We start from the raw sequence: 60,948 nt of genomic DNA, 5'->3' as shown, positions 1-60,948 counted from the left end.
TTCTGTCAACTTTCCTCAGTACATCTATTCGATAAGTACCAATCAAATCTTGCAGGACTGTTTTCTTCCAGTATCTTCCACAAATATCTTTACTGAATGGTTCTTTTGTGATAAAATATTAGCAACAGTTTATTTGTACACTATATCTTGTAACAATAACACCTGAATGTTATCTGACCTGTGACATCGGAGTACGCTATACTGTATCTAGCAGTAACTAACTGCAGGAGCCAGATATCATACAGGCACGGCTACTTTGTTTGACATACCCTTTAAATTTTTATGTTTTTACCGTCAACAGAACTACTGCATTGGGATTTTGTATTGAGACAGAAATATATTCTCTGGACCCCCCAATTATAAGTCAGACAGTATAATCATTAGTGAGATAGTTAGCCTCATTTAGTGATACTAGGGACACATAGGAGAGTAAGGGGTAGGTTTCTGAGCGGGGCCCCCCTTAGGCCGTCAACTCCGCCTATGTTAAGGGGTAGCGGGAGTCTCCCCATATCAGGGATATGTAGTAGGTGATCGCCCCCCCCCCCCACCTCTGCCTACTCCTCACATACTGTCTAGCCCTGACTCCTATCCGTATTTATGACTGGACATTGTCCCACAGACACTGACCAGAGTGCATGGTTGGTACTGACATAGGTCTGTGATTGTACACCTTTTCTCATCACAGGTCTGACACTGCCATCACTGTACTATTGGCAGTGTCACCTGCACACATTGCACATTTGTTAGGGATTATCTAATAAAATTTGCGTTTTAGTATTTCAGAAATATGTTTTACCAGTGACTAAAACTGCTCAGATCTCAGTCATTTATGGTGAACTTCCTCTTATACATACTGTAGTTTCAAACTATGTAACAATTTCTACAGAAAAATGTCAATGATTAGAAGCTTTCTGCTGCCAAAGGGTTACGGTTTAAACTGTATAACCTTATTGGCTGCTTGGGCCATCAATTTCTATGATTACAACTTGAATGGCAGGTTTTAATTGTAACTCTAATCCTATTTATAGGGGTCATTAAACCATTTAAGTTCAAGGGTTGTGATACTCAGTGTATGATAATAGATAAGAACTGGTTGATACAACACTGCTCTTCCGATGCATGACTTTTGACCACAAAGTTGATCACTTATTGTCACTTTCTTTTCCTCAGGGTAAATACAAGTCTTTTTCCATTTTCAAACAGTTATGTGGATATTTAAAAAAATTACATAGACTATGATACATATTAAAAAAGTAATTTGAATAAATCCGGGATGGTGCATAAATATTATTAGGATATACAAAGAATAATTAATGGACCACAAAGTGATGCATCTAGGGGTAGAAACACACATAGGGGGACATTTATTAAAGGACAAGTGCCATGAAAAACTTTTTCCCAGTAATTGAAGCACATTACAAAGTTATATAACTCTGTAATATGCTTCAATCGCCTATCTGCCTCCCTTCCCTGTCTTTTCCCCCCTCCACCCCCCACCAGGAAGTGTCCTGACTCACACAGACCTGATTACTGTCGTCACCGTCACCAGGCAGCTCCTTCTCGTGAGGATGAGTCATCAGCAGGAGGGCTGCTCTAGCTCCTGTTACACCAGCCTTCCCCTCCCCCTCCTTGTCAGGTGACTCTGCTTGCTCAGCTTATCTTCTCTAGTGACATGACTCCTTCACTGAGTCCATGGCAGCAGGAGAGAGTGTATGAGGGGTGGGGGAGCTGCCTATGTGCCAGAGTAGGTCTGACGGAAGATAAGCAAGTAAGATGTGACAAGTGATGGCTTGCAGTTGTTCAGCCAATGGGAGCTGAGCAAGCCTGTCACCTGACAAGGCAGGGGAGGGGGAGGCTAGTGTAACAGGAGAAGGAGCTGAGAGAAGAGCTTGGTGACGGTGACGTGACGACAGTAATCAGGTCTGTGTGAGTCAGGACACTTCCTGGTGGGGGGTGGAGGGGGGAAAAGACAGGGAAGGGAGGCAGATAGGTGATTGAAGCACATTACAGAGTTATATAACTTTGTAATGTTCTTCAATTACTGGGAAAAAGGTTTTCATGGCACTTGTCCTTTTAAGTCCGACATTCTCTGCCCCGGACTTAAAAATGTCCCCGCAGCTCCGGCACTATGGAGATTTATGTAGAGGCTGATTGTGCCGGTGCCGATTCTATGCCAGCTGAGGGCTGGAGAAGGTTTTCTGCGTATCTTTAGGCAGAAACAATAATGAATCGCACGGACTCTGCGTCCACACCCCCTCCCCGGTTTACGCAGCGGAAAATGCAGATTAGAGAATATTTTATTCGCAAATGGACGTTTTGCGAATAAAATATTCGCAAATTGGCACTTTCCGCAAAAAAGTACACCTTTTCTTCTTGATACATGTCCCCAATAGTGTATCAGCAGTGGATTTCACCCAATTAACCTGCCCCCCCTTAACCTGCCACTGCCCGGACCATACTTTACCTGGTCCGTGCTCCGACTGCATCTGAGGCTTCCGACTCAGGCTCCACCGCAGTCACTGATTGGCTGGGCAGGACCTACATGAATCGGGAGCCTCAGATGCAGCTGGAGCGTGGACCAGGTAAAGTATGCTCCGGGCGGCGGCGGGTTAAGGGGGGTGGCATTGACATACAATCCCTGCGTGTATGGAATCACGTTGAAACTGACAGTCAAGGTATCCGCAGCGGATTTCATTGTGAACTTGCAGCATGAAATCCACTGTGGATACGGTATTTGTGTTTCTACCCTAAAGGTAATTAACTTGTCTGACCATGTACTAACTGACACACATAAATCTTTATTTCAAAAAGGTCTGATGTGCACCTTTTGATTTATTTACAGCTTTACAAGATCTGTATATATTTGCTCATTCCTTGATCATGAAGTAATGGTTACATAGAAAAGATTTGGATGGCACCTTTCCAACAATTGAAGAACATAACGCTGTGAAAATTTAGGAAGATCTCTTTCATGAACAGAATGACACCCAGGGAGCAGGTAAGGTTCCAGCAAATTTGAGAAAAAAGTCTACAAAATTTCCACCTTTAGCTGTATGCTCAGCTATAGAACTTTTTGTGAAACTTATGACCAAAGAACTTGAATCTATACCCCAATTGGTCGGCCATGATAACATAACTTATGAACAAAGATCGAGTCTCATAAAACTACAAAAGCGGAGGGATGTCGAATTCAAAGCTTCAGATATAAGGGGGAATATAGTCATCAAGAAGTTATGGAACATATTTTAACAACAGCAAAGGAATCAGGAATTATCAATAAAGCTTTTCAGGACACTTTGTGGGTTCAACATCCACGGGTACCCACAGTATACCTTTTACCGAAAGTCCATAAAAAATCCACAACACCGTCAGGTTGGCCGATTGTCTCAGGTAGCAGATATCTGGCAGAAAATTTGGGGAAATATATAGATTTTGGTTAAAACCACTGTTGGAATGCCTACCTTCATACTTACGAGACTCAGCTGACCTCTTGCAATAAATTGAAGGAATCCAACTTGAAGATGAAATGCTTCTTATAACATTAGATGTTGAATTGTTATATATGAACATTCGTCATGAAGATGGTTTACATGCGGTGGCATATTTTTTGTCGATGAGTGACATAGATGCAAAGGAGAGTGAGTTTATTGGTCAAACATTGGAATTCACCCTGATGCATAATTTTTTCATGTTTAATGGGGGCTGCTTCCTGCAGCTCCAGGGCACGGCTATGGGGGCACCTTGTGCACCCTCTTACGTCAACCTGTTCCTAGAGCTGTGGGAGAGGGACCTGATCCTGTCTGATTGTGGGGTGTTGATGAGCTGTGTCCAGCGCGCAAGAATATTCTGCCGCGGAATTCTGCCACTTTTGCTACGTGTGAACGTAGCCTAAAGGTGACATGCACAGGAGTTTGCAGCAGTAAATACATGTGCACTGGCTCCCCCTGCCCAACCATGCAATCTGCAGCAATTTATCTTTATTGACGGTTCCCAGGGCTGTGGAGCTGTCAGACCTAGCAGAGCAGAGTGGGACCTAGCACAGTAGGGGGCATAGCAAAGAAACTCACATTCCTTCTGCAGTGCACTGATAAGAGCTTCCACAATGGGCCTGCTCAGGGCACAATGTTATCTGTGAGTAAATATACAAAGATAACAGTGGGCACGTTAGAATATTTTTTTTTGTGACAACATATTTACACCCAAAGGGGATTGTCAAAGATCTTCTTACAATGTCCTGTGACAAGCAGATTGGGGATGAATGCAGGGATGAGAGCAGGACTCCAAAGATAGATGTGAAAGTCCCTATGATGCTATAGATGGTTTTCATAGCAGCATTCATACATACTTTGGGTGGAGGGCAGGCACCAAAATAGCTGATCACTCTATTTGGGCTGGAAAACCCCTATAATTTTATATAATGAAGAATATCCTTTTCAGAGAGGAACTGGACATTAGAAGTGTTATCACTTTTTAGTGTTCCGTTAACAATTAAAATAAATACAAAGAAATCAATGATTGTGCGCTTGCCATTATACTTCCTTTGACAGCCAGAACTAGAAGAACTTGTGGTTCATATAAATATGAAGCATTAGTAGATTTAGTAAAAAGATGATAGCTCAGTGAGTAGCACTATTGTCTTATAACATGAGAGTCCTAGGTTTGAGTTCAACTAGGATACTATCCTAGGGTTTACTTTATACTTTTTCTTTTCTTCTTACACTCAAAAATTAAACTAATAATCTTAATTTGTCCATAGTGTATATATTTAGCAATAAAGAATAACAAAATAGGGAATATGAAGGCACCTGACTCATAAAAGCCAACCATGCAGACCAACCCCATTCATCGATCTCCTCCCTTTACACTGAGCATGCCCTGCAGTCAAGGGGACCTTCATTTAGCACTCTGGTGTCTGTTAGATGTGGTGCCAGACAGTAGCGGACAAACCACAGCTTCTAGGGATGTACCGCTGATGTAATGTTCAGCATGCTCACTGCAGTGTGAGCAGGCTGAACATCAGTTACAGAATAGAACAGCAGGACCTGTCAGTGCAATATTCCTGGGGATCAACGCTCCCTTTAATCTGCGCGTTGCGCGGCCGCTTGGCTGATGGGGAGGCTCACTGCCTCCAGCTGCCCGCTCAGCCGCTGATCTCAGCCTGAGATCTCCCAATCCCTCTTGTGACCACAAGCAGTATTCAGCTCCCAGCTGCTCCTCTCCCCGGGGGTGTCCCCGATGCACACATCAGGAAGCTCAGTGTGCATCGGCCGGGACTTCCAGCACAGGGAACGTGTGTTAGAGACGCTCCCTGTACTGGAAGTACCGCCCCCGGCGCACACTGAGCTTCCTGATGTGTGCACCGTCCAGGACCCCCCCCAGGGAGGGGAGCAGCAGCCGGGGGAGAAGAGGAGAAGAGAGCAGCCACGGGGGAACAATTTGTTAGGTGAGTTTTTTTTTTCTTTTTATCTGTATGGGGACCAGCTATAAGAGGATAATGGGGGGGGGGGGGGTCATGTATCAGGGGAATTTTTAGGGGGATATTAGGGGGACCATCTATGAAGGGGATAACTGGGGGCATGTATAAGGGGGATTATTAGGGGGACCATCTATAAGGGGGATAACAGGGGGGCATGTATAAGGGGGATATAAGGGGGACCATCTATAAGGGGGATATTAGGGGGGCATCTATAAGAGTGGTATTAGGGGGGAATCTATAATGGGGATAACAGTGGGGCCATCTATAAGGGGGATAACACGGGGGGAGCATAAGGGGGGGCAACACAAGGGGCATCTATAAGGGGGACAACACAGGGAGGGGGGCAACTATACATGGGACAATATAAGGGGGCATTTATAAGGGGGACAATACAGGAGCCATCTATAAGGGGAACAACACAGTGGCCATCTGTAAGGGGACAACACATGGGCCATCTATAAGGGGGACAACATAAGGGGACATCTATAAGGGAGAATACACAGGGGGGCATCTATAAGGGGGACAATACAGGAGCCATCTATAAGAGGGAATACACAGAGGGACCATCTATAAGAGGGAATACACAGAGGGACCATCTATAAGAATGCAGAGGGGGCATATACTATAAGGGGGTCACATAGAGTCAGCCTACCCACTAAACGAGGGCACAAAGGGGCCAATACAGATATGCAGTATGAGATAAGGATGGTACCAGAGTGAGGAGCCTAATATGTTTCTCTGGCAGATTCTGTGGATTCGTGGCTTGAAGAAATTCTCATAATGGCCCTGGGCAGATGAAGATCAAGAAGATGAAAAGGGAAGAACTCTGATCAGAGAAGACGTCCCATGTGATGATATAACTGCACTGTGATGTATATGGTGCACACAGCCTATGGTACCGATGTTCCTGTGTCAAGTTTTTGATTTGCCCAACTTTGCCTGACCATTGCTCAGCTCTCTTGCTATTCTGTTCAGCTATGGCAGAAGCTTAGAGGGAACATTGCTGGGGATGTGGGGTAACAACATGGGGAATTATTGCTATGGGATGGGGAAGTCACAATTATTATTTTTAAGGGGGCTGTACACAGCTGGGGACATTACTATGGGGGTGCTCATGGGGGCACAGTAGGGGGCATTATTACTATATTAGGGTCATAGATGGGGACAATATTACTTTATGTGGGGGCAGAGCAGGGGGCATTATTACTATGTTGGGGGTCATATAAGGGGACCTTATTACTGTATAGGGGATCCTACATATGGTGGCAAGCCACATACCTACTTGCTAGGGATGGTCCAAAACTGCCGAGGTTCGGGTTTGTATGAACCCGAACGCTCGGCATCAGATTCCCACTGTCTGCCCGCTTCGTGCAGCAGGTGGATACAGCGGGAGGACCGCCTGGAAAACTGGGATACAGCCTATGGCTATGGCTGTATCCCAGTTTTCCAGGCGGTCCTCCCGCTGTATCCACCCTCTCCACGGAGCGGGCAGACAGTGGGAATCATTTCCGAGAGTTCAGGTTCGTACGAACCCGAACCGAACTCTGTTCGGACCATCCCTACTACTTGCTTTTCTGCGCATGACACCAAACAATGGAATTACTACTGTATTGGACCCTATAGGTAAGGAAGGAAGTTGAAAGAAAGATATTTGTCTGGCAGGTTCTGAAGAGATGAATTGTAGCTGGAAGAAATCATCATGGAGGCCTGGGCCAGATGGAAATGCAAAGGGAAAGTGACGCTTCAGATCGAAGATGTCACCTGTGAGTTACTGAATGCCGTTTTTTTGCATTTTATAGAACATTTGGTGGGGGGCTCCAGAGTGGAAAAGATTGGTGGGAAACACAGAGGCCCTTTGCTGTCTGTGTCTGCCCCTGGTAGCAGATCACTTTTGGGTAGATTGAACATCCAACTGTGTTGTGAAAAATGAAAAGTACTTAGTAGTTACAAACTTGACAAATGTCAGTGGTATCGAGGAGGATAAAGCATGTCCATGATTTCTGTAGGGCAACTACTCCAAGGTTCACTGTAAGACAGAGTAATAGCATCCATAAACATTAAAGGGAATCTGTCGGGGGACGGAGCCTGGCCGGGCATGTGAGCAGACGTGTGACCTGAGAGCTCCGGCGGGTCCCGCTGCTTACCGGCAATTATATCCTCCTGCGGGCCACCATTCTTCTCAGCAACTCTCCCAGGGGTGCATAGATCCCCGAAGACCGATCCGGTGCCAAAATTATGGCCGGAGGAGCGTCCAAGAGGGTGAAATCGACGGCGGGAGCGGGCGGCCGGGAGATCCAAGATGGCGCCGACCCGCCGCCTCATACACAGCGCTCCACTCGGCTGCTCACAGCAGGGACGGCTGCAAAGCTGGCCAAATTTCAGAAGCCGCCGGCCCCCCGGATGACCCACAATTGTGTCCGGTATGAGGATGAGGAGGGGGAGGGCATTGAGGAGTGCCCCTTAGAAAATGCCCCAGTAGGAGCTGTGGATATGGAGGGCTGCAGAGATGAGGAGAGGGAGGAGGACTCTGATCCCATGACAGGAGCTGCAAAGCAGTGCAGTGCCCTCTCTATATGCACAGAGGCAGCCAGTACTCAGGAGCCCACACTGAGGGACATTCTCCACGCTGTAGCACAATGCAATTCCTCTATCTCTAAATGCAATACTGCAGTCTCCACTCTTACACAACAAATTGGCAGCCTGCAGGGCGAAGTGGGGTTCCTCCGCCAGGATTTACGTAAAGTCAGTGACAGGACCACCGAGGTGGAGCACAGGGTGGGAGATCTGGAGGACAAAGTCGCGCCCATTGCATCCACTTCCCGAAAACATGATCAGCTAATTTCTCAATTACTACTGAAAACGGATGACTTGGAGAATCGTCTGAGAAGGAATAATGTGAGACTTGTGGGAGTGCCAGAGAGAGTTGAGGGCACAAATCCCACGGAATATTTTGAAACGTGGCTTGCTGAGGTATTTGGGAAGGATACTCTGTCCCCAATGTATGCGGTGGAGAGGGCTCACAGAGTACCTATGCGACCCCTCCCGCCTGGGTCACCGCCTCGGGCAGTCCTAGTGAAATTGCTTCATTATCGGGACCGTGACACTATATTAAGAGCGGCAAGGAATTCTCCGGGAGCAGCTATTAACGGCAGTAAAATCTCCTTCTTCCCTGATCACTCTGCGGAAGTTCAAAAACAGCGTGCCCAGTTTATTGAGGTGAAAAGGAGGCTGCGTACCCTGCAAGTACCTTATGCTATGCTATACCCTGCCAAGTTACGGGTTGTTGCGGCGGGGGATACCCACTTTTTCGTCTCCCCAAGAGATGCGATGCGTTGGCTGGATCAGGAGGAACAGCATCTTCGTGGAAGACGCAGTCCTCGCAATCAAGATGTACCGGCCTGAAACCTGGACAACATTGCCTCGATTTAAGATTTGATGCCCTCGGAGGATCCCCGAGTGTCTGATAAGTATTGACGTACAAGTATTTTCTGCTATTTGTTTGCTCCTGCTGGCCCGCAGGATTTCATTTCTCCTGTTTCAAGTGGGACCTGTTATGCTCTCTGTATGCAGCATTATCGCTGACTGACTGCTCACCGTCCTGTGGCTATGGAGAACTGGTGCCCCGGTCTGCAGATTTTTTGGGAGCAGACCCTTTTGTTTCTGAATATATGGTTATGTTTTATTGGGGGATTCTTTTTTTCCCTCTGTTTTTCTTTTTCTGATTCCACAAGATGCCTTATTTCTCTCACTGTGTCTGTTATACTCCGAGACCTGTGCGCTACTGCCACCCAGTGGCTATTTTTCTCTACATTTTATGAGCTTCACTCTGTGCAATGGAATGTGTATTATAGGATTGATGCTATGCCTACTGTACAATGTAACCGTCCCATTTATAGGTTAAAGGGTGAATATGGTTAGTAGGTTTACGGTAATCTCTTGGAATGTGCGGGGCCTGGGGGATGCAGATAAGCGGTATGCAATGTTTGATTCCCTGCGGCAGCATCATCCTGTGGTGCTGTGTGTTCAGGAAACGCATCTAACTGCTGACACTATACAGCATCTGAGGCGGGCTTGGGTGGGATGGAGTTACCACTCTGTGTACACTCAATACTCTAGAGGGGTGAGTATATTGGTTCACAAGGATATTCCCTTCACATGCATAGACAGTAAAATTGATCAGAATGGCAGATATGTCTGTTTATACTGTGTTATTTATGGAATTAGATGCATTTTAAGCACTGTGTATGTCCCTCCCCCGTACAGTTGCACGGTGTTGAATAGGGTGATGGAGTTTGGCGCCGCGCACCCGGATGCACCTGTCTTGATAGTGGGAGACTTTAATATGGTGATTGACCCCTTGATAGATAAATGTAGTGTGGGTTCTGTGAGCCCGGGGGCCTCTACTACTCCCTTGGGGAAAATGCTAGTGGAACTGTCCCTTTTGGATGTCTGGCGTCTCAAGCATCCGGGTGAGCGGAGTTACTCCTGTTACTCTTCCACGCATCACTCCCTGTCCAGAATAGATTTAGCTCTATGCTCTGTCTCACTGTTAAATCAAATTACATGCGTGGACTATCTCCCCAGGGCCCTTTCGGATCACTCGCCCTTGAAACTTCAAATGACGCACCCCGGATCTGGGGCGGTCGGGAGGAGTCTGTGGAGACTGAATCCGCACTGGCTGACAGTCCTAGATCCGGCTACTGTGGTACCGGTGGTGGAGGAGTATTTTGCTTTCAATGGGGGCTCGGTATCTCTCCGGGTGGAGTGGGATGCCATGAAGGCATATCTCCGGGGACATTTTATCCAGCGTATCACGGGGGCAAAGAGGAGGAGGGGGCAGTTACGTCAGGATCTTCTGAAGGGTCTGAGGGAACGGGAGGAACAGCATATTTTACAACCAACTGTGGCTACGGCTCAGAGGCTCCGAGCTGCCCATACGGCGCTTAATATATTTGACTTGGAATCTGCAGCCCAGAAACGTACTTTTGCCAAACATTCCTTTTTTGTGGAGGGGGAGAAGGCGGGACACATCCTAGCAGTGGTAGCCAATGCCCAAAGGGACGCCACATACATCACCAGTATTCAAAACCAGGAGGGGGTAGAGGTGACCACACTACAGGACATACTGGAGGTGTTCTGCCGCTATTATCAGACACTTTACTCTTCCCATTTAGAGGTGACATTGGCCCAACTTACGCAATTTTTAGCTGACATACCCTTACCAACTCTCACACTGGAACAGCGGGATTTCCTAGACGCACCATTGTCCCTAGAGGACCTGGAAGCTGCGGCAGCCTCTTTGCATAATTATAAAGCCCCCGGAGCAGATGGGTTCCCGGCGGAATTGTATAAACTTGTGGGGAAGCCCCTGCTACCTAAATTGCTGGAACTATGGAATGCCTCTATGGAGTCGGGCACTTTACCCGAGTCGATGCAGGAGGCGATAATAGTAGTCTTGCCGAAACCCGGGAAGGATCCTCTTGTACCAGACTCCTATAGACCCATTTCCCTCCTTCCGGTGGATATCAAAATCATAGCTAAAGCCCTGGCCACCCGTCTCTCGGGGATTATCTCCTCTCTGATACATCCTGATCAGACGGGGTTCATCCCTGCCAGATCTACGGCCCTGAATATACGCAGGCTGCATCTTAACCTGCAGTTACCAGTGGAGAACCCGGGGTCTAGGGTGATTTGCTCATTGGACGCTGTCAAAGCATTTGACAGCGTCGAATGGCCATATCTGTGGGCGGTGTTGCAGAGAATGGGATTTGGAACGGTTTTCCTATCAGCCATACAATTACTGTATTCGGCCCCAAAGGCGCGCCTGCGGATAAATGGAGGGCTGTCACCGGCTTTCCCGCTTCACCGGGGGACACGGCAAGGCTGCCCGATCTCCCCGCTACTGTTTGCGCTGGCTATAGAGCCCCTGGCCTCCTTATTGCGCTCGCACCCCGGAGTGACTGGCTTTAGGAGGGGATTGAGGGAGGACAAACTGGCGTTATACGCTGATGATTTGTTGTTGTATCTCAGTGACTCTTCCTCCTCCCTTTCTACTGCGATGTCCATAGTCAATGAATTCGGGACTTATTCAGGCCTTACTGTGAACTGGGACAAATCAGTTATTATGCCCATAGACTCAGAGGATAATTTACAACTGGGTCCTGCCATCCCATTGCGGTGTGCTCACACCTTTAAATATTTGGGTGTTACTGTTTCTAGGGATGTTAGGGCCTATGAAAAGTTGAATGTGACACCCCTGATATGTAAATTTCAACAAAAGCTAGCTGTCTGGCGCAAATTGCCCCTGTCTGTAGTGGGGAGGGCGAACTTGGTGAAGATGATTTGGATGCCGCAATTGCTATATATTCTACATAACTCTCCGGTGTGGCTTCCCTCTCGTCTTTTCCATAAGATACATGCTATTTTTCGCGCCCTGATTTGGGGATCCCAGCACCCACGCATTAAATTAGACACACTACAACGATCCAAGACTGACGGGGGTTTGGCGATCCCTAATGCTGCCATGTACTTCCTGGCAGCTCAATTACAACACCTGAGGGGATGGGAGCTGGATGATGGAGGGGACCAAAATAAAGTATTGATTGGGTATCACCTACACTCTGACAACCTGTTTGAGACTTTGGAGGCCAAAAGGATACTATTACTCTCCCCACAAATACCGACATTATTGCTCATTCATAAGATGTGGTGGAAACTTAGAGATCTATATGGTATCACGGGATATACACCGTATACTTCCATCTGGGACACTCCGTGGTTGGGGGATTTACACTTCTTGGAGGGATTTGCCGCCTGGAGAGATGCCGGGATCCGGAAACTAATGCAGTTATATGATGGAGGGCAGTTGAAGCGTTTTGATCAACTACAGAGCCAGTTTGTTCTGCCCCATACTCAGTTCTATAAATACCTACAATTACGTCATGCATGTGAAGCGGAGGGGGAGGTTCTAGTGTCGGGGGTTCAATATCTGCCGCCTATAAATATTGTTGGGGAATCGGATTCCACTAAAGGACTTATTTCCTGCCTATACCGCCACATTATCTCCAAGTATTTGGAAAAGTACCCACTTACATTGCGGGAAAAATGGGAGGCGGATGTTGGCCCTATAGAAGAAGGTCAATGGAAAGAAATACTGGAAATGACACCTAAACTGTCCCTGGGGGAGCATCACCGACTCTCACACCTATACCTCTTGCACCGAGTATATCGCACGCCGCAATTCCTCTTCCGTATTAATGTCAGGGATACGCCTATGTGTCCCAGGTGCCATGTCCATGAAGGGGGCCTTTTACATATGTTTTGGCGATGCCCCAAGCTATTCCGGTACTGGGGAGGGGTGGCTTCGGCCATACATAAAGCCTATTCAGTAGACTTACAACAATCTCCGCTGGTGTATATATTGGGCTATGTGGAGGATCTGGCACTGAATGTGGGGGAACAGACTGCAGTAGCTCGCATCCTGTTTATGGCACGTAAGCTTATTGCCCAACACTGGCTCGATGGGGCCCCTCCTTCGGTATCGGAATTTGTGGCAAAAGTTAACTGGTTAATTGGCATAGAAAAATACGCATATGAGAAGCGAAAAGCGAGTAAAAAGTTTGATAAGATTTGGGGTAGGTGGATGGCTGTACCTGAGCTGGCGTCCCCAGGGTCCCGCACGTAGGTTGCATTAAATTGTGTGTAGATGGGAGAAGTGGTATATATCGCTGTTGTGTATTCACCGCCGGTCAGTGGGCGTTCTATCCATTTGTGTTTAGAGGCTTTATACCAGTCTTCTATGTGAATTACGGCTCAATAATGTTCATGGTGTGCATGGGCACATTAGGTTCTCGGGAAATTGCACTTGGTTTATGTTTACATAATGTGTGGAATTGGGTGGTCTGGGGGGTGGGAGGGTAGTGTGGGGGTTGGGGGGGGAGGGAGGGGGTGTTAGGAGGGTATGCCCTCCAGGGTTTCTTGTATGGGGAGGGGGGGAAAAAAATTTTTTGTATTGTGAAAAAAGTTTTTTTTCTTTTCAATAAAAATTATTCTGATTTAAAAAAAAAAAAGGGAATCTGTCACCGGGGACGACTCCAGTCATTCTCTATGGGCATCGAACTTATCCCAGCGGCGTGCGTGCACAGCTTTGATATCTTCGTCCCGGGACCGGCTCCAGGAACGTAACTCGTCAGAAAGGGTAAGTATCCGGGGGCTGCACCTGGGGATCGGGCGGCCTCTGTGCCCGCGTCCCTGGTGACAGGTTCCCTTTAAATAAAGGTTGCCTCAACTCACCTAAGCAGTGAATTATGTTATTGTTATTTTCAAACTTTGTACAAGCCTATATGACGGCACTTATTTATCATACCTAACCATCTGCAGACTGCATGGTGGTGCCTGCATATTGTACTCTGTTTTGCCTGTATGTAACATTTTTACTCTGGCCCCCCAGCTTGTTCCTTAATCAGTTGTTTTTGATTAATCTTTTTCCTTTTTTTTTGTGATTATTGTAATAATTTTAACTTATGTGAATAAATATATAAAATTGTTATATACTCTTTTTGGTATAAGCATTGGTTTTTGTATATACATGTTTTGTATAACATGTAAAACTAATGAAACAAACATTTAGAAACAGAATATGTTCAGCACACAGGTGTGATGTTGGTATCTGCTTTATGTATGGTCGATTTGTACTGTCCCCCAAAATGATCTGTGACCTGCCGGGCTCTTATGGGTCCCTTGAGCTCTTGTCTCGGTAGTCCTGAGTGGCAATCGACCCACCCAGACCATCAGTACCGCCACCCACAGAAAGGGGAGAATTAACCCAAGGTGTACGGTTAGTGTGTATAGGTGCTGGTGCAGGATGAGTCCCAGTGATGAAAAAATAGGACAGCTTTACTGTACAGTCGCTTAATAAAACAAAACACTTTTGCAGAAATAGATAAATCTTTGTACAGGCTTTTGTGCTTAAACTCAGTTGTGTTGAGGAGATGATAGAAAGCATAAAGTACAGCAGAGGTAGCTGCAGCAGTGCTTGAAAGTTTAGACTAGAGTGGAGTAGCGTAGAGGAGAGGAGTTTGTCAAGGGAGTCCTAAACCAATGTAGTACTGTTCTCTGCCGGAACTTTGGAGAGATACTGGAGAGTGAGAGATACTTGTGAGTGAGAAGTTTACTATGGTCTTACCACCTTCTTCTGCCCTATAGTGTCGAGGTATTCGTCCTAATCCTAATAGGGTGGTACAAGCCCCAGCCATGGTTACCTGGGTGAAGCTAAGTGTCCAAGCCTTCCCGGTTTACTTGCACTGCAAGATAGAATATGTAGACCTTCTGGTAGCTTTGTTTAATCCAGGCTAGTTCCTCTTGTATTGTAGAATATTGCCCCGCACCTTTTAGACTGGTTCAAGGCGGAGGCTAGGATTGATCCCCGACTTTTCTCCCTCTTGGGGTGTCTAGCACTGCATAGTAGAGATAGTAGATAGACAGGAGAAACTAAGTGTCTCTGGTTGCATCTGCACACGTGTGTCTTAATAAACTCACTGAACACACTAAACTGGACTGAACTTGTCTTGAGCAAGGGTCCTGGCAGACCCAGGCCCTGGCTTGGCTACAGCAGGGACGTCTGCTCTGTGTGTCCTTCTCCCATGAGAATCTGGATAAAACTGAAGCTACATCTCCTCCCACCAAATAACTTCCTACAGGGGATCTGTTATCTACCCTGTGAGTGGTAAATAGAAATATAGTAAATGGTAACCCTTTGTTAGCTTCAGCTGTGCAATATTTAAGAGCAATCATATAAAACACTGACATATGTGTTGAAACTATAGAATACTACCTTCATCACCACTTATCCGAGAGTAAGAAAATCTTGCAACAGGTGTGGAGGAGAAACACGAAACACCCCTGGTGGGACACCACAACAGCACATGACAGTAACTTGTGAAAATGCTGACAGCAGTGGAGAGTGGGCAGCCTGGGAACTGGCAGCTATAGCACAGTGGGACATTGTTGTGTTCTCTGAAGCCCGGCAGCATTGCTGATTAGGAGTTTATCACAGACAACCTCTTTTATATACAAATTGTAAAGTAAATCAAATACAAATGACATGAATTAAGTAAATGGTACATGGTAAATGGATTGGATAAACTTGGCTGCTTTCTTCGATGACAGTTACACACCTGTCCCCAGTTCCTTTTGCTTCAGTGAAAGAGCTACAATATCACACACAAATTGAGGACAGAAGAGGCACTGTTTCTGGAAGGAAGCAGCTATGATTTTTTTTCATCTACAGTGCCATAAAAAGACTAGATTTTTGCAGGGCCAAATGTATTTTTTAACAGCACCCTTCATTTAACTGTAAATTATACTGTGAAACAGCAAAAAACTCTGTGGGGCCCCATGAATCCCGTACACCCCCCACCCACCCGCCAAACACAGACAATGACGCACATATACACACACAGAGGCACCATTAACGTATATACAGATACGCCACTGACATACACACATATATACGCTGTAATGTAATTACACCAGTGCTGATGTATACACCATGAGTAGACTGTACACAGGGAAATCATCTCAGTGTAATAAGAAATACTCAACCAGAAATAAAAGAAAATGCTGCAGATATTAATGGTGGGTTCTTTTATTAGAGCCCAGCATTAATAGAAACTGCTGCAGAACATCTTTGGGAGCAAACCTGTCAATCACTTGAGACACTACTGACATACACAAACACACACATATACACCAGTGCTACAGACATTGCTGACATACACACATATAGCCACAGATACATACACATACTGACATATAAATATATACACAGATACATATATACACACACTGACATATAAATATATACACAGATACATATATACACACACACTGACACACATACACAGCACTTACAGCTCCCAGGCTTCCCCCTCCTCCTCCTGTAGTCCGGGCTGATCTTCACATAGAAGTATTCAGGACCTTTGGGTCATGTGACCCAAAGGTCCTTCATCCCTCTCCTGTGCCGTCTGGCAGGTCCTGCTCCTCTGTTCAGCCCGCTCACGCGGCACTACAGTGAGGGGGCTGAACAGTGCAGTGGGGGTCCCTCTTCCTCTCTGGACCCCTGGGGGAGCGGGGTACCTACCATGAAGGCAGGGCAGGCTTCCTCAGGCCCCCTTCCTGCAGGGGCCCCATAGCAGTCGCCTTCCCTGCCTTCATTGTAGCTACGCCACTGGTCTAGGTGCAATGTCCCAGAGAGAGTGTGCCATTGCTGTTCTGTTCTCCTTTGTAGGTCGGCAACAGTATGTATTTGGGTCTATTCTGGGCTAAAGGTGTAGTATTGCACTCCTGTTACTAGATGCTTCACACTATCTTGCACTATTGGCTGACACAGCTAATGGTACTGACATAACGGTTTAAATGTGTAAGTGACCAAAGTCATGTATTTTCTTCTATATTGTCACCAGATGAGAGGCGGCAACCAATCCCTGTTGACGTTACTTCACAGGAGGTCCCTCCTTTACCTAGCAGCCTATCAGGGGTCAGTCTATTAGTCTCTCCATGCCCTCTCCCCCTATGAGCAAGCTTCTTGCAGTCTACAGTATATGTACATGTGGAGCAGACCATGAACTTCAGTTCAGTTAGGGAAAATTTTTTTTTCCTCAAGTGTTCCTCTGCTAGCAATGCTAGTAAACCTGCGTGAGGCTACTATCGACGGGGACCAAGGCATATCCACGCTGGGGGACTATAATTTCTTCTCTTCTACAAGCTCTGAAAAAGTCTACAGGAGCCGCCCAAGATAGTAGTTCTTGGACCTCGCTAAGACCTAAGGAGAACTCCAATGGCTAGCTTACCCTTTAATGGGACCTGTCTTTCTCAATTGTGTCACTTAGTGCCATCGACCAGCAATAGGTGGGAAGTCATGGCCGTGGATACAGGTATTTCTCTCAAGTATACCCCCACCCTACAGCTGATGACTTAGATTGTCTGGATAGGCCCCCATTAACCCGTTCAGGACTGCAGACGTAACTGCACGTAATTTTTTGCTGCGCATTCCCGCTCAAGGACGTACAGTTGTCCTGGGATGAAACAGGCGCAAAGACTGTGCCCGTGCAATCATGTAGTGGGTCCTGGCTGTCAGTGATAGCCGGGCACCCGACGTGTCTGCCGCACCCCGCGTCGGGTGCGGATTGCCGCAGTTCAGGCCGATCTCAGCACCTGCAGTGGGGAATAGAGGGGGAATCTTCCCTCTATTCACTTCAGGGCTGTGCAAAAGCAATCGCATGGCCCCGATGGTTGCTATGGCACCAGGAGGCTTACCTGAAGTCTCCTGTGTCATAACTACGGTGGCTGAGCCTACTCAGCTTTTCAGATCTGCATTGTAGTGTAATGTGCCTGTAATCAGGCAATCAAATAATGATGTCCCCATGGTGGGACGGTAAAATAAATTCTAACAATAAATAAAACATACATACAAATAAAAAAATAAAAAAATAAAGTGCAAAACACATAACACCTGTGTGCTGGACTAGCACTGGCGTCACAGCAACTGCCATCATTAGCCGTACACCACAGAATTGGCGTCATGGGCTATCTCAACTACTGGTCGAGTACCACACTGGACTCTGTGGTTCCTTCTGTACTACACTTACACCTACACTGTTCTTTAACGGGTTGGGGGGGGGGGTGAGATCCAGGTAGGGCATTTACTACTCCAAGCCTGTATTCAAAGAAAGACAGATACTGATTTCACGTAGCAAAATAATCTTTATTAAATACACTTTTTAAAATAATTCATATATATTTATAAAAAAGAGAGATGACCAAACATTAAAAAAGAGAACGGCGGCTGTCCTGGAGGTATTCCTATTGTAACCACATCACATATGCTGAAATCCCTTGACCTACAACTTGCATCACAAACCAGGGGGATAAATACTAAAATCTCCTGCAATAGGGTATAATATTGCTAGTATTACAGAATAAAGTGCTAGTGCATCTAATCCATATACAGACCTACAGCTAGTTAACTAGTCTCCTATCCACCCTTCACCTAGATATTACCACCCCATCGTATCCAGGGATCCAGCCAGTCAATTACCTTTCACAGTGTGTAATTGTATGTATCCTCCAGGACGCCACCACCCCCTGGAGGATACATACAATTACACACTGTGAAAGGTAATTGACTGGCTGGATCCCTGGATACGATGGGGTGGTAATATCTAGGTGAAGGGTGGATAGGAGACTAGTTAACTAGCTGTAGGTCTGTATATGGATTAGATGCACTAGCACTTTATTCTGTAATACTAGCAATATTATACCCTATTGCAGGAGATTTTAGTATTTATCCCCCTGGTTTGTGATGCAAGTTGTAGGTCAAGGGATTTCAGCATATGTGATGTGGTTACAATAGGAATACCTCCAGGACAGCCGCCGTTCTCTTTTTTAATGTTTGGTCATCTCTCTTTTTTATAAATATATATGAATTATTTTAAAAAGTGTATTTAATAAAGATTATTTTGCTACGTGAAATCAGTATCTGTCTTTCTTTGAATATAGTTTGTAATAACTGTAGTAGCAGTTCAACGACTTTTCTGCATTAAACCCAGATTGACCGGCACAATCATCGTACTTCATTATAGGTATTGCAGATAGACAAAACCGCGAACTGGATACTCCAAGCCTGTGACAAGTGCCACAGCGGTACCGCAACACCTTTTTTCACAAGAAACAACTTTCATCCCCTGGGTTACCACATAGCTTGAATTAGCAATGGTATCAGTGCTCCAACCTCCATGATGGGGCAGGGGGCACTGACAAACCCATGGGTGCGTGGTCCCCTTGGGCACATGCTCCAAGTCTGAACAGAACCGACACTTGATCAAACAAAAGAATTCTGTTAAAAGATTTAATTAAAACCTTCCTATCATAGACAAACAAAAGGAAAGAACACCCCTTTACATAAGCATGATTCCCTAATAAGATTACACAGCGGAAAATGACAATTTATATCAGACATTCTGATCCTTTAACTGATGAGGAAAGGTAATAGGATTCTGACAGATAGTAAATTATACCATAAATGATACAATAAAAGATGCCTCAGATAAAGCTGTCACATGGACCTATAATAAAAAATGATTTGGTGGTTACTTGTTAACTTTGACAAAACATTTACAGTATGCAATATCTTTAGCAGCAATTGTGAAGAAGAGTCCGCCATCAAACGTACATACAGGTGAGTAAGATCAGCTAGGTTTGGCATTTTATTTTTCAGTTCTTGGGCGGAATACACCTTTAAACTAATGTGCTGGCTGAATTACAAGGCAAACCGTCTTTATTGGCATCTTTTGGCCAAAAGCTAATAGTGCAGTTTGAGAAACAGAATATAGGAAATCCATTTAAATATACCTTCGGTGCCTACTGACCTAGAGAAGTCAGTAACAGCACACGGGTTCCGGGACACTACAACAGAGTGTTTGAAGGTAATGGAAAGATGCCAGAAGAAAATGAAAACTTAAACAATTTTAGTTAGTTATGTGTTGACAGCAGAAGATAAAAATTGGACAATGCGTGAGAAAATGGGGTCACTAGTGAAGGTGGTGGGGCAAGAGAAAGAGAGGAGCCTGGAGACTCTTACTGGGTCAAAGTCTGAGAGTGATAGAAAGGAAATGTGAGAGTGAATTGAGGTCTTCAGTACAGAGAAGGGGGAACCTTTGGCCATTCAGCTGTTGCAAAACTACAATTCCCATCATGCCTAGACAGCCAAAGCTAAAGTGGGGATAATGGCCCTATAACAAGTATGGAACGGAGGACATTCGAATAGGTCCATAGTGCCGATGGAATGTGTGAAAGAGGCCTAAGTGATTGTGGCGGCTTGAGTTGTAAATCTACTGGACTACCGCTAGCAATGGGTAAGCTGCACCTAGGAGTGGAGTCTAAGGGACAGAAACCACAGAAATGGAGACACGGGAAGGAACCACAGGCAGGAAAGTTGGGATCACAATGCTAGGTAGCAATGCAGAGGCTCTAACAAGGGAGCCAGGTGATGCTAGGCTTAAACAGGGAAAGGCTGCAGCCAATTAAGGGCGCACTGGTCCTTTAAATTTAGAGAACCTGGTGCTTGCGCCCTATGAAGCAGGGATGCGCATGCCTGGCAGGAGAGCTACACACAGGAATGGGGAGAGGTGACTAGCCCGAGGGTCCAAAGGGACGCGTCTGCCAGAGGAGAAGGAGTGGGTGCAGCACTGGCCTGGGGCACAAGGCACCATCGCAGTCGTGACAGTGATCTCTCATAGGAAAAATCTGATGTGTGCATTGCATTCTTATGAGCACAAACACCCTCAAGTTTTGTAGCAAAAAGAACCCATCATTTTTTGTGTGGCTGGAAATATGAGACTCATGTGCTAGTCTCCACCTACTAAGGGTAATTATATTTCTAATAGTTTTACCCAGGGCCAGTGGCATAGCTACCATAGAGGCAGGGAAAGCAGTTGTTATGGGGTCCTTGGGGGGAGGGGGGTGGGGATGCACAGGGAAGATAAGAGCCTCCTGTGTCCTTCTGCTTAACCCCTTGTGTACTGCAGTGTGTAAGTGACCAAGTGTTCTATTACATGCTGCAATAGAAAAAAGGGTTAATAAGTTAAAGACATTTAGCTCTCTGCTTCACTGCTCTGATAAGCTCTGACCTCTGTTCTCTGAGCTCCTGCATAGGTCAGGGGTTATCAGTGCAGGAGTAGTAAAGCAGAGAGCTAACTGTCTATTATTATTAACACTGGGTCACTTACACACTGCAGTACACAAAGGGTTAAGCAGAAGGTAGTCTGCTCCTGTACCTATCTATATAACCATAAAGGCTCCTAAAAGGCTCTTATTAAATACAGTGGATGGACAGAACAAGAAGACATTGGCTCTCTGCTCTGTCAGTCACTGTTGCGGCTGCACGCAGGATTCTGCCTATGGCCAAAAGAGATTTTATTTTTTGGCCACATCACCGAGTATATATAGTATAGTGTGTGTAGGGGAGGGGGGCCCCATACAGTTTTTTGCTATGGGGCCCCATGAATCCTAGCTACGCCCCTGTCCAGGTCCGTTTTTCTGCACAGGGTGCCAACAGCTAGGGGGCACTGGTAGTAACCCCCCAGACCTTAGCAGTAGCAGTGTCAATACAGAACTTAGTGATACTGTGCATACACACAGACATGATAAATTATGACATTGGTGGGTCTGCACATACATGACCTGCGGCCCCTACTACATGTTTTCCCTGTACAGGAGGAGCTTTTGGTGGCACTTCCAGTTACTACATCCTTGTTAATGACAAAGATGTAGCACCTGCTTCCTCAGGCTCCAGGTGGTGCAGAGATTTAACATTCATGGCCTTTCCTTAAAATGGGCCATCTATATTACATAGGTGGAAGTTTGACCCCTGGCAAGCCTACTGATCAGCTTTTTTTCAAGGGGCTGTGTCTGTTGTGTTAGTGGCATAGCCTCTTCAGTGTTCACCAGTGTTCTTACCTACATTACAATGTTTTTAGCAGTGGTGTTGCAAGATACTGTAGCATTGCCCTCACACTTCGCTTGAATGAGACAAAGCTACTGTACCTTGCGCCAGCATTACAACATTACAAATAGTATGGCAATTGAAGAAGCTGCTGTGCTCAAAGAACCAAAGTCCCCTCAAACAGCAGATTGGTGGGAGGGCTGGGAGTTGGACCCTTCTATTCCAATGCTAATGCCCTGTGCTGAGGATAGGTCATCAATTCTAACAGGCTAAAGAGTCCCTTTACCAGAGCTTCTTACCAATGTGCTCTCTTCAGGCTGTGTTCACACACATTGGAGTTTCATTACAATTATTATTTATTTATAGAGCACCCTTAATTCCGGAGCGCTATACAAGCAATAAGGGCAACAAACAGGAACATTGCAAGATCAAATATACATTACTTAAAGGCAAATAGCACACTGGTACATGGGGGAAGAGGACCCTGCCCGCAAGGGATTACAATCTATAGGGTAAGGGGAGAGAGACAGAAGGTAGAGTGCAGCCAGTCAAGTGTGATGCAGAATTGCTATAGGTTGTAGCCAGGGCCGTATTTACCACTAGGCACCCGTGGTCCGGTGCCTAGGGCAGCACCATGCAGGGGGGCAGCACCAGGGAGCAGGGGGACAGAAAAAAACTATTTTTTTTTATTTTTTTAGTTTCCCTCCTCCTGTTCAGACTTGCCAGTAAATCTGGTGTCTTTACCAGGGGAGGGGTATGGTGGTATTGGTCAGGTCTGGTATCGCCAATAGGTGCGTGAAGATGGGGCGTCTTCAGGTTTAGTGCCTAGGGCAGCAGCAGCTGTTAATACAGCCCTGGTTGTAGCCTAGTTTGAAGAGGTTACTTTTGAAGGACTTGATGGTGGATGAGAGCCGGATGTGTCAGGGTAGTGAGTTCCAGAGTATGGGGGAGGCTCGGGCAAAGTCTTGGAGGCGGTTGTGTGAGGTACGAACAAGGGGGAGTACAAAAGGAGGTCACTGGAGGATTGGAGGTTGCGTGAGGGACAGTAGTGGGATATCAGGTCAGAGATGTACGGGGGGCACAGATTGTGGATGGCCTTATACGTCATGGTCAACAATTTAAAGTGAATATGTTGGGCAATGGGGAGTCAGTGAAGGGATTGACAGAGGGGAAAGGCAGAGCGAGGGGAAAGGTGGATAAGTCGGGCAGCAGAGTTAAGGATAGACTGGATGTTACAATAGTTAAGGATAGTGAGGATGTTACAATAGTCCAAGCGGGAGATAAGAAGAGCATGTACCAGCAGTTTTTCTGGAGTCAGGGGTGGGAAAAGAGCAGATTCTGGAAATGTTTTTGAGGTAAAGGCGGCAGGAGGTGGTCAGGGCCTGAATGTGTGGTTTAACCCCTTAAGGACAGAGCCAATTTCGATTTTTTGCGTTTTTGTCTTTTCCTCCTTGTGCTTAAAAGGCCATAGCACTTGCATTTTTCCACCTAGAGACCCACATGAGCCCTTATTTTTTGGGCCACTAATTGTATTTTGCAATGACAGGCTGAATTTTTTCCTAAAGTACACTGGAAAACCAGAAAAAAAATAAATGTGTGGTGAAACGATTAAAATAATATATAACATGTATAACTTTTCTTTTATCTGATGGCCTGTAAAAAATTAAAACCATTGTTAACAAATATACGTTCCTTAGAATCGCTCCATTCCCATACTTATAGCGCTTTTATCCTTTGGTCTATGGGGCTGTATGAGGCGTCATTTTTTGCGCCATGATGTTTACTTTCTATCGGTACCTTGATTGCACATATACGCCTTTTTGATCGCTTTTTATTACATTTTTTCTGGATTTAATGCGACCAAAAATGCGCAATTTAGCACTTTGGGTTAGGGATTTTTTTTGCACTTACGCCGTTTACCGTGTGAGATCAGTAATGTGATTAATTAATAGTTTGGGCGATTACGCATGTTTGTTTATTTATTTATTTTTATTTATAACCTGAGAAAAGAGGGGTGATTCAAACTTTTATTAGGGGAGGGGGCTTTTTATTGTCAACAACACTTTATTTTTTTTTTTTACACTTATACTAGAAGCCCCCCTGGGGGACTTCTAGTATATACACTTTGATCTCTCATTGAGATCTTTGCTGTATAGATAAACAGCAAAGATCAATGAGATCGGCACTCGTTTGCTTTCGGCTGCTGCAGCAGAAAACAAACGAGTGCCGAGCCGGGGTCCCGGGGGAGCGATCTCCGCCACTAGACACCAGGGAAGTGCTGCATCTGGTAATCGGATGCAGCTGTCAACTTTGACAGCTGCATCTGATTGCCTTATTAGCTGGCACGGCGATCGGACCGTGCCCGCTAAAAGCCGCGGTCCCGGGCTACACGCGGCACCCGTGATCACGGACGTACAGAGCGTGGTCACCGCGCAGCCCCGTTCTGAAGCCCCTTACCGGCAATAGGGCGTAAATATACGCCCTTTGTCGTTAAGGGGTTAAAAGACAGGGCAAAGTCAAAGGTGACCCCAAGGCAGCGGACTTGAGGGACAGGGGACAGAGTTCAGTCACTGATAGAGATTAACATAATGAATATGTTTGCAATCAGTTATGGCCGTTATTCTATACTGTGCACTGTTGGTCAATTTCCCTTTGACTCAATGGAGCGTGTTATTTTACTGTATATGAACATAGCATTTTTGCTCAGTATTTCCCAGCCAAAACTAGGAGTGGATAGAAAACACAGATGTTCCCACACTGTTTAAATTTAGTGCATGGCTGTCATTTAACAGCAATTATTTGCCATTAAATGGAGGCCATCCACTAAATTTCTGTGAAACTGTGGAAAAACAGCCAAAAGAGAAGTTGTTTGAACATAGTCATATGCAAAATTGTCACAGTGTATGGAAAAAAAGGCAGACTTTAGCCTGACTGACAATGTATTTCTAAAAATGTTATAGGAAAGCAGATCTGAACAAAAGAAATTACCAACAGATCACAGTCACAATGTTCTGGGATTTTCCTCTCTGCATAGTGCAACCTTACTGGGTTTAATATACAATACAAAGGGACCCAAATATGGCCATCAGCCAAGAATCTATTCCAAAATTCCATTCTTTATGTCCATCATACTCCACGTTATCACCTCTGGCTGCTTACATGTCTAGACACAACAGCATCAAGTCCTAGACAAAAAACAATACATATATGGGTAATTATAGGGATGCTTCATTTGAAGTAATTTCCACAAGAGGTTTATAGTATGTTCACACAATCAGGTTTTCAATCGCAGTTATTGAAACCAAATCCAGTAACAGCCTATAAATGGAGATCAGGTTCCAAAGGAAAGACAGAGATTTCTCCTCTTTGCAAATCCATTCCTGGCTTTATGTTAAATAATTGCAATTACAAACCTGAATCTGTGAACATACTATAAACCTCTTATGCAAAAGTGTTTCTATCAGTAAAGGTATGTCATTATCTAAAACTAGGTGCTTCCTCAGCATTAGCACCTCATGGTGCGTTTACACAGGCAGATTTATGTGACCAATTTTGGAAGACAAAGTCAGGAATGGACTTGAAAAGCCAGGGAATCTCAGTCTTTCCTTTATGACCTGCACCCTGTTTATAGTCTGTACCTGGCTTTGGCTTCAGAAATCTGTCAGATAAATCTCTCTGTGTAAACGCACCATAAGAAGACATTTGCACTTGGGTGCTTGAGGTGCTCAATAGCTCATCTGCACCAGGACTTTTAGGTTGTAGGGCCAGTTCACACTCAGCAAATTCAACAACCTGGAATACCGCCTGCCTCAGTGTTAAACAGCTTGTCTACGGGAGGACTCGTGTGCCTCCACTCAAAGGATTGACATGTCGATTCGTTGAACAGAGAAGCGCGAGTCCTCCTGTAGACATGCTGTTTGACACTGAGGCCGGCGGGATCCCTTTAAAGCACCCTTGAAGGAAATCGGCCAGCTGCAGTTCATATTCCAAACTTCTGATGGCTGTTAGGGAGACAAATGGTGCCTTTCATATACCTGTCTGGGCTTCTAGATTAAAGAAAAATGCTTTTATTCTATAGCACAAAAAAGACTTTCCTGAACCCCTGATCTGCAGCAAGCTGTAACACATCCTTACTCCCCCCTCCCATACCTCAATCTGCTGTGTACTCTGCTTCCAGGTGTCAGTCAAGCAGGTAAGGTGGGGAGGGGAGGAAGCATTCCAGCAGATCAGGAGCTTGGAAGAACCACTTTGTATCAGAGAATCAAAGCATTTTTCTACTATTATTTTTTAAATATTTGCCTGGCTCACCCTTGGTCGCCTCAAGGGTGACCTCCTCCTGCCCCCGACTAATCATAATTCATGCCTGCTTGCATGTGTAAATCATGGTGAAAATCTACACCTGCTTCAGATTTTTGTACTTAACTCACCTTAGCTTTGTAAATCCGGCACAATGCTTGGGGGCAGGGATTTTTATTATATTTGATAACTAAATAAGAAACTCCAAGCTCAGCCTACCGCTATATACCACCTACACAAGCTTCATGCTAATAAATGAGAACTCTATATAACATATAGAATATTATAATAAATAATTAGTATAGCTATCAAATAAAAACATGTGAACATGAAGGGAGGAGGGTATATGGTTAATGGGACAGCAACACAATACGAGGTATTGGTATTGTAGTGCAATGCAACAAAATAGCGGTATTTATTTTTATTTGATTGCAATATTAATAAAGATTTATTATAGCATTCTATATTCAGGACTTTTATGTTAGTTTTTTTTTTAGCATAGAGCTCATGTAGGTGTAGTATTTTATATGCCTTAAGGCCACATTCTGACGTACACATGCATCTGAAACCTTGCCCCCATGTGTTTACCAGTAGCTGTGCAATGCTGCTGGGATGGATTAGCATGTGAGAACACAGCCCTTGCATGCCATGTAAAAAGAAATAGTTTTAAAGATGCAGTTTTTTTTATGTATTCATGGCAGCAAATCAGGAAACCAGCAAAAATGCAGCGTCAGCCGTCTACTTATTCCCTTATTATGGTCCACACCTAAATATTGCATCACTAAACCTGATGCAAACCTGAACATTAATGGCTCTAGGGTGTTCTACTGCAGACCTAGATTTCCCAGGAATCGCATGTATAAATGAATGTCTAAACCCCAAATAGCCATATATAATGAAATAATACACATTGTGGGGCTGATAAGCAGTCAGGGAGGGAGCAACCTATTAGGTAAATCTATCAATGTCCTGTTCTGAAGCAGGAAACAGAAGCATCTGTGCAGCAATGAAAGGATGTAAGTAAAAAGCAGGGTCACGTGAGAGTGTAACAAGAAGACATAGTTCTGCTTATGTCACAGGGAGGCAGTGAAAGCCTTACAGACATCTGACTGGAGCCAGGGCAGGATTCTGTAGCACCCCCCTCCCAGCGCTCTTACTATATGCATACATCAAGCAGAGCTCTAGACAAAACTCCTAGTCACCAACCTACTACCATAGGAGACAGAGAGCTGAGATCACCAAATAAGCAGACACAGAAGTTGTGTAAAGAATTCTTAAAGGAAGCGGAAAAGACATAGCACGCTGAAAGCTTCTGAGGTAGGAAGTTTAAAAAAAAAGCCAGAATTTGTAACTAGGACAGGAAGGTTGGTGTGCATTTCCTATATAAACTTTTGCTCTTCTTTAGTTACTATGGACAGAATGGATGTCACTGAAGAATTTGCTGGTATTCAACTACCGGGACATCTTCACACCCCAGAGTCTCTGCAGTACGCCCAGGAATTCGAATTCAGGGAAGGTGACGTGGTGATTGTTACATACCCCAAATCAGGTAAGTTTAATATATGCGGGAATTGCATCAGTAATAATTTCCTAGTTCATATCATGTTTATTATAAAAATCAGCAGGGGGCGGAGGTGAACCACTATGTCAGCGGAAGGAATATTTTCCCAGGAGCAGGAAAGCCAGGCTGTTCCAATGCTGTCTGCATATACAGGTTGTTTTAATGCAGCTTGTATTGGCTATGGCACAGGCAGCATACAGGCTGTCACTTACTATTATTGTACTAATAACTAGTGATGACATGTAGCTAGATACACCAAAGCTACCTTTATACATGGAAGTGTTTCCGCTACAACATCCATAGTGCTGCATGTACACATTTGGATAGCGCCATCCTCTGGTATATTGTATATTGAGATCCTCAGCCCTTCAACCTCATCTAAGTGTTTTACTCAACTATTTAAAAAGGCAAAAGCAAACGACTGAAAATTTCCAAATATTTCTGCCTAATAAGGGAGTAACTCCAATAGCTGAATACTATGGCATTGCAGGTTATATAGGTTAGCCTGGCTTCAGACGGCTGTTTTTACCATGTATTATCTATCTTAGTTTAGGGACACATTTTATGAATGAACATAATTGTAAAAAAAATAAAAAATAAAAAACATATAATTTGGTTATTGAAAATTATTTAAAGGGGTAATTCAATTGTTTTGTATTAACTGGTACCAGAGATTTGTATTTTACTTTTATAAAAAAAAAAAAAAACTCAAGTAATCCAGTACTTATCAGCTGCTGTATGTCCTGCAGAAAGTGTTTTCTTTCCAGTCTGGAGTACAGGATTTCCATGTGGAGTTGCTACTGCTCTGGACAGTTCCTGACATGGCCACTGAGCACAACATAGAGCACTGTGTCAGACTGAAAAGAATACACTACTTCCTGCAGGACATACAGCAGCTGATAAGTACTGGAAGACTTGAGCAGTAGCAACTCCACATGGAAATCCTCTACTGTACTCCAGACTGGAAAGAATACACCACTTTCTGCAGGACATAGAGCAGCTAATAAATAGTGTGAAACTTGAGATATTTTAATAGAAGTACATTTCAAATTTCTGTCACTTTCTGGCCCCAGTTGCTTTGAAAGAATCTTTCTTTCGCTGAACTAGCCCTTTAACCCATAGCTGCACCAGGACGTTACTGAACGTCCTGGTGCTGCTAGGGGAGTCCAGAGGGGGGTCGCGCGGCGACCCTGCTCTGAACTGGCGCAATCCCGGGTACTATATGTAGCCCAGGACCGCGGCTATTAGCTGGCACGGTCCGATCGTCGTGCTTTCGGCTGCTGCAATTGAGAGCAATAGAGTGCCTATCTCATGGATCTATGCAGTATATCTATACTGCATAGATCTCAATGAAAGATCAACATACTTATACTAGAAGTCCCCCATGAATAATCGTCCCATGGAATAGAAGGCAACGATCAGCCAACATCGTTCATGTCAGCTGATCGTTGCAGTCGTTTGTGTTTCAAACGTGTTGAAAAACAAACGACTGTGATGGCAGCGATCTGCTGCCATTGCTCCATAAAATAGGAGTGGTGGCAGCAGATCGCCACTATCCTCTATAGACTGCCCAGGCGATCTAGCGATCACACGGGCAGCCCCCCCCCCCCCCACAGCTCCTCGCTGCCCCTCCCGCACCCACCCGCTTGCTGCTGCCACGTGTAACAGCGGTGGCAGAGAGCGGGGATTGAGGAGCAAACGAGCGCTGACAGCGCTTGTTTGCTCCTCACAGTCAGCCCGTGGAATAGGGCTTTAAAGGACAACTCCCGAGGGACCCCCTTCCCCCCCCCCACAGCTCCTCGCGGCCCCTCCCGCACCCACCCGCTTGCTGCTGCCACATGTAACAGCGGTGGCAGAGAGCGGGGATTGAGGAGCAAACGAGCGCTGACAGCGCTTGTTTGCTCCTCACAGTCAGCCCGTGGAATAGGGCTTTAAAGGACAACTCCCGAGGGACCCCCTTCCCCCCCCAAAAAAAAAACACAGACACACACAGACACCATACTCACATCCCTCTGGTGACGAACGCCACTCGATTCGCCTGCCGTCCAGAGATGTCTCTTACTTCCGGGTCCAGGGGATGGAAAAGGCTGCCAGTGCGCTTGCACACCGGCAGCCTTTTCATTTGCTGGAGCACATCAAGGGCTGAGAAAGCTGGAAGCCATGTGATGTGCTCCAGCCAATGAAAAGGCTGCTGGTGCGCATGTGCACCAGCAGCCTTTTCTCTCCCATTCACTTTCCATGAAGACGCTGAGGAGGAAGAAGACCCGGACCGCCCCCCGACTCTGACGTCGTCGTCTCAAGATGGCACCCGGGAGAAGAGGACGGTGACGACCGTAATAGGTAATGTATAATTTCTTTAACTTCCGGGGGAAGGGGGCCAGACCGGGTATTTAACCACATTACAAAGTTATATAACTTTGTAATGTGTGTTAAATAAGCAAAAAAAAATTTTTTCGGTGGAGTTGTCCTTTAAGTCGTTTGCTTTTTAACATGTTAAAAGACAATGATCAACCGACATCATTCATGTCGGCTGATCGTTGTCTTCTATTACACAAGTCAATTATCGTCTGTAACCGCTGATGTCGACTGAATACAACCGATAATCGTTTCGTGTAATAGGGCCCTAAGTGCTGTTAAAAACAGCTCAGACAAGATGGCAGCCCTTATAACAATGTTCAAAAAGTAAAATAAAAAAATAAGTCAGAAAATAGAAACAGATTGGAATAAAGATCGGATTGGAATAAAATTGGGATTGGCAAAAATACTATACATATAGCCAGAGTAACCTCTAGAAAAAACAAAGTTCACGCAGCACTCTGGTTCAGAAGAATCCTGCTGGGTGCCTGCTGTCACATCTTGGTCCAGAGTAACCTCTATATATAACGTCAGCATATCAAATACAATTTTCCATGCACAATAATACTGCAAATACCTAAATACAATAGTCATACCAGTACCAATACCAGTTTATTAGATGCAAATATATCTACGTATATTACCATAGGGCTATTTTCAGACATCTATTTTTGGCCATTTGATGGTCGCCTTTTTACAATGACTGTCGTATTTTTAGAAATAACAGCCATCATTATAAAATAATGACCATTAGTTAGAATCAAAATGACGTTTGTCCTTAAAGGTGGCAGTCAAATGGCGGGTCCCGTATCGTGGTGCTCCGGTCCCCGGTGCCCGGCCGCTTTCTGGTGTCTGACGTGGGCTTGAGACGTGACGTCTCAAATCCGCTCAGCCAGTTTGTGACGAAGGCAGGAACCGTTTCAAGTCCGCTTAGATCCCGAGGGACGTCGTTTCCCTCAGCCACCTCCTCCCCGTCCAGATCCCAAAATAGCCCCCACGCTGGAGTACCCCTTTAATATGTTCACAAGCTTACATTTTATGTTTACATTGCAACTGTTTTTATTAATGATTTCATGTTTTTAGAAGAACTATGAACCAACCAATGGTAACACTTCCCGGGACTTTTTGAAAGGTGTATTCCTGGTCTTTTTACTGTATAAATAGTGGACTTATTGATGTGATACTGATCTGATACAGAGGTCCTATCTCAAAATGCTTTATCTGACAATAAGAGAGTGTTTTTGACTGCACTACCACTACTCCCATCTGTAAGATGGGGGCATACAACTGCTGATCAGCGCCTAGATGTCCAAAAACTGCCGTACGATTGTACCTCTGACATGCTATCCTCCTTTTATGTTTTTTTTTTTTTTTTTTTTAAGTCAATGGAAAATGCATAAAAACTGATGCACACAAATGCCTCCTGTTTTTCCCCCAATTAAACCAACAGTAAAAACGCGGTGTGAACCCAGCCTTACCAGACCTGCTTCAGTTTAAAAGGAAACACTATTGCATGATAGCCTGCAGTGAATTGGCACATCAGACACAGACTATGCGCTAAACCTCAAGTGTAAAACCAGACAGTCTGAAGTGTTTTCTTTTAATGAACATCCTGGCAAGTTTCCTTTATGTCTATGTGGTTAATTTAGAGCTCTGTATAATGTTCACATTAGTAAAAGGCTCTTCGTGTGTGGTGTAAGTTGGCATAGTGGCAGAAAAGAGAAAAGTATGCCCTTGTATACGACTCCATGCCTGCGGTGCGCCACATTGAAAAGACAAAACATAATCTACTAATGACTAAGCTTGGCCCATTCCTCAAACATGTCATTTTATTTTGTCAGTTAAATTGAATGAGCCCATCACAGGTCCCCTACTTATGTGAACATACCATAGAAAAACCTGAGGTATTAAATTCATTTGATGATGTGCAGAGATTTCTGTTGTTGGAAATATGAAATTGGATCTATGAGGAGGATTAATAAAGACCGGTATCTCACATGCAGGTGTTAACAAAATCCCCTGCCAAGGCACAGGCATACAGGATCTATGCAGAAGTGCACACCTCTACAAAAATTCGGGTACATTGGAGCTCCTGTACTCTATCAGTGAAATCTACGCCAGCTCGTAGCTTGCATAGTTTTCAATAACAGTTTACTGAGACTTCCAGTTCCAGCGCGCACAGGATGGCAGCACTGTGAAGGAGCTCCCACAGTAACTCGCTATAGACTCGGCTCCCAGCTGTTACCCGTTACCACGGTAAATACCAGAGCACCTGACATACTCCTCTACCCGTTAGGGACATGGAGAAACAACAGCAGCGCGCTGGGAAGCAACACAGAGCCCCCTCTTCCTCTATACCTCTCCCACAGAGGGAGAAAACAAAATCCAAGATGGCTGTGTCTCCTCACACAGCAGTGCAGCACATCACCACAGGAGACACAAATATAAATCATTCACCTCCTGCTTCTTCTGAAATGGTCACAAATGACCCCAACACTGAATCTTTTATTCCTGGACTGTCTATTTCCTGTAAATCACTAGCCATAGAAGTGGCCAAAATAATACCAGACATTACTGCTTCCTTGGAAGCCACTATAATGACCTCACTATCTGCTATACAGGGAGACATTTCTCATCATACCTCCCAAATACATGAATTAGAAGAGCGCCTAGGGTTAGTGGAGGATGAACTAGCCACGACTAAATCTAAGCTACAAACAACTATGAAACTTACAGCAACATTAAGGGACAAGACAGATGATCTAGAAAATAGATCAAGACGGAGTAACCTTCGCATAATAGGTCTGCCTGAAAGCATACCACTGTCACAATTATCCATCATCTGTACCTCAGAATTACCACAGACCCTAGGTTTACAAGGCTCTTGTCAAGTAGAAAGGGCACATCGTATAGGCCCTCCAGCAAACACTTTAACCTCTTCCAAAAAGGCGACTACTAACAAACCGAGACAAGTGATAGTCAAATATCTTAATTATGCAGATAAAGCTGCTATTTTACAGGCGTTTAGGAAAATGAAAACTGAAGTTCTTATAAGAGGTCACAAAATTCTGATATTCAATGACTATTCTGCTACAGTAGTCCAAAAACGAAAAGCATTTGCACCAATATGTACGGCTCTAGTACAGCAGCAAATTAGATTTGGACTCCTCTTCCCTGCTATTCTAAAAGTCTTCAAATCAGATGGATCTACCAGTGTATACCAGACCCCCGAAGAAGCTTTGTCTCTCCTAGAGAATTTGAGAGACCCGACTTCTGCTACTCCTCCTGGGGATAAGAACAAGAGATGACGTCTTGATAGTCCTACATCTCCTTCAGCAGATATGGAGTGATGAACTATACTGACTAACATGTCTAACAAGAGTCATCATCTTACTTCAGATATTTATTTGTATCTCCTATTCCTTTATATTCCATCATTTTCACCCTTTACTTATGCTCCTCCTATTCTACTATGACTTCCTAAGGTTTCACCTTAAAGAAAGAGTTTTCCTTTACCAAATTAGTCATGGCATTTGTTTACTTGTACAAATCCTGCTTGAATAGGAAAATGTATAGGAAGAGATATTGCTATGTAGTATTATTGATATTAGCGAGTTACGTTTTCTCGCCATGTTTCTATTTGTTTTCTATTTCTTCTTTTTCTTGTATCTTTCTATTTTCTCACCAGGCTATATGCCTGCTCGGAGTCAGCGAATACTCCGTATGTTTCTGTGTGAAAAAAGTGAAGTCTTATACCAACTTTCTTTCGCTTATTTAGTTGTAAGATTTAGATATATTGCAATATTATTGCTATACTGCTCTCTATATATATATTATGTAAGGTTTTTTTCAGTTTTTATGCTCTCAGGTCTAATTGTAACATGAGTCTCTCATCTATATTTTTCTTATCTCTACTACTGCTGTGTGCTCTTGGGGTGCCTGCCTCTTATCACTTCATCCGCTCCTGGCTTTTATGAAAATCGTTTCTTGGAATGTAAAAGGTTTGCGCTCTCCTTCCAAAAGAGCGTTCATCCTTAAACACCTTAGAAGACTGGGAGCGGATGTAGCGTTATTACAGGAATCTCATTTGTCTGAATCAGATTATGTTAGAATGAAAAGGTTTTGGGTAGGTGAAGTCTTTGGATCTCCTGCTGAAAATAGGAAGCGTGGTGTAGTAACTCTTATTCATAGAAATTTTGTCCACTCTATTGTTTCTCAAACCTCAGACTCAGAAGGGAGATTTCACCAAATGGTTTTGGATACTCCATCTGGACATATAAGCTTATATAATGTTTATGGCCCTAATAACAGACGAGCTCCATTTTTCCAACACTTAGAATCGTCCCTTCTTCAAGATGGTGAATCCAAAATAATAGTAGGAGGTGACCTCAATACAGTTTTACACCCGCATGAAGATAGGAAACGTTCCACTCCTCTGACAAGGGCTAAAAAAGTGGAAAGGGCGCCATAGGGTGATAACGTAAACAACAGATTGTAGGTCGAACAAGCTAATAATAAAACTGCTCACCTGATGGTGTTGTGCTAAGAACACAACACCTGTATGCACTATCAGTGAAGAGAGAGGTAGTAGCCGTAGCAGCCAGGCTCCAAGGGTAGATGCCGAGATCCCAAGCCAGGAGATCAGGGAATGGAGAATGGTAGATGGAAGTGTCGGATCCTCGGGGTAGGCGGGGACCACAGGAGCCAGAATGACGGCGCTTCACGGCTTCAGGTTTAATGAAGTAAAACGATGAATTTTAATGGTCTCATAAACAACGCGTTTCGAGGCATAAATTGCCCCTTTGTCAAGTAGGAGAGACATCCATGTCTCTCCTACTTGACAAAGGGGCAATTTATGCCTCGAAACGCGTTGTTTATGAGACCATTAAAATTCATCGTTTTACTTCATTAAACCTGAAGCCGTGAAGCGCCGTCATTCTGGCTCCTGTGGTCCCCGCCTACCCCGAGGATCCGACACTTCCATCTACTCCTCTGACAAGGAATTCTCCTCCTCCTGAATTATTTTTAACAAATTTGTTATCTAGTACTCATCTAGTGGATTCCTGGCGTCATCTTCATCCTGAAGAAAGAGAATTTTCTTTTTTCTCACATTCTCAGATGGCTTGGTCCAGACTTGACTATATGTTAGTCTCACAGGGAGCCTTCAGCCTACTAGATGACTCTGTCATAAATGATATGGTTATATCTGACCATTCTCCGATTACTTTAACCCTACGTGATTCTTACCCTAAAGGAACAGACATTATTTGGAGATTTCCAGCAGTTTTAGCTTCAGATGAAGTCTTCAAAAATCTTCTTAAAAAATGGTGGTCACAGTTTTGCGACACTAATTCGCAACATACCACAACTCCTATACTGTTCTGGGAAACTGCCAAAGCTGTACTAAGAGGCAATATAATCTCTTATCTCTCTGCACGTAAAAAAGAAGCAACCACCTCTTACAACACTCTTACTACTAAACTTCGTAATGCATACACTACCTTCTTATCTTCTGAACAAAATAAATTCCTTTGGTGTAAAGGAATTCGAATTAGCTCAAGAAATACTTAATAATTTATATAAAGATCACTATTTTTCTCGTATTTATAAATATGGTAATAAAACAGGAAAATTATTAGCTAACTTAGCAAAGAGTAAACGCCCTATTTCCCATATCAAAAATATGAAAGATCATAATGGTTTATTACATTCTGATCCAAAAACTATTTCTAATATTCTTCAAAAATTTTACCGATCCCTTTACTCCTCTCTGATCTTATAGATCCTTTAGCGGGTCAACAGTTTCTCCAGTCTCTGAATCTTCCCAAATTGGATGAATCTTCTCTGGCATCATTAAATGCCCCCATCTCTCCTGAGGATATCTCTAAAACAATATCTTCCCTTCATAATAATAAAACACCAGGGCCAGATGGATTTAGTGGAGAATTTTATAAAGTTCTAAATACTGATCTGGTTCCAACTCTCCAAAAAGTATATCAACATATAATAGATAATAAATGCATGTTACCTTCAGGGGAAATGGCCTATATTAGATTACTCCATAAACAAGGGAAAGATCCACAACTTCCATCCTCATATCGGCCTATTTCTCTTATAAATCAAGATTTAAAAATTCTTACGAAAATTATGGCTGACCGGCTTGCTTTATTTCTCCCTATGTTGATTAGTAGCCACCAAGTTGGCTTTATAAAGGGCCGCTCAGCGATAACTCATATTAGGACAGTTCTAACCGTACAGGAAGTAGGGAACGACGAAGGGAAAATCCAAACCATTCACCAGGACTGCTTGCCTTAGACGCTGAAAAGGCATTTGATAATCTTAACTGGGAATGGATGGATATGACCCTCTCTCGTTATGGCATTACAGGACCTTTTAAAGATCTTATCTCTACCATATACAATAACCCAATAGCTCGCATTCATACACCTCGATTCTTGTCTGACACTTTCCCAATCCTTAATGGAACCAGACAAGGTTGCCCAATGTCCCCCCTTCTTTTTGATTTAGCATTAGAGCCCTTAATTAGATTTCTTCTCCTCACACCTGAATTTAAAGGCATTCAAGTAGGCAATGAAGAAGTACGTATAGCTTGCTTCGCTGATGACACCTTATTATTCCTAGAAAATCCCACATCACACATCCCTGGTGTTTTAAAAATCTTGAAAAACTTTGGCTCATTTTCTGGTTTTAAAATTAATATTACTAAAAGCCAATTGTTACCCTTAATACCACACTTGGCTCCCCATATTTACCCTGAATGTATAGGTATAGCAAAACAACACCTTTTATATTTAGGAATTAAAATTGGACATACCCCTTCTTCTCTCTACTCATTAAATTATATCCCAATCTTCCAAAAAATAGAACAAGAACTTGATAGGTGGAAAAATTTACCCCTTTCAATCTTAGGCCGTATTCATCTTATTAAGATGATGTCATTTGCTAAATTATTGTATCCCTTACAAATGATCCCCTTACTACTAAAACATAAGGATATTTCTCGACTCAGATCAGCCTTTACCAAATTTATTTGGAGGTCAAAATGACCGAGAATAGCATATGATACTCTCAGCCTCCCCAAACATAAAGGTGGTGCTAAATTCAATAAAATCAGATTCTATAATTTGGCCTCCATTTTCAGACACATCAGAGACTGGATTAACGGTACTTCTTTCTTTTCTAATTATTCCTTGGAGTCTGCTCTTTCTTCTCCTTGGCCTTTGGCTTCGCTTCTTCACTTCTCTATTTCAGAACTACCCTCACATTTAAAACACAATGTTATTATCGCTGATACCGTTGCCACATGGAAAGCTTTAAGTTTTTCCCATTATGGGACAATCCCCTCTTTCTACATGGTAACATCAATCCTGACTATATGGTATGGAAACAAAAACAAATCACTCACTTAAGTAACTTATTGGACTCAGAAAAGGGAGAGTTGTTATCTTGTGAAAAATTTAGAGACATGTATGATATCCCTCCCCATCACCAGGTTTTATTTGAACAACTGTGTTCTTTTGCTATTAATTAAATCTTGTGCGAAGGCAGAAAAAACTAATGATTTTGATTTTCTATGCTCCAATTCTTCTCCCACCTTATCTCTTTCACAAATATACCGTAGGATATGTGTTGATTCCTTACACAAATCTCCTCCCCCTTTTCTTCGGAAATGGGCTGCAGAAATACAAACAGATAATTTGGAACAAAAATTGCTAAATAGCATCCGATATGTTACTGCAGCCACTCCCAGTGTGAAATTGAGGGAAATCCACTTCCGGCTACTCCATAAGGCAATTTACGCTTTTAACTTTTCTTACTCCACCATGCCAGATGATTTCTTGACATATTGTCCAAAATGTAAAGAACCTAGTGCAGATTTATTACACTGTGTTTGGTCTTGTTCTCAAATTCAGACATACTGGCAATTAGTACAAACCTTTATTCAGAATACATGGAATGAATCCATACCTCTAACTCTACTCAGTTATGTTTTTCATGTTGTGGTGGCCGGGAATGGAGATCCCTCTGAAAAACCTATAGCCTCAAAATGTATTCATCTTACTCTGTTATTGGCCTTAAAAGGCTTACTAAACCACTGGATCTCTGACACACTTCCCACTATTTCTGAACTAACAACCTCGCTTAAAGAAACTCTTCATTGGGAAATGCTTTTTCTCATAAAGGTTATGTCACAGGAGGAGAGGGAAGCTGTTATAAAACACTTTTGTAATACTGTTTGGTATCAGATGGCGGAGGCAAGGGGCACCCTAGGAGTACTCAGAGTTCCTTAATTATATTAAAGATAGAGATTCTCTACAGGATCTACATTTCTTTCGATCCTGTAGAGCATTAATTTTTTTTCTTTAGATTCCATTGTTTTTTATAGCAAAATTGTTTTCAAACTTACTATATTGTATCCTATTTATGTCTTCCTTTGATATGTAACTGTATTGTTATAGATAACATTTGAAAAATCTAATAAAAATATTTGGAAAAAAAAAATAACAGTTTACCTCAGTGTACTGGCATAGATTGTGATAAATGCAGCATTTATGTACAACTGTGCCCACTGCCCCACCCTTACCCTACCTGTCTGGTGAGAATGGCACAGGTGGCAAAAATTCACATAGTGGTTATGCGAAAACTGTACAAATTCTTGCCACTAGAGCTGCTTTTTTTTAGCCCCACCCCACCCCCCCATATATTAGATATCCAGCGGCATGTCTTTGAGCTGTCAGGTCTATATCTTTAGAGTCATCTACTTTAATATCACTTTAATGTCATATTGTACCATTTTTTAGGAACCACTTGGATGCAAGAGATCGTCACTCTTATATATAGCAAGGGGGATCCAACAATAGCTACTTCTGTACCTAACTGGATGCGAGCTCCATGGTTGGAACATACATACTTTAAGGATACCATAAAAAATGAAGAAGGCCCCCGAATCATCACAACTCACCTCCCGAGTGATATACTGGCTCCAGCCCTGCAAAAGTCTAAAGCAAAGGTACATTGATTGATCCCGGCTTCCTTCCTATGACAAATGTTGGGGGAGAGAAGGATTGTCCATATTTGATTTCAGCCAGAATAAAGAATTTAGTAGATATCTCTTCAGCATGGACTGAGAAGTTTGTAGGTATATATACTTTATGCAGTGGTGTGAGATATGCTGTCAACTGCCCAGGCTGACTAGGATTGAATAGTTGGGTGCCGCCCTTGGCAGTCCTAGAAAACATGGATACAGACTATATAACCCATACAGACTAAGTAACAACCCATTAATGTGGTTGTCCAGCGCTACAAAAACATGGCCACTTTTCCCACTCTCTTGTCTCCAGTTCAGGTATTGTTTGCAAATAAGCTCCATTTACGTCAATGGAACTTAGTTTGAAATCCCACCCAATCAAGAGAGGAGGAAAAGTGACCATGTTTTTGTGGCGCTGGATAACCCCTTTAACTGTGGCCCGGCTCGGCTTGCCAGCCTGCTGCCTTTGAACTCTGTGCCGCTCTGAGTGCCTGGAAAGGTGGATCCAAGACCGGCACAGAGTTCAAAGGTAGCAGGCTGAAGAGCGCATCACTTTGCTAGTACTGTAAATTCGTTCATCACCAGTTACAATCTTTAGTAAGTAGATCAGATTAATACTTACACACTAATATTTATTGACACTTAAAGGGGTACTCCGGTGATCATGAAAGAAAAACAAATTTATTCATACATCTGTAGGGTGTGTCATTATATTGTCTTGTTGTGTTATTTTTTTTTTTAAACTCCCCTTTGTAGCCCCCATGTACCTACGTTGATTCAATCAAAAACTTATCTGCTTCCTGTTTCATCAACATCTCCAGGGCATGCGCTCAGTCTGACTCTCTATATTCCCCTCTGGCTGTCAAGACGCTCTAGGAGTCCCCTGGCCTCTCTATGGTCCCCTCTGTTTCTCCTCACTACCCTACCACATGACCAACTGCCAATCCTGTTGCTAAGCAACATACTTTGTGTGTAAAGATTGTCCTCACAGAAAAGCAGAAACAACCCTGCTGACATGGTCATGTTGTAAATACATATCTGTAGTTTCACCATGCAGGAATAATTGTGCTCACCTCCACTGCCGTTCTACCTCAGCAACCCCCCCCCCCCCCCAGTGCATCTTGGCAACTCTATAGTATGGAGAGGGGTATTTCACTACTGGCTTCGTAGCTACAAATCCCAGTATGACCTGGTGACATTACATGATGGGAGTAGTAGTTATGCAACTTCAGGTGGCAGAACTACAACTCCCACCATGTACCATCACCACAAGACGAGGATGGGGCTTGCAGGGATGAAACCAGGAGAGCTCCAAGTTGCACAACTACAACTCCCATCCTCATGTTGTGATGACACTACAAGATGGGAGTTGAAGTTCTGCCGCCTGGAGTTCTCCTGGGTGCATTAGTACAGCTACAATCATGTACCATCACCACATGAGGATGGGGCTTGTAGGTATGCAACCAGGAGAGCTCCAAGTTGCTGAACTACAACTCCCATCTTGTACTGTCACCACAACATGATGATGGGTCTAGTAGTTATTCAACTTGGAGTGCTCACGGGTTGAAGAACTACAACTCCCATCTTGCACCGCCACCACAATATGAGGATAGAAATTGTAGTGATTCAACCAGGAGAAATCCAAGTTGCAAAACTTCAGCTCCCATTATCCTGATGTAGGGACAATACTCTATGGGAGTTGTAGTTTCCCAACTTTGATCTCTCCTGGTTGCATAACTAAAAGCCCCAGCCTCATCTTGTGGTGACATTACAAGGTGGGAGTTGCAGTTCAGCCACCTTTAGATCTCCTGGTTGCATAACTACTACTCCCATCATGTAATGTCACCATGGCATACTGGGAGTTGTAGCTGTGCAATCTGAGGAGCCACACTAGATGGAGGGTCACAGAGGAGCAGAGGGAGAAGCATGTAGTGAAATTTCCCACCCCTACAGAGCCGCCGAGATGCTGGGATTCTATCTGTCTATCTCCTATCTGTCTGTCTATTATCTATGTATCTCCTATCTATCTATCTATCTATCTATCTATCTATCTATCTATCTATCTCCTATCTCCTATCTGTCTGTCTATTATCAATCTATCTCCTATCTATCTCCTATCTATCTCCTATCTATCTCTTATCTGTCTGTCTATTATCTATCTATCTATCTATCTATCTATCTATCTATCTATCTATCTATCTATCCATCTCCTATCTGTCTATCTCCTATCTATCTATCTATCTATCTCCTATCTATCTATCTATCTATCTATCTCTCTATCTATCTCTCTATCTATCTCCTATCCATCTATCTATCTATCTATCTATCTATCTATCTATCTATCTCCTATCTATCTATCTATCTATCTATCTATCTATCTATCTATCTATGCAGAGGATTTACAGCACTGTTGTGCTTTGTATATAAATATACGGTACCTGAGTTTTGTACCATGTATTCACGCTTGAAAATGGTGACGGAGTCACTGAAACGTTGCGCTTGGAGTGTTGCACTATGAATTGACTGAATAACCACAACTTGTTGAGCTTTTTCACTACGCTGGAGTGCTGTGGATTCTCTGGCTATATATTTATTATGATCTCTGGTCTGGATCAAGATCCGCTGGCACCACCAATACAACATTATGCAGTGCTGCTTCTTGTCTTCCTTCCTATCTATCTATCTATCTATCTATCTATCTATCTATCTATCTATCTATCTATCTATCTATCTCCTATCTCCTATCTCCTATCTGTCTGTCTATTATCAATCTATCTCCTATCTATCTCCTATCTATCTCCTATCTATCTCTTATCTGTCTGTCTATTATCTATCTATCTATCTATCTATCTATCTATCTATCTATCCATCTCCTATCTATCTATCTATCTATCTATCTATCTATCTATCTATCTATCTATCTATCTATCTATCTATCTCCTATCTGTCTGTCTATTATCTATCTATCTCCTATCTATCTATCTCTCTATCTCCTATCTATCTATCTATCTATCTATCTATCTATCTATCTATCTCTCTATCTATCTCTCTATCTATCTCCTATCCATCTATCTATCTATCTATCTATCTATCTATCTATCTCCTATCTATCTATCTATCTATCTATCTATCTATCTATCTATCTATCTATGCAGAGGATTTACAGCACTGTTGTGCTTTGTATATAAATATACGGTACCTGAGTTTTGTACCATGTATTCACGCTTGAAAATGGTGACGGAGTCACTGAAACGTTGCGCTTGGAGTGTTGCACTATGAATTGACTGAATAACCACAACTTGTTGAGCTTTTTCACTACGCTGGAGTGCTGTGGATTCTCTGGCTATATATTTATTATGATCTCTGGTCTGGATCAAGATCCGCTGGCACCACCAATACAACATTATGCAGTGCTGCTTCTTGTCTTCCTTCCTATCTATCTATCTATCTATCTATCTATCTATCTATCTACTGAAGGTAAATCACCACGGCACTCTGGATTCAATCAAAATCGTGATTTATTGATCCCACAAATGCGACGTTTCGCTCTGTCACTCAGAGCTTTTTCAAGCCGCCCCCCCCCCAGGTCATTGAGTTCAGTGCTGGGGAAGGAAGGGGGGCTTTTATCAAGATTTGGGTTACTAGGAAGAAGCAGTGTGTGTATTGCAGCATAGAGGTGGTCTTGCACCCCTACCAAATAATGCAAATAATGTTGGTAATAATAATGCCACCTGCTTTGCTCCATATAGTAATAATGTCTACTGTGCCTCCATATAGTAATAATTCCACCTGCTGTGTTTCCCATAGTAAAATGCCTCCACTCATGTGCCCTATGCCTATATAGTAATAATGCTCCTGCTGTACCCACCATAGTAATAAAGTCCCCCCCCCCTTTGCCTGCAATACACCTACCCCCCCCACACACTACCCCCACTTTACCCCGCTGCACACACTATCCCATCTGACCCCCCTACACACACTATCCCACCTGACCCCCCCCACACACACACTACCCCCACCTGACCCCCCCTACACACACTATCCCACCTGACCCCCCCTACATACACTATCCCACCTGACCCCCCCTACACACACTATCCCACCTAACCCCCCTACACACACAACCCCCACCTGACCCCCCCTTCACACACTATCCCACCTGACCCCCCTACACACACTATCCCACCTGACCCCCCCACACACACTATCCCACCTGACCCCCCTTCACACACTATCCCACCTGACCCCCCGTTCACACACTATCCCACCTGACCCCCCCTTCACACACTATCCCACCTGACCCCCCTACACACACTATCCCACCTGACCCCCCCCCCCCCCACCCCCTCACACTACCCCCACTTGGCCGCCATCCTAACAGACACACTACCCCAACAGCCCGGCCTATCTCTGAGTACAGATAATGTAGATGTCACCTGCAGTCCTATGTAACAGCACAGATAACACAGTGACATCTCTGAGTACAGATAATGTAGTAGTCACCTGCAGTCCTATGTAACAGCACAGATAACACAGTGACATCTCTGAGTACAGATAATGTAGTAGATATCACCTGCAGTCCTATGTAACAGCACAGATAACACAGTGAGAGAAATATGTATGTATGTATGTATGTATGCAACTGTATCCCTCACCTGCAACACTTCCGGGACTACTCTGATGCGCTGTTCTGGTGTTGCGGGTGTTGTTGCTGGTCCCGCTCTGATGTTCTGTCCCGGGGAGGGGGGCAGTAGGGTGTTGTGTGGTCCGCTCTTATGCATCTTCCAGGGGGAGGGGGGACGGGCCGCTTTGATGCACCGTCACACATAGCACAGCACACTTACCTCATCACACATACAACACACTCCTTACTTCATCACACATATCATACACTCCTCACCTCATCACACATACAACACACTCCTCACTTCATCACACATATCATACACTCCTCACCTCATCACACATACAACACACTCCTCACTTCATCACACATATCATACACTCCTTACCTCATCACACATAGCACAGCACACTTACTCCATTACACATAGCACAGCACACTCCTTACCTCATCACACATTACCCCAGCACACACATCATACACTTCTTACCTCATCACACATTACCCCAGCACACACATCATACACTTCTTACCTCATCACACATTACCCCAGCACACACATCATACACTTCTTACCTCATCACACATATCCCAGCACACACATCATACACTTCTTACCTCATCACACATATCCCAGCACACACATCATATACTTCTTACCTCATCACACATATACATGCCTTACCTCATCACACATAGCACAGCACACTTACTCCATTATACATAGCACAGCACACTTCTTACCTCATCACACATAGCACAACACACACATCATAGACTCCTTACCTCACACATTACCCCAGCACACACATCATATACTCCTTACCTCATCACACATATCATACACTTCTTACCTCACACATAGCACAGCACACACATCATACACTCCTTACCTCATCACACATATCCCAGCACACACATCATACACTTCTTACCTCACACATAGCACAGCACAAGTACTGGAGTGCAGCATAGGGCTGATTGTGCAGGAGACTCTCCTCTGATCGCTCACCAGGCGCAGTGCAGTCAGAGCAGAGTCTCCTGCACACTCCGTATGCACCGTATACACTCAGCCGTATGCCGCACACACACACCGACCGGAGAGGATCTCTTACAATGGCTCTATTGCAGCCCTCAGAGCCCTAATCTAAAGGCTGCCATTAGCAGTAATACAAGGAAATACCACGTTCGGGGGGTAATTATTATATGTGCAGTGTACACAGGCTTGCTTGATGTCACCCTCTCCGGTCAGGCATAGGGCAGAGTAACCATGTCAGCGTGTGGACTGTAGGGGACAATGAGAGGAGCAGCAGAAAGTTCTTCCTGCTCTCCACACACTGACATGGTTACTCTGCCCTATGCCTGACCGGAGAGGGTCACATCAAGCCAGGAGGCCGGGTTACAGGCAGCTTTACCTGGGGACAGTGCGGTGACAGGGGAGACTCTCCTGGAGGAACAGAAAGTCTGCAGATATGCCGGGCTCCCAGCTGTCATCTCTGCAGGAGGCCCTGTGTGACCCGCGCACAGGACACTTCCTCACAACAGAGCAAGTGCACAGGGAGGGAGCTGATTGGCTGCAACTGCAGACCAATCGGAGGAAAGCAGGAAGACACGGACTGACCAGGAGTGATTGGCATATGCAGGAGAGACGAGAAGGGCGGTTAGTGACGTATCGTCGGCGGCGGAAAACGGGGGTCGACAGTCTGGTGGAGGACCTGACATTTTCAACTTCCTGTGGGGAGGAGCTGGGACCAAAAAGAAGACCAAGCTGCAGGAATCCATTAGGTAAGTATATTGCAATGTTATATAACTTTACCTAACCTTTTCATTGCAGGTTATTTTTATTTCACTGGAGTACCCCTTTAAAGGATTGTGAAAAAAAATAAAATACCGTTTTGGCAAGAGATTTTAGTTATTCTTCTGAACTATTTGACCCCAACCTCACCACTCTCTATGATCCACAGACCTTGGTTTTATATCTCAGCAGTTTGCTTCACTTCCGGTCTAGACATGCCACTCAGTGCCTACAGATCCCATCATCCCTTGTCCCTCCCCGTATCATCCTCCCTAGCGTCATATGTTCCTCCTCCATGTAACAGTGTTCCCATCCATCCGGTAATAATAGAAAATAGTTGGTATCGGTGTAGAAGCAATTACACAGTTTTACAGGCTACAAGCTCTGTAATACATGTTACTAGTGCTGCCTGTAAGATCATGTGACTGCCCCCATAGGTCACCTGTGTGAGTGGGCCCTTGTATTCAGAATACAGCTCTGTTCCTGCTTACTACTAGTGGGCATAGCTGGGGGATTGGAGGGAGGCGTTGTCCCCGAAGAAGGCCCACCCTGATTCATAATGCAATGCGCCATGAACCATGGCGTCGATGAACGGTTGTGAGGAAATAGCAATTAAGAGCTACAAGACTTTCAGCAGCCATATTAGGGCGAAGAAGTACAGTAAGGCCATTGTTTTGAGTATTACACTATATGGAGATGTTTTGTAAGTTTTGATGTACTGCACAAATATTTTTCCCGGACTTTCCCTTTAAGATATGGGACACTGTATAGGAGCTGTATATACTGAACAAAAAAACCTAAATCTATGCATATATTTAAGGCCGCATTCAAACGTTCCGTGTTCTGCATGGAACACGGACGTGGAATGCCTGTAACGGACTTCGCCCCCCCATCCGCGCAGCATCTGTGATAAGATGCTGGGAGCCGGGGAACTGTATTCATATGAGCCGCTCTGTAATGACAGTGCCGTGCGGTTGATTCATTACAGCGCAACGCATATGAGTTCTCCCGCTCCCAGCATCTTATCACAGATGCTGCCCAGGCGGTGGGAAAGTCTGTTACAGGCATTCCACGTTCATGTTCTGTTCAGAACATGGAACGTGTGAATGCGGCCTATCAGTCCTGCAAAGTGTTATTTGTGTTCATTTCTTCTTTCATGTGCCTTTCCTTCAAAAAATATATATAAATATATGTTGGCTTGATGTGGTATTGTAGCTTGGACTTATTCACAGTGCTGTATGTGTGTGTGTGTATGGGATTTAACATAACAGATTTTTGTTTTATTCAGGTTGTATACATAGTGAGGAATCCTAAAGATGTGGCCGTGTCCTTTTATTATTTTCACAAGATGGCTAAATTCTTTCCAGACTCTGGAGCATTTCCTGAATTTGTAGAACGCTTCTTAGAAGGCAAAGGTCAGATTTCAATAGCTGTGGTGGTGGTGGGGGTAGGTTTTAGCAGAATAAGGTTCCTTTTACACATACAGATAAATTGCTTAATTTTTGTTTAGCGAATTACAAATAATGATTTTTTTTCTTTTAAAGGATCTGCATTTATGGTGTGTTTACACAGACAGATTTATCTGACAGATTATTGAAGCCAAAACCAGGAACGGATTTGAAAGGAGGAGAAATCTCAATAGTTTCTTTATGACCTGTTCTCTGTTTATACTCTGTTCCTGGCTTTGGCTTCAATAATCTTTCAGATAAATCTGCCTGCGTAAAAACAACCCTAAGGTAGGAAGATAAATGCAATGGTTAATATGCTCGTAATTGTGTTCACATACACATACTGGGGAGATTTATCAACAGGGGATTTTTCTGTGTGTGGTCTATTTATGCTATGGCATGAATAGACTGGTCTATTTAAAGTGCAATGTACTATCAGGGATAAGCCTGGTGTATTTTCTGTGGTGTTGATTTGTTTGTCTCAGAATTGTCTCTAAATAGTCTCATTGGCCCTGGTTTGTCTCCTAGGTAATGAGTATTTTATTCTCCCTTTTCTTTTTCAGATACCGATATGCAGAGGATTACATCGGATTTGTTTGGACTACGTCAATGACCAACAGACTTTAATGTACAATAAAATGGTCAACGAGGGGTGTGGGGGTGTATTTATTTAAATAATTTTTTTTTTAGGTGTGTTGTGTTTTCTTTCATTATTTACAGGCTTAGTAGTGGAAGCTGTCTGATAGACGGAATCCACTACTAAGTCAGGACCCAGGTGTTAGCTGGTATAAAATGGCTAACATTACCCCCCCCCCCCATTATTACCCCATTACCCAATGCCACCAGGGGTACTGGGAAGAGGCGGGTGCCAGTAGTCCCGGAGCGTCAAAATTGGTGCTCCTTGACTGGGCGGCAGCAGGCTTGTAATATTAGGCTGGGGAGGGCCAAAATAAATGGCCCTTCCCACCCTGGTACTACTAGGCTGCTGTTGCTTGGTTTTTAACCTGGCTTGCTATGGAAAGGGGGGGATCCTATGCGGTTTTTTTCAATAACCAGCTGGGTTTAAAACCAAGCAACAGCAGCCTAGTAGTACCAGGGTGGGAAGGGTGATTTATTTCGGTCGTCCCCAGCCTAATAATACCAGCCTGCTGCCTCCCAGTCCAGGAGCGACAATGTTTGACATGCCGTGGTGGCATTGGGTACTGGGGTAATAATGGGGGGGGGGGGGGGGGGTAGTGTTAGCCATTTTATACAGGCTAACACTAAGCCCCGACTTAGTAATGGATTCCATCTACTTCCGTTTACTAAGCGTGTAAAGTAATGAAAGAAAACACAAAACACCTAGAATTTTTTTTTATTCAAATAAAAACACCCCACACCCCTTGTTGACCATTTTATTGTACATTAAAGTTCACCGGTCACTGACGTAGTCGAAACGAATCCGATCTGCATACCGGTATCTGAAAAACAAAAAGAAAAATCACAAGCAAAAACAAAAAGCAACTAAGGGGTTAAGTCCCTGGGAGCCAGACTGTAACTCCCATGCCCATGCTGGAGGTCACCCAGCTTTCCCAGCATACTGTAAGGTTAACCCCAATAATCCCTCCTCCCAGTGCACTTTGGGGGAGGATGATGGAAGGGGCTGGGGGCAGCCCCCTATACTGGCCGCAGCCAGTATAGGGGACGGAGCTTACCATCGCAGGGCTTATCCGGACATCCCGGGGCTACTAGCAACTCCGGATGAAGCAGCAGCATGTAACCCCCAGCCCCCTACCATCACCCAGCCAGAGCACACTGCATCTGCCCCAGTTAACCTTACAGGATGCTGGGAAAGCTGGGTGACCTCCAGCATGGGCATAGGAATTACAGTCTGGCTCCCAGGGGGCTAAGTCCCTGGGAGCCAGACTGTAACTCTCATACCAGGGATTTTAAATATCCTGCTCAGAAGCTGACTGCTTTCTGCTTCTGGGTGGGAAACCCCACAGGGCAGGGAATCCCGGCTTAATGAGGAGATTCCCTGCTCCTGTACTGTAAGGAGGGGTGTGCTAACCCCTTACACTCTGTGGACCAGGTGCACTGCACCCGACCCAAGGAGCATACCGCCTCCACATTAGGTGGTGAAATACATTACCTCTAGTGTGGAGTCAGTCTGCAACCCATGTGGGACTATTTTACTTAGTCGCACGTGATAAATCATGCCTACTTTCAGCCTAAGCTGAAGTAGGCATGATCAGTGTATGTCGGGAAAAAGTCGCAAAATTTTGCGCAGCTGTGTGGTTGCTCAAAATTTTGTGACTTTTCCACTCCAAAAAAAAGGCGTATATTTTTGATAAATCTCCCTCACTGTGAACCATGAGTGTTTACACTAAAAGACTTGAATGATTAAAAATTATTCTGAGGTCAGCTCCAAAGATGCGATCAAAGACATAAGAATGAATTTTCATTGTTAGTTTGATCATTGCTGAGTTTACATCAGAAGATTATTGCTTAAATGCGAACGATTTAACAATTTTTTGCATGATAGTCAGCCTGTGTAAAAGGCTCTTAAGGGCCCACTTACACAGAACGGTTATCATGCAAAAATCGTTATGTCATTCAAATTTAAACAATAATCTTTTAGTGTATATGCAGACAACAGTCGAAAAACCATTTGTGTGTCACTGATCGCATCTTTTAAACTGACGATAAAATCCTTCCTGATTGTTAGCTAAACATTCACTGAATATTCACTGAGTTTTCTGCGTACACATCTTTGCTTCTTTTGCTGGGATCAGAAGAAGTATATGATCTTAGTAACAATCATAACTAATGACTATTGCTCTGTTATAGTACGTTTACACAGAGAGATTTATCTGACAAATTTTGGAAGCCAAAGCCAGGAATGTATTTGAGAAGAGGAGAAATCTCAGTCTTTCCTTTATGACCTGTTCCCTGTTTAGTCTATTCCTGGCTTTGGCTTCAAAAATCTGTTAGATAAATCTCTCTGTGTAAACGCACCATTATAGTGAACGATTTCAGGTCATTCCCAAAAATGCTAGTTTGTGATTGTTTTATCGTAAATCAGCAAAAATAAAAGGTGTCTGCATCTAATAAGACCCTAAATCTGCCTACTTATGGTTGGTATCTAAAAGCCAGTGTGGATTTCATACAGTTTTCCAAATACCCGGATTACAACTGCATGACTTGTCTAGGACTACAGCAAATCTAAGTTATGTCATCACCTTCTCCTTAGCAGTGGTCTGATTGCCCAGGCCCCAACTGATACCACAGTTTTAGTTTGTACAGAAAAACTGTAGGGCCCTACAGTGCTACATTGGCATTATGATGACCCCTTGCTATGAAGGAAATTACCTCATAACTTCAAGTAAATTAGGCCATGCTGTGGTTCCCTGTACACCTCATGGCCAGGGCTGTATTTACCACTAGGCACCTGTGGTCTGGTGCCTAAGGCAGCCCCTTGCAGGGGGAAGAAAAAACTTTTTTGGGTTTTTATTTTTTGTAGTCTCCCACCTCCTGTTCAGACTTGCCATTAAATCGGGTGTTTTTTGTGTGTGTGTGTGGGGGGGGGGTTGTGGGTGGGGGGCGGGGGGGGGGGGCACAGGTGTGATTACAGAGTAGAGTGAGGGAGACTGGTATGATGGTGTTAACCAGTCACAGTATGGCAGTATTGGTCAGGTCTGGTATAGCGGTGTTATCCATTCACAGTGTGGCAGTATTGGTCAGGTCTGGTATAGCGGTGTTATCCGGTCACAGTATGGCAGTATTGGTCAGGTCTGGTATAGCGGTGTTATCCATTCACAGTGTGGCAGTATTGGTCAGGTCTGGTATAGCGGTGTTATCCGGTCACAGTATGGCGGTATTGGTCAGGTCTGGTGTGGCGGTGTTAAATGTGACACCTGGAGCTATTACCTATCAATCTACCAATCGTGTGCTGGGGCATCTTTAAGTTTAGTGCCTAGGGCAGCAGCAGCTGTTAGTACAGCCCTGCTGATGGCTATGATGGTGTAATGTGCTGGACAGAAGAAGAATCAGGACAGTAATTGGCTTGAGATAGAAACTTTAATGAAGAACATACTATGACCAGGAATACAGATTTTTAACATTATTATCAGAAATAATTAACCCTTCTTTTCAGTGACTCGATGAGAACTGATATAATGTCTAAGGGCCGTATTACACATCCCCATGATTGGAAAAAACAAGTCAATCCGCTAGATTGGTGCCTACTTATAGAGCCTATAATATGGCTTGATTGTCATACAGCAAGGGTTGCATGAACATTATTAGCAATGTGCATGCAGCTCTTGCTTTAAAGGTATACAATAGTAAAGATGTACTTAGCTGCCCACTCTCCCCTAGTGTCCTCGAGCCTTGTCTGTGGGATTCCCCATCCACCACAGTCGCTGCTGACACTTTTGATCCTATCTCTGAAGTGACAGGCTGCTCAGCCAATCACTGTCTAAGACAGAGCCATGGCCAGTGATTGGCTGAGCAGCCTGTCACTTCTGAGGCAGTTTCTAAAGTGCTGTCAGCAGCTGGGATGAGCGGGGAGTCCCAGAAACAAGCCAGGAGGACACTGGGGGAATAGGGAGAGTTAAGCATATGTCTTTATTTTCATTACCCTCGCAGCCATCACATGCAGTGACGTGTGGTCGGTGGACAATTTTAAACTTGCTGAAAGACAACAGTTGGCTGATGATCAACTCCTCGGCTAATTGTTGCCTGTATTACACGGGGGATATCTGCCCGAATCCCACGGCAGCTCTGCATCTAATTTGCTTTCTGCAGCGCTTGGCTACAACTACTTCCATCAGCCACCTGTTCTCTGGGTGCTGCCTTCCTACACATTGCTGTATACATTGGAAGCAGCTCCCTCGTTCAGAGGTAATTCTGCTGCATTACTATATCAAATCCCAGCAACCACTTTCTGTGATGGAAATAAACTTCATATGATCTTCCTTAATGAGCATACTTAATTAGCTGTATTATTTACTGTGTGCCAATGTTTTTTTTTTTTTATCTATATTGCAGTGTATTATGGTTCATGGTTTGACCATGTAAAAGGCTGGTACAATCAAAAAAAGAACCTGGATGTAATTTATTTGACATATGAAAGTATGCATAAGGTAGGTGATCTATCTGGCCTGTGATTTACTGAACTTCTTCACTTGATTCACTGGAGCACTTATCAACACAACTTTAGGAGAATCAGAATTTTTTTCAGTTAAATACTGAAGCTATAGTTTGGAAGAGTGTGGTGGGCTCCTCCAGTCTAGAAGATGGTGGAGGTCTCTAAGCATATATCTTTTCTCATGGTAAAAACATAAGTAAATGTAAATGCACTGGTTAAATTAGAAGTTCTGTATAAAAGTACATTTCATGTAGTTAAAGTTGTGAAATGTATCTAATTCCTGTGCTAAAGGAACCCCATCTGCATGAGAGAGAACGTTCATGGCTGTGTCACTATGATAACACTTACTTCCACGTCCTTGGCAATTCAGAGTTTTTATAGATCTGTCCACATCCCATTTAGGTCATTCAACATGTGGACAATAATGAGATTGTGGAGGGAACAAAACAGGAAGTGTTGTCATGGGGGCACAGACAGGCAGAGTTCTGTTCCCACAACATTGTTTGCAAAATGAAAGCGTTGTTATACACACAGTTTGGCCCCTGTCTTGCTTCAATTACCTTATTTTTGTCACATATCTTGATAGGACTTAAGAAGATCAATAAAGAAGTTGTGTGCTTTTCTTGGTTGCCCCATGTACTCCGAGGAGGTGGATAAGATAGAACAACATTGCAAGTTTGCCGTCATGAGTCAGAATGCAATGGTCAACTACACACTTATACCCACTGAGATACTTGATCATGAAAAGAGCAAGTTCATGAGAAAAGGTTGGTATTGTATTGGTATAAATGGGCTTCTTCGCTCTCTCTATTAGGGTATGTTCCTATGACGTACTAAAGATTGCAAAGAATACCCATTGTTGTTAAACGGCCAGAAATAATGTTCATAAATGTCCTTTAAGATCTTTAGTATGTCGCGGGATCAGAGCCTTAGATACGTATGCCATTAATAATGATCTATGTCAGGAATTGTTACTCAACTTTAAGTAAATGAGGCAATGCCAATACATGTTGTGTGGTGAAGGCCCGTGTAGGTTCAGACCATCCATGAAGATCAAAAAGATTTTCTGAACCTTGCTTACTATACTTTGTTTTTTCGTGTAATAGGTGTAGTTGGAGACTGGAAAAATCACTTTACAGATGAGCAGAATGAAGACTTTGAAAAAATTTATAAAGAGAAGATGCTGGACTGTGACCTACAAGTTGTCTGGAATTTAGATTAAACATTCAGGAATAAAAGCCAAGGGCTCAAAACATATAGAATGAAAATGGAGTTAATAACGCTGATAGTACACTGACTGGCATTTCCATAATAGACAACATTATTTAGTATTTTGCGGGGGGGGGGGGGGGGGAGGGATATATCTGGTGCTGCTTATCTCAGGACGAAACAAAGGACTGACAGTTGTCCAATTCTTGATTTTTCATTTTTCGTGGGATCTTCCCTTACATATTAGATTGCATATTTCTTTTCTCAAAAGGTATCTGAAAAATGAAAGGCACAATCTAATAGGTTTCTATGGGAAACTGCTCCACTATTCCTTTGCCCAAGGTTTGATAAATGCCATAGTGTCTAGGGCCTATTAAAAGGGTTGGCTACTTTATTGTACAATTATTCAGTGTACAGTATTAGTAAATGTATGCACTTTACTCACAGAAAATAGCTCCCTGTACGCCTTGCAGCTCTGATATCAGGCTTCCTTCCTCCAGGTTGTGCCACTCTGCTCTGTATACTAAATGGTAATTCTGTCCATAAGATGGCCGAGCATGGAGAAGCATGTGACTATTCCCCTTCCTCGGTGTCCACCATTGAGCCTGTATATACCCATGGAGAACACTGGGGTCGGGGCATGGTCACATGCTTCTCCATGTCGGCCATCTTATGGACAGAATCACCACAGAGCAGGACAGCACAGCCTGGAGGGGAGGAGTCTGATTTTAGCTCTATGAAGTACTCACTGTAGAATTTTACTATGTTATTATTTAAAGTGGTCAACCATATTAAACAGGTCAGTTCAAAAATGTTTTTCTACCATTTTGTAGCCTTTCAGACTCTGTAGACATTTTTATTTTTTTGCTACAGCCCTTGCAGAGATATATATGGAGATTTTAATAGTTGCTCTAGTCTTCACTGAATTGTCAGATGGTTTAGACATTTATTACATACCTGGTGTAAAAGGCTCATAGGTTGTGAAAATGGATTAGGGGGTGTGAATATAAAGCTACTAATCACATCCTTGAACCTAGCAACCACACTCTGTTTTGCAATAGTGCAAAAGTACTGATTGGCAACCAATTGGTACCATTCCTGTATCTTGGAAATGGAAGGGCATAGCAAGTAAGTAAAAACACCATTGAAATCAGAGAACCCAATACTTCCCAATTAATTTAAAAAAACAATTATACAGTCTGCACATGGTACTGCATATTTCTCTTTTAAAATTGCATAAACGTTTGACTGAGCCAACTGTGAGCAATAGTAAAGGAACTATTGTGTGTAGCTATGGCGGTATAATGAATAAAGGGGTTTACCAGAATAAGATGCTTTGGTCTGTTTGTTATTTTCATCCTCAAAGCAGCTTAGTAGTTAACTTTTAGAAGGATATGGCTCTAGGCTGGAGTGCCATAGACTTTAATAGAAATCAATATTGCAGTGGATTTAACTGCAAAACGTGCTGTGATACGGTACATGTGAATAGATCCTCAGAGTGCAACACTCAGCAGTTCAGTGCTGTACCAGCAACTACTCGCACGGATATCACTGATGTACCCATGGGTATCTAGCTGTCAGTTAGGCTATCCATGGCCTGCATAGTAATCTCCACTAGAACAATGGCAGCACTACACACTCTGCATTTAGCTTTGTTCACTGAAGCCTTCTCGCAGCCCTCCACAACCCCTGACTGGTTGGAAAACTGCTTGTTTAATTTGAGTATAGGAACGCTCCCATAAGGAACATATACTGCCAGACACACAGATTACAGTCCAGTATAGGGATTAGCATGGTAGTCCTAGCTTTCTGACCTCAAAGCCAAATGGTGCCTAGGGCGGACTGCCCCATCAGATGGTAGCTTATTATCTAACTCCATTCAGCTGGCCATGGATATATAGTAAGCCGTCTGGATAGTTATAAAGATACCATTAAATAATACTTATATTTTTCTGAGGTTTTGACTAATAAAGAATAATGATAATTATGCTTGGTATTAATCTCCTGTCCAATAGATGTGTAGTGTAGACCATGTGATGTATTTTATGTGTTCTTTTTGTAATTCAAAATTTTTATATCCTTAAGAAATAAAAATATATGCATAAAATGTGAGTAAATAAACTTATATAAAGCCAGTAAATTGCTTGTTTTTATTATTTTATCAGATATTATTTATTAGATTTTTTTCAAGTTTTTTTAACAATTCAAAAAGGAAAAACAGATGCCGCAAAAAATTTACAAAAGCAACAGATGAGAATAACAAGATCACAGAAGTGTACCACAAGCAGAATAGACATTGTATGTAAACACTACATTACACCAGTGTCAAACAGTGTCTCGAAAACTACACATACACAAAAGAAAACTATAACATACAGAGAAAGCCATGTTAATAGGGAAGCGTGGCACGCCAGGACGACTGAAAGATAGAATACACACCGTAAGGAAATGGTGAGAGCTAAGAGTTAGAATGGATGCCTTTAAGGCTACTAGATCCAGGTTCGATCTACTCAGTGTTTGATTTAGCATAATCTGCAGCTCTCCCACAGGGTTCTTGTAGGCAGACCTGCAGTATCTATCCAGTGACCCCATATTTTTTCAAATTTGCGTGGACACAAGTTTAAAGTAACTCTGTGTCCACAACCTGGCCCCCCCCCCCCCCCCCAACCACTTATACCTTTGGATAGTTGCTTTTAATCCAAGATTTGTCCTGCGGTCCGTTTGGCAGGTGATGCAGTTATTGTCCTAAAAAACAACTTTTAAACTGGCAGCCCCGTGCCCTACGGGAGTGGCCTAGATTGTATATGTATTAGGCTGGCACAACCTCTATGTCCCTCCTCCCCACCCTCCCCATCATTAGGAATGCTCCAGGCAGAGTGCCTTTTATTCGGCAGCCCGGCACATGGGCTGGATCGTTAAGGCACCCGTGCAATGTTCAGCATGGAGAAAATGTTCCAGTGATATTCCTAATGATGAAGAGGGTGGGGAGGAGGGATGGTGCAAAGTTAGGGCAGAGATATTCAAAGCCACACCCATAGGGCACGGGGCTGTAAGTTTAAAAGTTGTTTTTTAGGACAATAACTGCATCACCTGCTAATTGGACCGCAGGACAGATCTTGGATTAAAAGCAGCTATCCGAAGGTACAAGTGGTTTGGGAGGGGTAAGATTGTGGGTACAGAGTCGCTTTAATATATAAGCCCCTTCATCCATCATTCTCTTTCATATCCTGAAGGACAAGAACACCCATCAGGCAGACTTGGGGCTCCATGGGTATAGTGACACCATGTGTTTTAGTAGTTTGTGGCCGCCACCCCCTTCCAAAAATCATCTAATTGACGGCATCCCCACATATGTGGTAGGGAAGCGTTATCCGATCTGCACTTTGGGCATTCGACAGTGGGCCATGTACCTCTTGTGTAGAAAAACAGGCGTTTTGTACACTATAAATTAGAAACAGTTGTGAGAGCTGCTGGGTTTCACTTAGTGACACCATGGTGATAAGCTCCTGCTTGTTTTTATAAATACTGAATAAAATCTGGGTCCTGTGGGTAGACAACCTTTGGAAATCAAAGCTCACTTGCCTCATATGGTTGCACACCTTATATAGGTCTCTTATTTCTACCTGACCCCATTAATCTTCCTGTTGTCAACAAGACTCTACCTCTACTTAACAAAGAAGGAAACAGGCCTGTAGGTCTTTACACTCTTTGCTGTGTAGTAAAACTGACATGCTATCTATGTTGCTCAAGTCAGTATAATTACAACAATAGCCAATTTTTTAACTGTTCTTTTATTTTACTACTTTAAAAGATTTTAAAAAATGATGTGTTTAACCCCTTCAAGACAGAGCCCTTTGATGTACAAAAGTCAGGGTCAAATTAATGCGATGTTCCTCCATGCCTTCTAAGAGCCATATCGCTTTTATTTTTCCACATACAGTACTAGCTGGGGTGTCATTTTTTGCGCCATGATCTCTCATTTTTATTAATATCACATAGGTGTAACAGAAACATTTTGATCGCTTTTTATAAAAAATTTTTTCGATATATAATTTTTTAAAAAAATCAGCAATCCTGGTGTGTTTTTTTTTACGTTTACACCGTTCACCGTGCAGGAACAATAATGTAATATCTTAATAGAGGAAGTAAACGAGCGCGTGCTCTCCCCTTCACTCAAAAGCAGCACACTGAGCGCGGCAGAATTCCGTGGCGGAGAGAATTAAGCCGTGTTTACTCAGTGTGAACTGGCCCTAATAGTATTATAAGTGATAGCCAGCATGGTTTTACTAAGGACCTAAGTTGGCAAACCAATCGAATGTTTTTAGAAAGAGGGAAGTAAAAGCCTGCGTAAGGGAGTGGTTTTGGATATAGCGTGTAATACACTACCTCATAACAGTGGGAAGGGGGGGGGGAGATTTATCAAACATGGTGTAAAGTAGAATTGGCTCAGTTGCCCCTAGCAACCAATCAGATTCCACTCTTCATTCCTCACAGACTCTTTGAAAAATGAAAGGTGGAATCTGATTGGTTGCTAGGGGCAACTAAGCCAATACTACTTTACACCAGTTTGATAAATCTCCCTCTGAGTGTTTCGATATCCACTTAGCAAATGAGGATCAATGTGGATAAATGTAATAAGTTATGCCCCTGAATACTAATAACCTACATGCATCATATGTCCTAGAAGGAGTTACTCTGGGGGAGTCACTGGTAAATAAGGACTTGGGTGCACAGTGGTACTGCTGTTCTCGAACTTAATCGGTTCTGGAAGGCTGATTCCTCATTATGATAGGAATCTCCCTTCTTTACAGGGTGTTTCCCACAGCAGAGTTTAAACAGCCGCCCACTCCTGCCTCTCCCTGGGGAACACCTTGTAAAGAAGAGAGATTCCCATCATATTGACAGGAATTTCCTAAACTGACGGCCCCTGCACTGCTCACCTACTTCAGCAGCTTCCAGTTTCCGCTGCTCCCCAACACCACTCTCTTCTCTCTCCGCCCACAGGAATCCCCCCCGGCGGCAGCAGCTGGAGCCAACCACTGAGGAGTAGGTGAGCGGGGCCGCTGGGGAAGCAGCCCGGGCGATGGAGGGCTGAAGATGGGTCCAGGGAGCTGCTTTTGCTGGCAGAAAGAGGGGTGATTGACAGGAGCCAGAGGCTGCTGGAGTAGGTGAGCAGTGCGTGGGCTGGCAGCGCAGGGAATTCTTGATGGGAATCCCCCTTCTTTACAAGGTGTTCCCCAGTGAGAGGCAGCAGCAGGCGGTTGTTTAAAGAAGCAGTTCACAAAATTTTTTTATGGCCCCCCCCCCCCTCGGTAGTCGCTGGCAAGTATACTCACCACAGCTGATCGGTGTCCCGCGGCGCTGTTCAGAGCCAGCGCGCGCTCACATTTGCCTCTGCTGTGACTCCTCTTCTCTGTCCTGTCATTATATGCAGGATCTCACACGCTGCCATGAATTCTCTATGAAAGTGTGTGACTTCTAGCGTTCAATTACAAGTCAGAGAAGAGGAGTCACAGCAGAGGCGGATGTGAGTGCGGGACCAGAATGAAGCCGCACCGCGAGACACCGATCATTATGATGGGAATCCCCACTCCTGTTCCCAAACACAGTTGCCTCCCTTGGTTTTGTTCGGATACCAAATAATGTACAGAGCAAAATTTCAGGGGGAAATTTTGTTCGAATCCTGATATGTTTAAACCCCAAGGTGTTCAGGACCGAGGTATTACTGTACTTGTGAAAAATAGAGTACAGAACGGCGCACAATGTCAGTCAGCTGCTTCTAAGGCCAGCAGGATATTGTCATGCATTAAACCAGACATTCAAAAAAAAAAGCTTTGATCTCCACAAGTCTTTAGAGAACTTTGAATCTAAGGAACAGTCTTCCTCAGGAGCTGGTCACAGCAGAGGGTTTCAAAGCAGATTAAGTCTAAATTCTTAGAACAAAATAACATAAATGCATTTCTATAGAATACAAAATCTACCCATCATCCATCCCCCTTCCCTCCCCTACCCATCAAATTTTTTGGTTGAACTTAATGGACATTTTTTTTTTAACTCTTAACAGCTTATTAGAAAAAAAATCATTCAAATGTAAGCGATAATCTTCCAGTGTAAACACAACAATCAAGCGACAAATGAAAATTTGTTTGTATGTCGTAGATGGCATCTTTTGAGCTGACCTTGTACAATTGAGGCAAAGTATGGCACTGTTAGTGTCCTGATTCTCCTATGATATTCTGTTTTCTAACCTTCTGAAAAGAAAAAAGAAGCTGCACACATGAACTGGCCAGAGCCCTTTACACACCTTAACCCTGCTCTAAAAACCTTTGTATTCATAAGAATGTGGAACAAAAAAAACAAAACAGGAAGCAGGAAATCCTACCCACATTGTACAGAAATAAAAGAATGAACTGAAAACCGGTTCCAGGTATACATGTCATGCTATCTTATTTGTTTCCTTCTGTTTTGTCTAAATGGTATGAGCGGACTGAGATAAAACATTCCACCATATCATATTCATGCATGATTGTATTCCTGTAAAACAAAACAAAAAAAGCATGTTATTCTGTGCACTAACCCTACATAAGTCTCATCCATGCTTTGCCTAGTTTTGTAACATGCCTGCCTACAATTCTTCATATGTCTCTATATATTAGAACCAGATTCTGAAACGGATGCAATTGTGTGCAATCCATTTGGATCTGTTTTTCTATTGACTGTTCCATTATAAAAAAAAAAAACAACAAAAAAACCCCAGATCAGAACCGATGTGTTTTTTTCCCCTTAAAAAAAAAAAAAAAAAAGGTTGACAACGTTTTTGTGTACATTAATACATTAAAAGTGACCATTTAAAAACAGATACATTGAACGGACTGCATGTACAGGCACCCTTAAAGCTTTTTTTTGCTTATTAACGGAAAAGAACCATTTGAGTCTGTCATTTGGGCTACTAGGAGCAAGCAAGCAATTCAGTGAAATGAAAGTTATTTTCTGCATTAATGACAGTAGTGCTTTCAGGGGAATAACTAGGGGGCCACCATATTCTTTGAGCACTCATAATAGCCAATTGAGACGATATATTTTTTTGCTATTTGGTCAAAATAAAATTATGCTCATACAATGGAGAAGTATATTAAGGTAACTATTCCGCTTTCAGTTCCTTTGTCGCAGTTAAAAAATAAGACGTTGTGGCCTGCTATAAATGTCGCTTTAGGGCAGGCCTTTCACATATATGTATTTTTATTTACAGTGAAGGTCAATTCAGACATATTTCCAACTATGCTGCTGGCATGCAGCTGTATATTCAGTGATTATTACAATTTCATTTCAATTTCCAGCATATTTTTTTTTGTGTAAGGGATTAATCATTGTATTTTCTAGGTCCTTTAAAGGAAGGACATAAGCAGCAGACATGGGTGTGTAAAGTTTTTCTTGCAAAAGTACAAATTGTGTCTATATTCTCTTCGCTGATCAAACATTCACTTTACTTGTGAATTCACCTGA

The 60,948-nt window shown here is 43.6% G+C and overlaps 1 protein-coding gene across 3 annotated transcripts; it reads left to right on the top strand.

The window, feature by feature from the left end:
* The first annotated feature begins 13,588 nt into the window (after positions 1-13,588).
* Positions 13,589-53,570, top strand: LOC138789732 (sulfotransferase 2B1-like). 3 transcript variants are annotated; one of them, XM_069968512.1, is made up of 7 exons: positions 13,589-13,673; positions 27,679-27,822; positions 39,012-39,220; positions 46,946-47,072; positions 52,137-52,231; positions 52,823-53,003; positions 53,343-53,570. In XM_069968512.1, the coding sequence occupies exons 2-7, from the start codon at positions 27,684-27,686 to the stop codon at positions 53,456-53,458; spliced, it is 867 nt and encodes a 288-aa protein (XP_069824613.1). In that variant the 5' UTR covers positions 13,589-13,673; positions 27,679-27,683; the 3' UTR covers positions 53,459-53,570. The 3 variants fall into 3 exon arrangements, with proteins under 3 accessions (XP_069824613.1, XP_069824614.1, XP_069824612.1); XM_069968513.1 differs by lacking the exon at positions 13,589-13,673 and adding an exon at positions 19,685-19,712; XM_069968511.1 differs by lacking the exon at positions 13,589-13,673 and adding an exon at positions 27,313-27,590.
* The last annotated feature ends 7,378 nt before the right edge of the window (positions 53,571-60,948 follow it).

This window comes from Dendropsophus ebraccatus, chromosome 4 (assembly GCF_027789765.1).
Source record: "Dendropsophus ebraccatus isolate aDenEbr1 chromosome 4, aDenEbr1.pat, whole genome shotgun sequence".
In the NCBI taxonomy this organism is placed as follows: Eukaryota; Metazoa; Chordata; class Amphibia; order Anura; family Hylidae; genus Dendropsophus; species Dendropsophus ebraccatus.
The sequence above is the reverse complement of the archived record's forward strand: the minus strand, read 5'-3'. Positions and strand labels throughout refer to the sequence as shown.

Excerpts from the sequence above, each read along its gene's own strand:
- LOC138789732 (XM_069968512.1), top strand. The coding sequence starts at position 27,684 with ATGGACAGAATGGATGTCACTGAAGAATTTGCTGGTATTCAACTACCG. Across the intron at positions 52,232-52,822 it reads CATATGAAAGTATGCATAAG|GACTTAAGAAGATCAATAAA; the intron begins GTAGGTGATCTA and ends ATATCTTGATAG. Across the intron at positions 53,004-53,342 it reads GAGCAAGTTCATGAGAAAAG|GTGTAGTTGGAGACTGGAAA; the intron begins GTTGGTATTGTA and ends TTCGTGTAATAG.